The sequence below is a fragment of the Porites lutea genome, chromosome 10, assembly GCF_958299795.1.
Source record: "Porites lutea chromosome 10, jaPorLute2.1, whole genome shotgun sequence".
In the NCBI taxonomy this organism is placed as follows: Eukaryota; Metazoa; Cnidaria; class Anthozoa; order Scleractinia; family Poritidae; genus Porites; species Porites lutea.
Genome location: NC_133210.1, coordinates 25123800 through 25192482, shown reverse-complemented (window position 1 = coordinate 25192482; position 68683 = coordinate 25123800). Strand labels below are relative to the sequence as shown.

Here is a 68683-nt window from a genome sequence, read left to right as displayed (position 1 = left end):
AATCAGTTATCGAGATGACTTCTCTCATCCTTATACAAGGTGAAAGTTTGTTGTTACGCCCTTCGATAACGGGTAGCAAAACTGCTGGTGACCGGTACATTTAGCCACAAAACCAGCCCATCAAAACCCTAAAGGCGACAGTAAGAACCCACCTACCACAAACGAATTTGTGAAAATACGTCTTTCTATGTGCCTTTTCGGCTTGCATTGTACTAATAAGGAACGTGAAATGTAAATGCGCCATTATTTTTTAGTGATATAAATAAGAAAAAAAAGTTATGGAATGAAGTTACTATACACCAAAGAATAGACATTGGAGGGTTGCAGAGTTTTTCGGTGTCTCTTATCTGCTAAGGGGCTTTGGCGGAACATTTTTGAACTTTTTAACTCAAAACCTAGACCTACGATATAAAAGACTTGCTGCCTCTCGTACATGTTGCCTATCTTTTCTCAACACAACTCGTTTCTGTCTCTAACTCGTTTTCAGTTTTCGCTTGTGAATTACAAAATCTTAATACAAGACAGTACAATGTTCCAAGAACGCCTCACTGTTGACATGCGCATTCCTGACAAAGAGATTGTATTTTGTCGATGTACGGCTCCTTGCGTCGAACCGTTATGCCTGCAGTGTCAATACCAAGGGAAGTGCAAATGTCCTTTAAAACTGTAATGGAAAATTCATTCAGCTTCTTTTGGGACACCATTTCACAAAGATTATAGGCGTCATAGACAATAGGATGTTTTGGCGCAATCTCACTCGCAGCCTCATTAACAATACTTTCTAGACAGGCCTCATATGCGGTGACCTCTATACCTTCCTGATCGTCATTCTCGAGGGTTTTCTTTGAAGCAAGGCGTGAGAAGAAGCCAGCTATTTGGGTTGCTGTAAGAAACTCGTCGCCTGAAAACAATCTATCTCCAGTTGCATCCTTTGCACACATCATTGATCTCGCAACAGCTGCAGGATCTGCCTTACTTCCGGTCTGCTATCCAAGCTTAAACTTTGTAGTTAGATACGACTTTTGGTTTGCCGTGAACCTAGTCCTCCGTGTAGCACGTGGCTTGAGTGCCCTGCCCATAGGTTGGCTGTCTGTGTGACCTGCTCGTGTGCTGACAGTGCTGACTACTGGCACCACCATAGCTTGCCTCTCGAGTTGTTCCGCATATTGTTGGGCAGCTTTGTCGAAGAGTGTCTCGTTCTCTAAAGCGCGCTTGTGTGTTCCACAATCCAAGGGCTGCATCATGGAGGAGTGCCTGAGGAATGTCTGTGTACAACCTTCCTCAGGACACGTGAACAGTGCCTCGCGCGATGCTGAGTGCTCTTCTTCAGTTTCGGTGTTATCGTCAGTGCTGCGGATACCACTCGGATGCGCGCCATGTGGTCGTCTTTTCACACCCGATGAGAATGAGCTTGGGTGCGCCTGGCGTACTACCAAGGATGGTAGCCTATTTGATAACGGAGCCTCAGGTATCTGCGATATCAGCTTTCCGGTTCCAACGCCATACGCTCTCCATACAAGGATTCCCTCTTCAGAAAACTCTATATTCGAGAGTAGGCTTACTCCATCGATCTTGTATGAGTCCATTGAAGGGCTTGTGATGGAGTCACAAAAGGTGACACTCAGTGATGGCACCCCACCGGAAGATCGAATTGCATCCGTCATCTGTTCTGAAGTCTCGATATCGTGTCCTGAATTGGGGTAAATATGCATATGCGATTTTATGGATGCCGCCTTGCGATCACAGGCTCCTTTTCCACCCTGGGGATCGGAGAAATCAAGCCGTTTGATGGTTACACCCAGCTCTGCTCCTAACGTGCTTGCACAAACAATGGTGGTCCCGCAGTGATAGCAACCAGCATTGTCTTGGCGGAAGCTGACTTTCTTCAGGCCTGGTATTATGGTCTTGAGCTGCTTAATGACGTCTACCATTACTGCGAGAACTGCGCAGCTGTCCTGACTACACGTCTGGAAGATATGAGTAAAAGTCAGCATTTGAAACTGGTCGCTAATCTTTCTGAATGCTACACTGATATGCCAAGGAATACCGCGTTTACCGAACCAATCAGTTTGACTTTCGCGGTATTTCCTTGGCAGATACTTCATGGCCCAGTCCTGGACAACTAACACAGATGACTCGTCAAGCAATTCTAGGACGTCAATTCTGGAAGAATCTTGGTTGATAGAGCGCAGTATATGAGCCTTCCAGGCAAGGATGTTTGTCTTCGCTTGCCTGACGCTGAATGATAGCTCTTCGTAGACTCCGAGTAGCATGTTGCCTTTCTGGGCGATAAGCGCTGCATCTATCTCGCTGAGAGTTGATACCACTTGATCACAACGATCGCAGGAGTCCTTGTGTTCATGGTCGCACTGAACCTGGAAGGCAGGCTCTTTTGGGTCGCTCAGAGTAAATAATCTACAGTGATCGGCCACGGTAGAGCTTTGACGCACATGCACCTATACCAAAAATATAATATTACAGATATGACTTATACTTACAATGACTTAGGGAGAGCTACCGGGCCTTAAAGAGTCATTTTTTCAGCTTGTTTCTATTAAACGAGCCTATATAGTCTTAACCCTCGGACGAACAGGAGAGGGAGGGGTGGGAGGTAGTTGATGGTTTTTCCCTCAAGGTCTTTTGTTCTAATATAACGCAAATCAAATTTGTAATCTATAATTATAAAGCACTGAGAGCGCACTACAAGATATTAAATTTCTGTCGGTTGTCGTTATAAAATCTAACATTTTGCACTGGATTTTACTATGTTAACTGGAAGTGGAAAAAGACGCAAACAGACTGATACAAAACTGATAAAAAACAATCACATTATGTAATTCTGCGTAAGAAACCTTACCCTTACCCGCTAGCGCTATCTACCTTGGTGGCCGACACATTTCCGCCAAAAGCCGACGCAATAAGCAGCGCTTGAAAAGTTTCTGGCGCCCATTGCAAAGAAAACTAATATGAAATGAAGATTTAGGCCAAAAATGTGAAGGGATGGTATTTTACCTACCTTGTAATCACTTTTGAGGTATCGCTTTCCGTCGATCTCGCAGGTGAGTCTGCAGGTTCTTGGTCCATCCCATGCCTTGTCCAACGTCCCCAAGTCTTTCTACAATGTCAATCAGGTCTTCAAATGCCTGCGCACCTGCTGAGCTTATGTAGTCTAGGCCTTGAAGTGATTTTCGAATAGAGGCAGGACAGACAGCTAGGATACGCAAAAGAGTACTGCGGCTAAGAGGCTTAAAACCAGACTCGTCGCAGTAGGCCAGGTACTGTTTTACCACCCTTTCAGGAATCATCATTCTGATAACGTTTGGGATCTTAACGGTCTCTTTGCTGCTAAGTGTTATGGACCTTTCTCCGAATGGCAGATCTTGTACAATTTGCGAGCTTGTTATGAACGCGATAAAATGTTCTATCTGTGAGAAGGTAACGTCTGTCCTAGGTGCTCTTACTGACAGTACTGGAGCTCCTCTTCCATAGGTCAAACAGTGACGTTTGGCTTCTGTGAAGCGATATTTGGTCAGACCAGGGATAAATTTGAGGAGTCTTTTGTAACGCACCTTATCTGCCATGATGGAAAGTATCTGGCGGCGCGTCTCCCAGCGACTAGCAGCTTGGTAACATTCGTCAAGTGCCTCCATTAGCGTCACGTCCATGTTGTCCTGATCTGAATCTTCCTCATCAGAGAGCTGGCGGCGCAGCGCGTCTGAAGAACACAGTGCGCTGAACAAGGAGCCGCTTTCATGTGGAGTCATATCTTGTAATAAAGCTGCCACACCTTGACTAGCTTTCCGTGTATAGTAGCGCTTTGTCCGTCCACTTGCCTTTTCCCACGAAGTTTGTAGCCGAGACCTAACGGGACTAACATCTCTGGAAACCAAATATGTATTCAAAGCATCTAGAGGCCTATTTTGAGAGACTTGTACATCGTCGAAACTGACGTCGCTGAATGTGTCTTCGCACGGGGGAAGATAAAAACTCCCTCCTGGTGTAATGGGAGTGCTGTGCACTGGTGGGGAATCCTTTTTCTATAAACGAAAATAGTGTCTTAAAGTACATTCTCATCGGTGTTTCTGTAATCTTACTATCTTGTTTCCAAAGGCTTTCCCTATTTTTTAGGAGGGGACAAGGTGGATAATATTAGTCCTAACGAAACGGATCCCTACGACATATTTTTATTCACAGTAATTAATTGCGTGGAGCAAACTTGACTTTCTCTTATAAAGAGCGACAAAGCATAATTAAACAAAAAGGCGCCTAATTTAGTTAATTTAATAAATGCTTTAAGGGCCAGAATTATGCAAGTCATCAAAATGATCAAACTTACCAAGATAATTTTTCCGATGCCCTCACTAATGTCTGCGACGTTCAGAGTAGTTTTTGGCACATCTTCCAATGTTTTTTCTTTAACATCAATAGTCGGCCTGCAGTCACGGCATATACCTATGCAACGGAATGAAACAAATCACCGGTCACTTTTGTTCGCAAGGCTAGCAAGGTTTTTCTACTACGGTCTGGTACACTGATTACATCCGCCGGCTAATTAAAATACAGCGAAGTAAGCACGAAAAGTGTACTTACCAGAGCCTACCGGGACAAAAACACCATGCTGTTTGTTTTAAAATAGCTTTGGATTCCGACTTGCTTATTCCACGGTCCGCCTTTCTCGTTTTTCCTCTCGAAGCATGCTTTGATAGCCCTGGTGGTACTCGGCATCGATGAGCACCTCGGCGCCAGCCAATGCCCAGGGAAGAGCGATGGGATGGGCAAATGGTCCAAGACGAAATGTCGCGCGGAGGAGAAAATATTGATGCGCGCGCTAAAATAAGCTCAACTTCAGAGCTGATATCGCTAACTCCAACACTGCGCGTGTGACCTAAAATATCTTTTTGACATGAAGATAGCGGAACAACAACTGCTCCTTCATATCGTTTGTCAGAGGCGCAAACGCCTCCAACTAGTTTCTGAAAGCAACAACTGACTTCCATTCACAGCCGCAAAACAAACTCTACGAACTCTGAACATGAAATTTTTCGTACTCAGCTTTACTGGCGATTATTAGATTACAGCGCTGCAAATATTGTCTGTATTTGTAGAACGTTTTGTCTGTTTGTTTGTTTTCATACGAGAGTCAGACTTATTATTGGAAGAAAAAATAAGCTTTGATATTTCATGTATGACGAGAAAGAAAAAGGGGTCGTTTTGTTTGGCCTCATTTTGCTATAGTTTTAAATAAACAAAATGAAACGAGAAGTGAATGTTATCTGTGACTTTGCGCCGTTTGTTTTGAGGCGTCCTCCGCGAGCACAATTAATATAAGTACTCCCTTTTCGTATAAAAAAGCCTCATATATGTGCCGCCCACCTTTAAAAAGGGGCATTAAAATACTTTTTTTCAGACTTCGTAGTCTTTCGGTGGATGTTTTGTTTTGGTTTGCTTTGTTTTTAGCCCTCCTTGGTAATCGCGTGACAAAAACTTTTTAGGCGAACTTAAGGAAATCCTTTGCGTGACGGACAAATTTGGTCAAAATTCGACAAGAGCTCATTTGCTGACATGACTTTGTAGACTATGGAAAATATTCCATAGATATTTTTCTTTTTCTCACCTGAGAAATAAATTACTACAGCCAAAAGCTTGCACTTTATATTCCATTGAGCAATAGTGTGAATTTGATTAGCTGAGTCAACAAGAGATAAGATCGGGTAGGTGTAAATTTAGACTCCACGTTTAGGGATAGCACAAGTAGCACTGTTTCGTTCAGAACCTGGTGTTCTGATATTCCTTACTCAAACTAGGCTGAAAGACCTATATCTGCTTTGTTTTTCATCGAAAAACGAGAGAAACAATACAAAATCTGCAAGTTTCGGAAATTTGTTCGGCGCGTCTGTTTACAGTTTCCAGATGTTGACATGTTATAAGTTTGTGATTTTCGAGATTTTTAGAGCGCTGGTACACGGCGCTGATAGAAAGCCCGGAGAAAAAAATTACATCACATTTTAGTACCTCATTTTCTCTCTCGAGAATTCTTAGTTTCAAGTGATTGGGTGCTTTACCGGGCAATGAAACTTTCTTTTGAAAAAGGGCATCAAATTTAGAATTTTAGGCAAGCGAATTTCGGTGAATTTCAGATGATCACCACGACCTTAAAAATAAATCCACAGGCTTAAAACTGTACTCAAATAACTTGCAAACATTCAAAATATCTTCTTTGACCTTTTCTGAGAGTCTCCCTTTGACGCGAATTAAACAGGACGAAGTTTACCAGAAGGTGTTAAACACGTTTTTTTCGCATATTTTCACGACACGTGGGGCAGAAACAGGCTTTTATTAATTTTTTCGCGTCCAAAAGAACATTTCAATAAAAAAACACTACCACGATTCTCGGACCACCATACGGTATCTTAAGACAAAAAATGAAAAAAATTGATTTTTCATCATGTGCCACCCCTTGCTCGACGTTAGTGGACATTCACTCTTAAGAGGTATCCACCCTAAAAAATCCAGTCTAGCCAACCTAAAGCATGTGGATTCCCGCGGGAGAATCTGTACTCTTTGATGAAATGGAATCAAGTTAAACATGTTCTACGTTCCACGGTGCGTGTGGTGTGCTTGGATTACAGAAAGGCTTTCGACCTGGTGGATCATGGTAGCCTAGCTGCCAAAATCCTGGGTTTGCGCATTCCTCGTGGAATTGCCCGTTAGGTTTGCGACTTCCTCATGGGTAGGCGCCAGCGAGTGAAGCTATGTAGCGATTGCTTCTCCTAATGGGGTACCGTTCCATCAGGCGTGCCCCATGGCACAAAACTTGGCCCTTGGCTTTTCATTTTGATGATCAATGATCTCCGCCCTTCTTGATCTGACGTATGGAAATACGTGGATGACACCACGCTCGCTGAGGTGGTTCCAAGAGGAGGTCAAAGTGGAATGCAGGTCGCTGTTTACGCTGTTGAGAAGTGGTCTACAATCAACAAGCTCCAGCTGAATGCGGATAAATGCAAGGAACTCGTTATTGACTTTAAGAAGGTTAAACATCATTTTGACGCAGTTACTGTGAACTCTCAAGAACTCGAACGCGTAGATAGTGTTAAATTGATAGGAATTACCATAACCAACACGCTCCAATGGAATTGTCACGTCTTGGATGTAATCCAAAAGGGCAACAAGAGAATATACTTTCTTATATTACTTAAGCGTGCAAATGTTCCAGCACACGATATCATTTGTTTCTATCTTAATTGTATAAGGCCAATTCTAGAATATTGTGCTCCCTTGTACCATCACACACTGCCTGACTACTTAAGTAAGGATATTGAACGCATTCAAAAACGTACAATATCAATTATTTCGCCAGGCCTTTCTTACGATGACAGCCTGTCAATGTTCAACATGGCATCTTTAGAGGACAGACGCAAATACCAGTGTGAAAGATTGTTTGATTCTATTGTATCTAATCCAGATCATAAGTTGCATCATTTTCTCCCTTCCAAGAACTATTGTCATTATAACCTCAGAAGACAACGCCACTTGGCAAATCCAGTCATGCGTACCAAGCGTTTTTCTAGCACATTTCCGCCATCTATGTGCAGGCGTTAGCAGTTTTTGTATAAAGCTTAATTCATCTATGGTATAATTTTTACAAATTAGAATTCTAAAGTACAATTTTGTAGATTTTTTTTAAATTAGTACATTTTCATATTTTAAGTTTTGTATCAATTGTATTTGTAAATTCATGCAATTCAGCCTTAGAGGGCTGTCATATGATTTGAATTAAAGCTATCTATCCGATCTATCTATCTATCTAAGCATAGCAAAGTATCACTGAAATGAAGGGCTGTTAGCCCTTTAAACCCCAAGATCAAAATTTGAATTCTCATTTGTTGCCCTTATTCATTTTCTGGCAGAAGTAGTGGAGAGAAGTTGATAAAATATCAAGCAAATTCATCATGTGTGATCATGTCCGTAATTCTCATGGCCACTCTGTTTTACAAAGCACTGACATTACAAGGAGAAATTTGATTCTGATCACTCTTAGGGCTTAAACTATTGGGTGTTTGAGCCTTTCTGAAATGGTGGTACCTAAGCTGAAAAAATCGAAAAATGAACTACATTATTTTCCTCGTTCACTTCCTTAGTGACTTATTGTAAACTTCTCCGTTCACCATAAAGCACGGTTTTGTTATAAACAAAACGCGTTAAAATAAGGTTTCTACATACCTCACCAGTCCGTTTATGCGACAGATCGGCGCTTATGCCTTACCAGTCACTGCTTAAATCTTGCAGGGAAACCCTGTTGGACCACCCAAACAGCCTTTGGGACTTTAAATACAAATGTGTCACAAAATTTGACTTACTGTAAGAAAGGAAAGTCTTGGTTTGAAAAAAAACGTGACTCATCCCATTGATATATGTCGATAAAAACATTATAATAATGTATTTTAGCACGCAAATGTCATTTTTCTTATGCCTTGAACGTACATAGGCAACGGTTTTAAAGGCAAATTTTCTTCTCTATATAGTTGTCGGTTCCAGGAAATGCAAGTTATCAAAAAAGGTGTTGACAAGCTAATAGTTATCACACAACTGAACTGAAGGTAGGTTATAACGGAAAAAACTGAGAGCAAATAAGATAACGACACAATAAGGGAGAAGATCCATAGGGTTACTATGGCAATCGCATAGCTGCGTAAGGCGAGTTGTCGATGGCGAAGAGGGCGAGCAATAGCGTGTAGTCTTTCTAGGGAAATAGCCGTCAGGGTGAAGACCGAGCTTAAGCCCGTAATCATATCCCCGCTTAGATAAACCCAATAAGCAGTATGTAGCAGTAAGTTTGCTTGGATCATGATGAAAAGTGGCACTGGAATTAATCCAACCAAGAGATCAGCGAAAGCCAAGCTAATTAACAAAAAATGAGAACGCTTTCGTAGCCTTCTCTTGAAAAGTATTGATATGGATAAAGCATTTCCAACGATGATTAGAAAGCATAGCAGCCCAAAGCACAAACTCCAGAAGAGGTTCTAATTGTTGAAGTCAATTTGGCGAAAACGACGCTTACTCACTGTAAAAGAAATAAGAACATTTATGCTCAATTTCCGTCGTTCCCATCGGGCCTTTTCCTCGGAAGTTCCGGCAATTACCGGTCACCGATAACATACCCATCGGTTACCAAACAAGCTGGACTGCTTTTTTGTTTTTGGTTCCTTTGTTTCTTTTGTTTTGTTTTGTTTTGTTTTGTTTTTTCAACTAGGACCCTATTGACTATTTTCCAATTCCCCATAATACACTCTGTCTGCCCCCCAAATTTTGCATAACTTATTGTCTTAAAATGCTCTTGGGAAAATACAATACTCCCAGGAGCATTTAAAAACAATGGTTTATGCAAAATTTGGGGGGCAAACAGAGTGTATTATGGGGAATTGGAAAATAGAGAATTGTTCAGATTTTATTTTTGATATTTGGCTCGGGCCTGAAAAGCTGTGGGACTTTAAGTCTGAGAAACGGGCCCTTGGTGTCGGCTCATGTCTTAGCTTGTACAGCGAGAGAGAGAGAGAGAGAGGAGAATTCGAAGGAAAGAAAAATGTAACTGACGCACTTTTCGTTTTTGAACGGAAAAAAATTGGTGAACAACAAGGATTTTTCGGTAGTCGCATCTTCTATGAAAGTCTAGCTAGATATATGTTTGTAAAATTGAAACGGTTAAAAAATCAAGTAAATATAAGCGCTACTTTTATGAAGCCCTTTATAAAAGAAAATTGTGCCATTTTTAAATTGCACAAAAAGAACGTAAGGAAGAGACTTTTCTAAGACAAAGGAAAATTGTAGACTGACGTGGTCTTACCAAGTTTCCGTGCTCCTTCGTAATCCTATAAACGAAATCCTAAGAGAAAAAAGTACAGCAGTAGTGATAGCTGTGGAAAGTAATAACATTCGTCAGACGCTCAAACTGCATGCGTGTTTAATTGTGATGGTTGTTAGCAATAACCTGAACGGGAAGTCGTGGGCAACACCTGCAAACTCCTCTAAAACAACCAATAATAATCCTAAGTAAACTAGTCATTACAGCGGTCATATCACTAACTAGCATGGCTATCTGGCTGTAAAAAAAAAAAATTAGATGCTTAACATAAAGCCCTACGTGACAATAAAAAATAGCGGAAACTCAACATAATCATGGCAAGCAAGTTTTATTCCTGCCACCGTTTTCGCCCCAAATTCGTTTCCCTGATTTGCCGGACCAAGAGCCATAATCCCATTATGGCTCTTTGTCGGACATAACTAGGCTACTATACTTTACGCCAATGTCGCTCTATTATACTAAACACAAAGAGTTGGTATAAAATACATAAACTTCCATTAAGCGGCGACCTATTATGTCGCCTCCTCGTTGAGCGGCCACTTATTACATTTCTGAAAAAATTACTTTAGAAGAAGAAATTGTAAATTAAGCCTCTGTTTTAACCGGCTATCAACCACATGATACATTCTCAAAATATGGTGAAAGAAAATACAGTCATGATGACCGATTTTGAAATGATAAGTAATGCAGCTCTCGTCGCCTGTTTAATTGTTTGTTTTAATGACGTTTCTGCTAATTAACCCTCGGACGACACGTAAAGTAATACCCCACCCCCCTTGGGTTTTTGATATGTTGCAATATTTCTAATATTTCAAAACGATTTCGCCTTCAGTGAAAAGCCTTTGATCTTCTCTACAAGATGAGGTATATTTTATGGGTGGTGGCGCTGCTGGACGTCTGTGACGTCACCAAACATGATCGCCATCTTGGCCGCCATCTTGGATTTTATCAAGCATTAGAAATCAGGTAAAAACAGTGAGAATTAATAACTTTTTGCCATTTAACATGTAAGATAGCACACCAATAATTACTTTGCTTTATTTCATCCACAAGTTTTACTCTCATTGTTGAAAAAAATTGGAAAAAATTGCATTTTCATGTCAGTCCGAGCGTTAAGATTACTAGGAAAACAATTTTTGAGCGGCCACTTGCCGGTGCCCCGAGTGTGACCGCAGGTTCAACTGTGCGCTAAAATAGTGGTTTCAACTGACCTAAATTCAAAGTTCCAAAAGAGTTTATTCAATTTTTAAACCTTACTGAAATTTTTCTCCTTTTTAGGGGGTGGGGGGAAAAAGGGGAGCACGAAAAATGGAATGATCACAAAACAGTTAAAAACATCTTCTGTATCCGTGTTTTGTATTAAAGGGTGGTAGGTAGGGTTTGTTATGTTTGGCGAGTGGCTCAGTAAAGAGATGATAATTAGTAGATCCTCATATCCAGATTTTTAATGTCTTTAAATGTTACCTTTAGTTTGCACTGTCGCAATTTGTAATAACCAGTCGTACTTTGTAATAAAGAAGCCGTCGCAATTTGTAATAACTATCCAAAAGAGTATCAGAAAATTAGCTTAAAGGCCACTTTTAACGTGACTGAGACACGCTAAAGGTCTTTTCATACTGTGAGTAGTATAGGACATTCAACGACATTAGTGATCAAACCATGGCCATGCCTCAAGTGGTGCTCTCAAGCGGTTAAAAACTTTTACAAGAGATTCTGATCATAGGGATTTGACGGGGGATAGTTTTGTGTTTTGGCTGATCCTGGTGGTCGCTTATGGGAGGTGGTCGCACATGACGAAGGTTCGACTTTATTGACAACAATCAACAGCAATTTTTTAAAGCAAAACCAAAAATGTTATGAGTGTAAAGCGAAGGTCGACGTGAAACAGCATGCATGATATCAATAAAAGTGGAAAAATTTCTCAGCTTATGTTGTATGACGTCATATGTGACACGTCATCACCACTGATCTGTTGAAACGTTCTCCGACCTTCTCCGTCAGCATTCCATTACACCTCCCCAGGGGGTACTCCCATATATAAGCCACATAGGTATGTGCTACCCCAAAGGGTAGAGGTTTTGCGCTGTTTTGGTCTAAAAACGGGTATAGACTTTGCCCATTCAGGTCTGAAATCAGATAGCTTTCGAGGAAAAGAGGGAGTGTATAATTTCAAATGAAAAAAAAAGAAGAGAAGAAAGCGAATTCGTAATGAATTTTAAGAAATCTTTTTTGCTGCTGTTCTAATCTAACTATTGATAGCATAATTTCCTTAGAGCTAGGCCAGGTCTGAGATGGGTGTGAAAAACGATTTTTTTTTTGGTCTCAAACACGGTCAGGATTTTGAGAACCGGGCGGCACACCCCACCAAGAATTCCCAGGTGTAATAATTAAAAGTTCATACTCAGATGGCAGTGTTTGATACTTTTATTGTTATTCAGCTGATCATGAAATTTGGCATCAAGCCCAAGTTCATTCTTCCATGCTGACAATCAATGAAACCACGATAAAATTGTAAATTTATAATGTCTATACTTGTAAACTACACTCAATAGCAAGGGAAATACAGGTTCCCCTCAGTGCAAGCTGAATTTTTTTTTTAATGCAAGACACTGACTACTTGTTGGACACTACTGGAAATATCTTCTCCTAAAATTCACTTTATTTCTTTGTCAATACTTACTGCCTGCATGCGTCTATAATAAAAACTGTTTGAAATTAAAAATGATAAAAATTGCTTGATAATAGAGTAAATGAGATAGACATTAAGCACGGAACCTGCTTCAGTGGGGACCAGCGGATAAAACTGAGGCTCGACGACTCTTTAACGGCTGCATCTGCATTTGGGAAACATTCGTGAAAGCGCTTTTCTGTAATCTGACATTCTAAAACAATATACTAGAAAATTCATAAAGGAATTGCTATATTGAAGAAACTTAATAACATATAAAATTATCAGAGTTTTGTTTGAATTACACGAGATGCAGAAATTAAGAACAGCTGCTAAAACTTGAAAAGGCAACCATGACAGAACAAATATTGCGGTTATCAGTAGCAGCGTCTTATTTAAGTGAACATTATTTCTTGCTTGAGCTTCATTGGGAATTATTCTAGAAGATTGCTTCCTCCAAATGATGCAATAGGAAATGCACGTTACCAACAACGATGTTGACAAACTAATAGTTATCCCTGAAAAGAACTGAAGGAAGGTTATAACGGAAAAAACATAGAGCAAATAAGATAACGAAACAATAAGGGAGAAGATCCATGGGGTTGCTATGGCAATCGCATAGCTGCGTAAGGTGAGTTGTCGATGGCGAAGAGGGCGAGCAATTGCGTGGAGTCTTTCCAGGGAAATAGCCGCCAGGGTGAAGACCGAGCATAAACCCGCAAAGATATCCAGGCGAATATAAACTATAGTAAGAATTCGATATCGTGAGTATTGAACGATAATGTAAAGTGGCATTGGGATTAATCCAACTAAGAGATCAGCGAAAGCCAAGCTAATTAACAAGTACTGAGGACGCTTCGTAGCCTTCTCTTGAAAAGTATTGATATGGATAGAGCATTTCCAACGATGATTAGAAAGGACAACAGCCCAAAGCACAAACTCCAGAAGAGGTTCCAATTGTTGAAGTCCATTTGAAAACGGTGTTTATTACCTGTAAAAGGAATAAGAAGATTTAGGCTGGATTTCGGTTACTTTCCCCAGGATCGGCTCCGAAGCCCATTCCTCGGAAGTTCCGGTAATTACCGGTCACCGTAAACTGTTTTGTTCACAAAAGATCGAAGTTTCAATGATGATGTCAAATTGCTTTGCAGAAGATATAATAGTTATGTATATTAAGCCTATCGATTCAACAGAGAAAATGGACCTTTTAACCTACAGTCCCAGACAAAAGCTGTTGGGAAGGTTGTACGAGTTAACAGCAGTTCGTTTTTATGTTCAACAAATCGAAGATGGTTTTCTCTTTTGCTAAATAACCCCCTTCCCCCCTGTCCCACCTATCTTGGAATATATAACCTAACGATTCAAAACTGATTCAGACGCGCACAGACCGCTTATGTTTTTCTTAACATCGGGCCAGGAGCTCGAGGTGGCGGGGAAAAGAAGAAAAAAAGAGTTAAAAAGAAGAAAAAAAGAGTTAAAAAGTAGCAGCCTTCCCAACCCTTTTGACGATGGTCGTAGGACCTGCGCATTTGTTCGTTAGATTTTGATTTTAATATTTGGCTTCGGGGCCCGAAAAGTTCAGACTTACGAGAAACGCCCCGACCTGTGTTGCTCGTTTACCGAACAGTGACTGGTAATCGAGCCTAGAATAAGAACTAGTCTTAAATACGCTCGATGCCATTCTTGAGTGAGTCATTTATTAAATAAGTAAAAAACATGTACAGTTGACGGTGAAAAAGAGTTAAGCAAGTCGCAGAGGGGAATCGCCGGCGTTAGGCGTTTAACTGGAATTGTTTAACTCGTCATTTTATTGTTTCTCACAACAAAATATGAAATATATATACATAACAAACCGAAATATTATGAATCAAAATGAACCTAGAAAGAATTTACGACAGTATTCTTTAATTTATGCAGCCCTAGGTTGTCAGAAAAAGCCGCCGTGGATAAAACGGCTGACAGATCATAGTCATCACTATAACAAATTTTACTAACCGCTGCAATGGTGGTCGAAGGTAAAATCAGTCTCAGATTATATAGTTTAATATTTCCTCTTTTTCTCTGCGTCTCTGTCACTTTGGTTGAAACGGGTTGAAAAGTGTAACATGATCCTTCTATGAACCAAGAACGAGAAGTCCAAAGACTACTGCAAAGCTGATTCAGAACAAACGTGTACTGTTCTTTCAACATCAAAATATTTCGGCTGGTCATACCAGCCTTCCTCAGGTTTACAGATGTTTCTGAACTTATGTAGGAATAACAATATTATACATCTTATATAGATGGAGAATGTGGCAATAAAAACTATCGTACTTATTTCCAAAAAACAGTCGTGATGTACTATTAACGTACATAAATTGGATTTTCTATCCGGCCGTACTTCACGCTTTTTGTGTACCACAAATTTTTCAAATCAGTGACTGTTGTAGTGAAAGAAAGGGAGATGCAAGTTTTGTTCAGTTACGATTTGTCTTGTTTTTAAATAAAGTTCTGACGCTCTTTATATGCGAAAACTGCACTGCAATTGGTTCTGGAGACAATGGACAATACAAATAAATGTAGTTCCTCTGATTTCAAGAATTTTTTACTCGCACTCAGCTGTTACGGACTCTCGCTATTACATTATACGGACACTAAACCGCGATCCCTAGGGTGCCAGAAAGGGTGTTTGCATTACCTTCCATTGAGAAATGAGGCCGCCTTTTCACATACCTACTTAATAGCAATAAATCGCTAAAACAGTACTAGGTCTTCTGCCAAACATCCAAAAAGTTTGCTTCCTAAATTTCAAAAGCTGCTGGGTATTTAATTTTCTTGATATTTTTATATAAACGTTAATTAAAACTTTTATTTTTCATTCTTCAAAATCAATTGCCAACATCGGTTAAGAAAAAAAGCTTAATTAATTATTCATACGTCTAAAATTATAATTCTTTTTCTCTATAATTGAGCGAATTGTGCATAAATTCGTTTTTTTTTTCTTTTAAGCTTACCTTTAAATTTTCTTGCTTATATTTATGTGCCTACTGCGTTTCAGGCCTAACGGCACGTTTAAATACCTTTTTAGGCCTGCGAAACCTTGGCTGTAAAGGTTACGTCTTCAAAAGGGTGATCATTAACATTCAAGAAATTCGCATAAATTGAAGTTTTCTGTGAAATTGTCGGTCTTCTTGTCATTTTCATCAAACGCTTTAAAGTAAATTAAAACCATAAAATAACAAAGTGCGTCTTTTCCAAACATTTCAATTAATTAGGACCTAATGATAAAACCCTATTCTTTTATATATCTTTCAACTAGTGAATTATCTACCCTTTCATATACCTGAAGCCTGAAAAAGGTACCCCTTTCGTCGGAGCCTGCTAGAACTTTCCCGATTGTACTCGTAAAATGCTGGAAAGCTGCCAACTGGAATGTCAGAAAGTTGCTGAAAAATTGCCAAACATCCAAAAAGTTTGCTTCCTAAATTTAACTAAATTTAAACTAAATTTAAACCTTAATTAAAACTTTTATTTTTCGTTTTTCACAATCAATTGCCAACATCGGTTAAGAAAAAAAACCTTTAAACTTAGCTTTAAACAGTTGCTCGCAAACATGAGAGAAATTATTAGCCGTGTATTAGCCTACTTCGGTAATTAATTATTCATACGTCTAAAATTATAATTCTTTTTCTCTATAATTGAGCGAAATGTGTATTAATTCGTTTTTTTCCTTTTAAGCTTAGCTTTATCATTTTCTTGCTTTTATTTATGTGCCTACTGCGTTTCAGGCCTAACGGCACGTTTAAATACCTTTTTAGGCCTGCGAAGCGTTGGCCGTAAAGGTTACGTCTTCAAAATTGAAGTTTTCTGTGAAATTGTTTACTTTTTCGGGCTTGATGTGTACCGCTCTAAACCTATATTTTGCCCAAAAATTGCTCTCAAAGGCAAAACTTGCTCGAGGTTGCTACTAAGCGCAAAAGGTAACTGCAAAACGCCGAAAGTTACTGAGAGTTGCTAAAAATTGGTCGGGTCTACCCGTGTGGGCCATCATCGGGAGTTCTCCGGCGTTCCCCGGTCCACTTTCTCTTTACCTGTTTAATTTGCAGTACTAGAAACTGCGGTTAGTAATGATAGCAGGATGGTAGGCAATTTTCAAAGGGGACGGAATATAAACAAATATGGAGCTAGCTTTCGGATTCATTCGATCAGCTGTAGAATACCTAAAATGATGTAAATCGACAGTGGCAATTCACTCTTAATTATCATCTGATCATGTGAATCGCAGAAATGACCCCGGTACGACGACAATACGAAATCTTTCATGACTGTTGAGCTGCTGTTTTTCCCTTTTTGTCAGTATATTTACACGTAGCTGGAATTGAAGCCAAATATTGAGTGATGAAAAAGGGCAAAACGCCAAATTTCTTGTCGGTGTCCGATCCGGGGGGGGGGGGGGTACTTCCTTATGAGAGGCTAATGGGAATGACCACCGCGGTCAAACGTCTAAATCGTTATTTTTGTTTTTTATTGCTGGGATTTCATTTACCAGTTAGAGAAAATGGGCAAAGATGTATAAATCAGTTAGTCAACATAACTATCTTTCCATTTTTCTCAAAATTTTGAGTTTTTTTCGCTGAAAACGCTTCGCGCTAAAAGAGAATCATGTTTGAAAATGGCGCCGATAATAACGTCAGCATCGGTTTATAATCACTTAGAACTTTTTTAGTAAACTTTTAAAAAGTTCAGTAAACTAACAGGATGTTGGTATTACCTTAAACTTTCGATAGTGAAAGTAGCAAACCTTAACTTTGAAGTATTTCGCTTAACTTTTGCAAATTTCACTCGTTTGACCGCTGTGAAATGGGAATGTGCTGCTGGATGGGGTCGCATATTCACAACTGGAGTGACTATGATGGGGTAGCATTTTCCGAATAGAGTTACTAGAATGGGGTCGCATATTTCCTGTTTTTTGGGGGTAAGGCAGTTCTTCAAATTTACGGTTAGCAAACGTACCAGAATGTTTGTACTGTAGGTGAAAAGTAAAGTGTTCTTCATTCAATATAAGGTAGATACATAGATAGAAAGTGACTAAGTTGGGATCGCGAAAATTACACATTTGCCCAAAAGTGACTAAGAAGGGGTCTATAATTGGCCACATAGTAGGCTATAATGTGGTAGGGGCTCTGAGAGGCCAGCGACACATACCCAGCAAAAATTAACTGAAGTTCCCTCCCCCCCCCCCCCCCCCCCCACCGGGTGTCGGATAAGTCCTAAAATTGTACCATGGAAGGAAAAAACTGAATGTCAGGAGAGAGCGAGAAGAAGGGGAGGGGGAAAAAAGAAAGACAAAGCAATTGTTGTACTTTTCGTCTTTGAACGAAAAGAAAAACTGCCTGATTTAACAAGGACTACCTGAGCAGTAGCGTTTTCTAAACTCCAGCTAGATATATTTTGTGTAAAGAGCGTTCAAAACTTAGTAAATATAAGCGCTTCTTTCATGCAGCTGTTACCTTTTTAAGAAAATTGTGTTCTGATGCTGGTTATTTAACTGACGTGAGAAAAACAGCCTCAAAGGAAAACTATAGACGTTCTCTCACCAAGTTTCTGTGCCGCTCCTTCGTAATTCTGAACTTGCAAAATCCCACGAAAAAGAAAGTACGCCAGTGGAGAGTGCAGGGGACGGTAATAATGTCACTGACGCTTAAACTGCGTGCGTGTTAATATATCGATGTTGTCGCGATAACTGATACGGGAAGTCGTGGGCAACACCTGTTACCTAATAATATAGTTATTAACCTCTGCAGACGTTTTTCCGTTTTGGAAGTATAGAGTGTTTTCACTCACGTGGCCATCATATAGGCAAATTTATTGTAACAAAAGAAAGCGTTTGCATAAGAAAAGAGTTCAACTCCCAGAGGACTGGTTTGTGACACCAACATGGCCGCCGTTTCATTGTTTTGGGACACCAATATGGCCGCCGTAACGTTATGTGAAATCCCACGAAAAAGAAAGTACACCAGTGGTGAGTGCAGGGGACGGTAATAATGTCACTGACGCTTTAACTGCGAGCGTGTTAATATATCGATGTTGTCGCGATAATATACGGGAAGTCGTGGGCAACACCTGTTACATAATAATAACCCTAAGAAAATTAGTTATTAACCTCTGCGGACGTTTTTCCGTTTAAGAAGTATAGAGTGTTTTCACTCAAAAAATGGGGGTCACCTTACTCGTTTTTGCGGCAACGCTGCAGAAAGTGCGCACCACATGCATTTTCTCCGATAATTAAGAGAGAGGACTGGGGCGAGTTTCAAAATGGCATGTATGCGGAAGGGGGAAGAAGGCATAAAATAATCCGTTTTTTTCAGAATTTACATCGAGATATCACAGTTAGAACGCAATGTGATAAAGATGACGCTTAAATGAAAATCAGAGTGAGATATATAGCCCACGTTTAACGTCCACTATCAAGGTTCTCCTTAAGAAAGTCGAACTCAGTAACACGTGTACTGCTAACGTTATGCACGTTCCCAACACATTGAGTCTCATTTCGGCAAGAATCGACCGAAACCGAAAATTCTAATTGCCTTTCCCTTAAGTCAACTTCATTTTAATAATGTTACTTTGGATGCTCTTTATCACAGCGGCCATCTTGTTATGCGCAGTAAGAGATACGCAGTGCACCTGCGAATAAAGCTCATTGTTGTTGTTGCCGTTGTTGGTTTCATTGATTTGCCGAACGAAAGCAAGATACGCTACTGTAGCTCTATTATATACTAAACACAAAGAGCTGGTATAGAATACAGTTGAAACCTACATTAAGCGGCCACCAATTATGGTGACGCTCCCTAGGATTCGAAGAGATCGACAACGCTCGGTTACATGAATGCGGATCGACTTCTGAATCAAAACAAGCGTGTTTCTTGGCTTTTTACGAGAAATATGCGGGTAGCTAGAATCGACAAGAAACGAAATAAGACTACTTCAATGTACTATGTAATTCAACTTTATTAAACAAAAACTTAACCTTTATTTTTAATAGACGAAACCCCGGCATGTTTCCAGTAGCCCATGAATCAAAGTGGCCAGACTCCAACAGAAGAGACATGAGGAGAACAGCTTAATACGATATTTACTTCATGAAATTAGTAATTTCTAGAATAACGTTCTTAATTTGAGTAAATTTAAAAAACCTGACACCCAAAATAATAATCAATACTGCATAACATATGACACTGTTTGATGATTATTTTAACATTTGACATCAAGGCTAGGTTCATTGTCTCAAGCTCAAATGTACATTCAATAAAATCTTGATAAAGTTACGAATTTATAGTGTCCACACTTGTAATAGTTTATTGAATTGACCACAGGCATCCTAAACCCACTACGTGAGCACTTGTTAAAAGTAATACATCTGGCCGCTTAAAGATGCGCCTTTTTCAAAAAAAGAAAAGAAAATTAAATGCGCTGCCTTTTTTATTCGATTTAAAACTGTTTTACATATGAACACTATAAATTGCTTCGATTGCAATATTTTCACTTGTATTGATTTTTAAGAAGCGCTCGCGTAGGTACAGGTTTTCCCGCAAGCTGAAGATTATTTCCATGAAAGACAGGACGATTGAACACATTTTCCGATAAACTCTGATCACTTAACAAAGCTTCACAATTTGTTTGGTAGGAACTTAGTGCTTGCATACTTTTTAAAATTTCACATAAATACATATTGCCTGTACGATAGGTAAGCAAGACACCTTCTTTAGTGTCGACCACTGAGCTGATAAGACACTCGACGACTCCTTAGCGACTGCATCTGCATTGCCTTCGGGGAAGCATTCGTGAAAGCGTTTTTCTGAAATATGGCATTCTAAAACAATATACTAGAAAATTCATAAAGGAATTGCTATATTGAAGAAACTTTGCAACATACAATATCATGGGTAAGATTTGACATGAAATTCAGAAACTCATTAGAATTGGTAAAACTTGGAAAGGCAGCCATGAGAGAACAAATACTGCAGTTATCAATAGCAGCGTCTTATTTAAGTGAACATCCTTTCTTTCTCGAACTTCACGGCGAATTCTAGAAGCTTGCTTCCTCCAAATAATGCAATAGGAAACGCACGTTATCAACAAAGGTGTTGACAAGCTAATAATTATCACAGAACTGGTCTGAATATAGGTTATAAAGGGAAAAAGGGGAACTGACGTCACAATAATGGATAAGATCCATGGCGTTACTATGGCAATCGCGTAGCTGCGTAAGGTGAGTTGTCGATGGCGAAGAGGGCGAACAATGGCGTGGAGTCTTTCAAGGGAAATAGCCGCCAGGGTGAAGATCGAGCTCAAGCCCGCAAACAAATCCACGCTCCTATAGACAACACGAGCCATTATTGATGAGTCTGCCATCATGATAAAAAGTGGCACTGGAATTAATCCAACCAAGAGATCAGAGAAAGCCAAGCTAATTAACAAGAAATGAGGACGCTTTCGTAGCCTTCTCTTGAAAAGTATTGATATGGATAGAGCATTTCCAACGATGATTAGAAAGCACAGCAGCCCAAAGAACAAACTCCAGTAGAGGTTCCAATCATTGAAGTCTATTTGAAAACGGTGTTTATTACCTGTAAAAGGAATAAGAACATTTAGGCTCGATTTCGGTCGCTCCGTCCAGGATCGGCTCCGGGACCCTTTCCTCGGGAAGTTCCAGTAATTACCGGTTACCGAAAGCCAGCTGTTTTGTTCGCAATTAAGATCAAGGCTTCAATGATGATTTCAAATTTCTTTGCAGAAAATATACTGATAAGCCTATCGAGTAGGAAAAAAATCGACTTTTTTAAAACTACAATCCCAGCCAAACCGGTTGTTCGGAAGGTTGTGCAATTTAACTGCAGTTCATTTTTATGTTCAAAGAATCGAAGACGGCTTTTGCTAAATACCCCGTCTCCCCTATTCAATAAGATATAACAGAACGATTCAAACGGATTCAGACGCGCACAGACTTACGATTTGTTTAACATAGGGCTTAGGGGAGGGGGAATGATGGAGAAAAGATCAGAGGTGAAGAGTACCAGCCCTCCAAACCTTTTGACGCTGATTGTAGGACCCGTGCTTTCATTCTTCAGATTTTGATTTTAGGGTTTAGCTTCGGCCCCGAAAAGTTATCGAGACTTAAATTTTGATCCGAGTAAAGCCTTCCCCCACCCCCTTGTGTTGGTTCATTTCCCGAACAGCGAATTTAAATCGAGCCTAGAAAAAGTGCTGATCTTGAATAAGTTCGATATGCCATTCGTTAGTGAGTCGTTTAAGTCAAAAACAGTTGACACCGAAAAGGATTTTAAATTATCAGTAGCAACTAGACCATCTGACATGTAGAGGAGAATCATTGGCGTAAGGTGTTTGACTGGTATTGTTTAACTCGTCATTTTATTGTTTCTCACAACACAATAGCGCCATCTATACGAGGAAAAATAAGACGCTTGTTACACAGGACTCGTCTTAAATAAGACGCGAAGTGCACCATCTATACGAGCATGTCTTATCTAAGACGAGAACAGCTCGTGTAAATGGTTCGCGCCTTATTTCTGTTCTTGACTCGTTTTCATGTGAATGTTGCCCGTAGCAACGGCAATCCAACGTGGCGCGCCAAAAATTAACGCATGCGTACTATGCGTTCGCGTCTTATGTAAGACGCGAAAGTCATTTACACGAAGTTCTTCTACAAGATTGCTTCCTCCAAATAATACAATTGGAAATGCAAGTTATCAACAAAGGTGTTGACAAGCTAATAGTTATCACATAACTGAACTGAAGGTAGGTTATGACGGAAAAAACTGCGAGCAAATAAGATAACGACACAATAAGGGAGAAGATCCATGGGGTTGCTATGGCAATCGCATAGCTGCGTAAGGTGAGTTGTCGATGGCGAAGAGGGCGAGCAATTGCGTGGAGTCTTTCCAGGGAAATAGCCGCCAGGGTGAAGACCGAGCTTAAGCCCGCAAACATATCCACGCATAAAAAAACCGAATAAGTAGTTGAACTAAAATGTGGTATATCTGCTTCTTTCATGATGTAAAGTGGCACTGCAATTAATCCAACTAAGAGATCAGCGAAAGCCAAGCTTATTAACAAGAAATGAGGACGCTTTCGAAGCCTTCTCTTGAAAAGTATTGATATGGACAGAGCATTTCCAACGATGATTAGAAAGGACGACAGCCCAAAGCACAAACTCCAGAAGAGGTTCCACTTGTTGAAGTCCATTTGGCGAAAACGACGCCTATTTTTAACTGTAAAAGGAATAAAAATATGTTGGCTCAATTTCCGTCGCTCCCATCGTGTCCCGGGTCCTTTCCTCGGAAGTTCCGGCAATTACCGGTCACCGATAACATACCCATCGGTCACCAAACAAAATGGACTGCTTTTTTGTGTTTTTTGTTTGTTTTTTGTTTCTTTTATTTTGTTTTGTTTTTTAACTAGGACCCACGCTTTCGTTGTTCAGATTTTGCCTCGGCCCCGAAAAGCTGTGGGACTTTAAGTTTGGGAAACGGCCCCCTGGTGTAGGCTCATGTCTTAGCTTTATATAGCTTGCACGTACAGCGAGAGAGAGCGAGGAGAAAGGATTAGGAGAGGAAAGGAAGAAAAATGCAACTGACGCACTTTTCGTTTTTGAACGACAAAACAACACTTGCTTGAACAACAATGAGTTTTGGGTAGTGGCGTTATCTATGAAAGTCCAGCTAGATTTATGTTTGTAAAATTGAAACGGTTCAAAAATTAAGTAAATATAGACGCTACTTTCATGAAGCCGTTCATAAAAGCAAATTGTGCCATTTTTAATTAAATAGTACAAAAAAGACGTGAGGAAGACAGTTTTCTAAGAGAAAGGAAAATTACAGACGTTATCACCAAGTTTCCGTGCTCCTTCGTAATCCTAAACGAAATCCTAAGAGAAAAAAGCACAGCAGTAGTAATAGCTGTGGAAAGTAATAACATTTGTCAGACCGTGCTCAAACTGCGTGCGTGTTTTGTGATGGTTGTTAGCAAAAACCTGAGAGGGAAGTCGTGGGCGACACCTGCTAACTCGTCTCAAACAACCAATAATAATCCTAAGTAAACTAGTCATTACAGCGGTCATATCACTAACTAGCACTTTTAAAAAAACAATTTAGTTGCTTAACATAAAGCCCTACGTGACAATAAAAAATAGCGGAAACTCAACATAATCATGGTAAACAAGTTTTATTTCCTGCCACCTTTTTCGCCCCAGTTTCGTTTCACTGATTTGCCGGACATAACTAGGCTACTGTAATCTACACCAATGTCGCTCTATTATACTAAACACAATGATCCTTCACACACGTTTTTAAAAAGATTGAAACTACTATGAGGTGAAATTGCATCTCGAAAGCGCTTCGTTTTCTACAGATAACAGCCGAACATCAAGATTGTCCATTCTTTTAGCGTTTTTCTAACCATAAAAACTTCATCCCAAAATATCTCGATAACGCTCTTACAAATTTCGCTTAAACTTCACGAACATCGAGGCCTCTATAGAAAGAAAAAGCTCCCGTAAACGATTTTGGAAGAACAGTTCCCAGTGCCGAGAAAAATAGGTAATAGCGTCATTTCGTTGCTACGACAACTCCGATGTCATTGCAACGTTAATCATAACAAATTTTCATCTTGATCTGATACAACTGTGGTGGCAATTTTTCACAATCTTTATTTATGGCGACGTAGTTTATGCTTAAACTTGAGAGTTATTGACCCTCAAAAACTGTATCGAGCCACCTTAAGCCTCTGTCAGTAACGGCTATCAACCCGCTTGATACATTCTCAAAACTGATGGCGAAGGAAAATACAGTAATGATACCGATTGGGTAATGATCAGTAATGCCGCTCCCGTGGCCTGTTTGTTTGTTTGTTTGTTTGTTTTTTAAATGATGTTTCTGCTAATCAAGCCTCGGACGTAAACGCAAAGTCATACTCCCACCGTGGTACAAGGAGGGGCGGGGGGGGGGGTGATTGAACCCTCCTTAGGTTTTTGGTAAGTTTCAATATTTCAAAACGATTTTGCCTTCAATGGAAAGCCTTTGATCTTCTCTACAAGATGAGGTATATTTTATGGGTGGCGGCGCTGCTAGAGGTCTGTGACGTCACCGATCATGGTTGCCACCTTGGATTTTATCAAGGATTAGAAATCAGGTACAAACAGTGAGAATTAATAATTTTTGCGTTTAACACGTAAAATAACACATTAATAATTACTTTGCATCATTTCATCCACAAGTTTTACTTTTACTGTTGAAAAAAATGAAAAAAAGTGTATTTTCACTCAAAAATGGCTTGACCACCTGCACTGCTACTTATGACGTCACATCTCGTAACCATAGTGACTGACTATCACTGTACTTGTCTCAAAATGTGCGCGAAGGATAAACGAACAGCTACAGAAAAAAAACAACTAGGAAAAAAATCAGAAAAACCTTATGAAGGGTTGGCAACCACCGACCCCCCTTTCCACCCCCGTAACTCCGAGGGTTGAGATTTGAGATTAAGCCAATCGTTGAGCGGCCAACCGCCATTAAGCGGCCACCTGCCAGTGCCCCGAGTGTGGGTGCATGGAAGCCAACTGTGCGCTAAAATAGTGGTTTCAACTGACCTGAAGTTTAAAGGGTTTATTCAGACCTTACTGAAACTGTTCTCCTTTTTTGGGGAGTTGGAAAATGGGGAACACGAAAAATGGAATGATCCCAAGACAGTTTAAAACATGTTCTGTATCCGTCTGTTGTATCAAAGGGAGGTAGGTAGGGTTTGCCATGGCCATGTTTGGTTAGTAGCTTAGTAAAGAGATGATAATTAGTAGATCCTCATATCCAGGTATTTAATGTCTTTAAAACCGCAGTTTGTGTGTTATTCCTTTTACACTGAGCTGCCCAAAAACTAAGAGCATTTTCTTTATAACTTACCCAGTTTAGTTTGCACTGTCGCAATTTGTAATAACCGTTTCGTCGTCATCATCATCATCATCAATCTTTATTTATACACGAAATCGTATCATTTTACATGGTCTTCCTAGGAATCGTGTTTAAAACTAGACTAAAATACTAAGACTAAAAGACTAAGGAACTATTGACTATAATGTTAAAAATACAAAAACTTACATTATGGATAATAAGAGTTACAATGGGTCAGGGTGTATTAGAAAAATCTTTCCCATGAATTGAAGTTTTAAAAACATTTAAACTGGGCAGTTTTCTAATCTCTGAGGGAATCTTGTTCCACAGAACAGATCCTCTGTAGTGTAGGCTCCTTTTTGCAGACTCAGTTTTGGGTCTGGGGACATAATAATTTAACTCAGAATTTCTAAGATTGTGTGAATGTACATTTGAGGTGTTGGTAAAGATCCGCCTCAGATACGATGGGGAAAGATTATTATGGATTTTATACATTGTCACAGCCAACTGTTTAAGTCTTGCATATTCTAGCCTTTTCCAGCCAAGCTCATCCAACAAAACACTTGAGCGAACGTCATAGTTAGAAAAGGTGAGAATTCTAGCAGCCCTATTCTGCAGCTTTTGAAGTTTGTCTGCTAGTCCCTTATTGATATTACCCCAAACGGCACCACAGTAATTAAAATATGGCATTACTAGTGCATTGTACATGTTCACTCTAGTATCAAATGGTATAAAATGACTTACACGCCTTAAGATAGCAATACCAGCGGATATTTTCTTTGAAATGGTATGAATGTGTGGGCGCCAGTTCAAAGATTCATCAATTTGAACTCCAAGGGATTTATGTTTAATTACTCTTTCTAAGGGTGTATTATTGACTTTGACTGTGAAGTCACTGTTTATTTGGGATAACTTAAATTGGCTCCCTATAAGCATGTATTTAGTCTTCTTAACATTTAAAGTTAATTTGTTTGCTGACAGCCATGACTGGATCAAATTCATATCATAATTCATTTTATGTTCAAGGACACATGGGTCTTCTGCAGATGTGGTAAGGGTAGTATCATCTGCATACATTCTGGGTTTTGAAAACAAATTACATGAAGGGAGATCATTAATATAAATAGTGAATAAGAGAGGGCCTAAAAAAGACCCCTGTGGAATACCACATGTTATATTACAGAAATCAGATTAAACTCCATCAATGAACGTTTGTTGCTTTCGGTCAGATAGATAGGACTGGAACCAGTTAAGGGATTGAGAACTGACCCCATAGAGTTTAAGCTTTCCCAGAAGGATAGCATGATCCATGGTATCAAAAGCTTTTTTCAAGTCCAGGAATATCACACCATTTAAGAGACTGTCGTCAATATTCCATAGCCATTCATTCGTAGCCTCAAGTAAAGCTGTTTCAGTGGAAAACATAGGTCTGAAGCCAGATTGTGATTCAGTTAGCAAGTTATTATTATTTAAATATTCATATAATTGATTAAAAACAACTCTTTCAATTAATTTACTTACTACAGGCAGAACTGAGATAGGTCTGTAGTTGTTAGGATCAGTCCTGAGGTCTTCTTTAAATATTGGCGAAACTCTAGCTCGTTTCCAAGCATTTGGAAATATTCCAGTGGTAATTGACTGATTTATTATAAAAGTTAGACTGCGAGTAACTATGGGAGACGCTTCTTTCAGGAGACGTGCTGAGATGTTATCAAGACCACTGGCTTTATTACTAGGTATTTTCTGAATTAAATTAAAGACCTCCTGGCATGATACTTTTGCCAAATTAAAAATGTGTTCTGCGGGGGTAACATAATCAGTAAAATTACTGGATGTATCTTTAATTTGAGAGGCTAAGGAAGGTCCTATTTTGGAGAAATGTGTCTTGAGTATATTACTGATTTCAATGGGGTCAGTATTTACAGTATCCCCAATGTCCAGCTGAGTTATCTTATTAAATTTAGGTTCATTTCCAATTAGCCTATTAATTCCTTTCCAAGTATTCTTTATGTTTCTGCGGTTATCTTTGAAGAAGGCATTGTAATAGTTCATTTTAGCATTCTTAATTTCATAATTAACCTTATTCTTCATGTGTTTGTAAGAAGTCCAATTGCCATCTGTTGGGAACCTTGAGGCCAATTTTCTGAGTTTGTTTCTCTGAAACATTAGCCTTTTTAGCTCTGGAGTAATCCAGGGGGAAGAGATTCCTTTCACTCTCTTCTTCTTAAGTGGTGCATGGCTATCAGCAATGTCTAAGAACATATGTTGCCATATATCCCAAGCAGTGTCAGGATTATGCTCCTGTTCAATCAGATACCATGGGACCATAGATAAATCAGTTCGAAAACTATCTGGAGTGAAATTTCTAAAGCATCTGCTTGTTACAGTCTTTGGATTTGATTTGGGGATACAAATCTTTCTTATTGCATACACCAGACAGTGATAAAGAAGCCGCCGCAATTTGTAATAACTATCCGAAAGAGCATGAGAAAATTAGCTTAGAGGCCAATTTAGTTTTAAGGTGACTGAGATACACCACTGACTCACTAAAGGCATACTGTGAGTACTGTAGGACATTCAGCAAATATAGTGATCAAACCATGGCCGTGCCTCAAGTGGCGCTTACAAGAGGTTAAAAACGTTTACAAGAGATTCTGATTATAGGGATTTGACCGGGGATAGTTTTGTGTTTTGCCGGATACAGGTGGTCACATATGGTAGGTGGTAGCACATGGAGGTTCAACTTTATTGACAACAATCAACTGCTTACAGCGATTTTTTTAAAGCAGAAACAAAAATGTTATGAGTGTAAAAGGACGGTCGACGTGAAACAGCATGCGTGATATCAATAAAAGTGAAAACTTTCTCAGCCTATGTTGTATTGCGTCATATGTGACACGTCATCACCACTGATCTGTTAAAATGAAACGTTCTCCGACCTTCTCCGTCAGCATTCCATTACTTCCCCAAGGGGGTACTCCCTCATATAAGCCACATAGGTCTGTGCTATCCCAAAAGGTAGAGGTTTTGCGCTGTTTTGGTCTGAAAACGGGTGTAGACTTTGCCCATTCAGGTCTGGAATCAGATAGTTTTCGTGGGAAAGAGGGAGTGTATGAACGTATGTATCGTTTCAATTTCAAATGAATAAGAAAGAAAGAGAAGAATGCGTATTCGTAATCGTGGATTTTAAGAAATCTTTTTTGCTGCTGTTCTGATCTAAGTATTGATGGCATAATTTCTTAGAGGCCAGGACTGAAAAAGGCTGTGAAAAATGATTTTTTTTTGGTCTCAAACAAGGTCAGGATTTGGAGAACCGGGCGGCACGCCCCACCAATTTCCATTTGTACTCCCCCCCCCCCCCCCCGTACCTCCCGTTCATACGCACATTTCTGAATATGTCTTTGTTATAACAACGCGACCACCCAAAGTGCGTAGATAGAGTCGTCGCTTAGTAGAATTGATCCGCAGTGTGTCTCTTCCCCAAAGAGTTTTGAGTTACAATATGTGCCATAGTTTCCTGTTCTAACTAAAAGGCCTTCGTTTCCTATGAGTAGTGTAGGACTTTCATCAGCTAACTTACCATGTGCCAAGTGCAGTGGTTGCTTACAAGATGTTGAAAACAATTGAAAGAAATAAAGCTTTAAGGCCAAAAAGTGGTCGCAGTCGCTTTTGGGAGGTGGTCGTTTACGAGAGGTTCTGATTATAGGGATATGACTGGCAAAGCGCCTAGTGTGTTTTTCCGGATACAGGTGGTCGCATATGGGAGGTAGTCGCACATGTTGGTTCGACTGTACTGACAACAACTTTTGATCAACAGCGATTTATTAAAAAGCAAACAAATAACAATGTAATTAGTGTAAAACGTCGATGTGAAACAGCATGCATGATCACCGCATGTACAGATCTTCAACGAAACTGGTGTCTTTGCCAAAAAGGTCAGACGACTCCAGCAGAAGGAGACATGAGTAGAAAAGACCATAGTAGTACGATTTTTACCTGTGAATTTACCTAGAAATTTCTAGAATAAACTACTTAATTTGAGAATTAACGTAATTTAAAACACCATACACAAAGAATAATAACTGAAAGTTCATACTTAGATAGCAATGTTTGATCATTATTTTTGATCGTTATTCCGTTAACTTTTGACGTCAACGCGCAAGTTCATTCTCTCACGCTAACAATCCATGAAACCACGATAAAATTGAAGTAAATTTCCAATGTGTATCTGACCTGTAAACTAGACTCAATAGCAAGGGGAAATACAAGTCCTCCTCAGTGCAAGCTGAACTTTTATTTTAATGCCAGACAAACTATTTATTGGACAATACTGGAAATATCTTTTCCTAAGACTCCCTTCATTTCTTTGTCACGATTAAGTGCTTAAAACATACGTATCGTATTTTACAAATACAAATTGCTTGAAAATCAAAGCACCTGCTGCACTGTCGAGCCGCGGATAAGAGACTGGACGACTCTGCAACGACTGCATCTACATTTATGAAGCATTCTTGAAAGCGCTTTTCTGTAATCTGGCATTCTAAAACAATAAACTAGAAAATTCATAAAGGAATTGCTATAGTGAAGGAACTTTACAATATAAAATTGTACGATAAAGAATTCACATGAAGCACAGAAATGGATTACAATATTCAAAACGTGGAAAGGCAGCCACGAGAAAACAAATATTGCGGTAATCAATAGCAACGTCTTATTTAAGTGAACACTCTTTCTTGCTTGAGCTTCATTGGGAGTTATTCTGGACGCTTGCTTCCCCCAAATGATGCAATAGGAAATGCACGTTACCAACAATGATGTTGACAAACTTGTGATAATTATCCCCGAAAAGTACTGCCGGAAAGTTATAACAGAAAAAACCGACAGCAAATAAGATAACGACACAATAAGGGAGAAGATCCATGGGGTTGCTATGGCAATCGCATAACTGCGTAAGGTGAGTTGTCGATGGCGAAGAGGGCGAGAAATAGCGTGGAGTCTTTCCAGGGAAATTGCCGTCAGGGTGAAGACCGAGCTTAAGCCCGTAATCATATCCACGCACCGGTAAGATAATTTAAGAATTCCAATGGGATATGGTATGTTTTCCACTGCTATATAAAGTGGCACTGAAATCAGTCCAACCAAGAGGTCAGCAACAGCCAAGCTAATTAACAAGAAATGAGGACGCTTTCGAAGCCTTCTCTTGAAAAGTATTGATATGGACAAAGTATTTCCAACGATGATTAGAAGGGACAACAGCCCAAAGCACAAACTCCAGAAGAGGTTCCACTTGTTGAAGACCATTTGGCGAAAACTGTAAAAGGAATAAAAATAGGTAGGCTCAATTTCCGTCGCTCCCATCGGGTCCTGGGTCCTTTCCTCGGAAGTTCCGACAAGAACCGATCACCGATAACATACCCATCGGTTACCAAACAAAATAGACTGTTTTTTCTGTTTTTTTGTTTGTTTGTTTGTTTTTTTTTTTCAACTAGGACCCACGCTTTCATTGTTCAGATTTTGGCTTGGGCCTGAAAAGCTGCGGGACTTTAAATTTGAGAAACGGCCCCCTGGTGTCGGCTAAGTCTTAGCTTGTACGGTGAGAGAGAGCGAGGAGAAAGGAAAGAAAAATGCAGCTGACGCACTTTTCGTTTTTGAACGAAAAAAAAAAATAATACAACTTAGTGAACAACAAGGACTTTTGGGTAGTCGCGTTTTCTATGAAAGTCCAGCTAGATATATGTTTGTAAAATTGAAACGGTTTAAAACTCGAGTAAATATAGGCGCTACGTTTATGAAGCCGTTCATAAAAGCAAGTTGTGCCACTTTTAAATAGCACAAAAAAGACGTGAGGAAGACAGTTTTGGCTAAGAGAAAGGTAAATTACAGACGTTGTCTCATCAAGTTTCCGTAATTCAATCAACAGGTATGGCAACCCAAATGCAACTGAATGTTTTATTTGGATTGAAATCACATGGCCGCCCGGACTTTTAGAAAGAAAAAACAACAACAAAGTCGTGTCTGTTTGGGCGTTATTTTTTACGTTTACACTAACGTGGATAACAGAGAAAGAGCTAGGGCGAGTTATTGAAAACAAAGGAGACGAATTTCGTAGGAAGAAAAACATGGGAATTCAAAATGAGAAATGCTATCGGCCAGCAAGGTGAAAATGAGCGGCAGTGAAAAATAAAAGCGAACATGAACACTGGAAAATGATGGGTAAGCAGATACGACAAGTCCTCCATAAAAATAATGTGTACCTGGGAAGTTTGACGTTTTAGTCGTACAAAACAGCGTTGTAGTCGTGCAAAACAACGGCAAGGGAAAGACAAAAAAGCGTGCTGCACGTGCAAATTTGTTTTTTGCTAATCAGAAGAGAAAGTGTGCTGCACGTGCAATTTGTTTTGTTGCTAATTAGATCTATTAGTCTTGAAGCCATTTTCATTAGGGCCATTTATACGAGGAAAAATAAGACGCGAACTGTACCATTGATACGAGCATGTCTTATCTAATAAGACGCGTCTTAGCTAAGCCGCGTCTTATTTTAGACGAAATGTACCGTTTATACGAAATGTTCGCGTCTTATTTAAGACGCGTCTTATTTTTCCTGGTATAAATGGCCCTATTGTCGTCCCCGTTTAGCATCACACGATTTAATTTTTTTTTGTTTACACTTATTATTAACCAGAGCTTCGCTTTTAGCCCTGGCTAAATCTATATATTATATCTTTCAACTAGTGAATTATCTAGCCTTTCATATACCTGAAGCATGAAAAAGGTACTCCTTTCGGTCGGAGTCTGCTAGAACTTTCCCGATTGTGCTCGTAAAATGCTGGAAAGCTGCCAACTGGAATATCAGAAAGTTGCTACAAAATTGCCAAACATCCAAAAAGTTTGCTTCCTAAATTTCAAAAGCTGCTATTTAAATTTCTTGATATTTTTATACAAACGTTAAATAAAACTTTTATTTTTCGTTCCTCACAATCAGTTGCCAACATCGGTTTAGAAAAAAAGTTTTAAACTTAGCCTTAAACAGTTGCTCGCAAACATGAGTGAAATAATTAAGGATATCCCAAGGACATTAGCCGTGTATAAGCCTACTTCGCTAATTAATTATTCATACGTCTAAAATTATAATTCTTTTTCTCTATAGTGAGTGAAATGTGCATTAATTCGTTTTTTTCCTTTTAAGCTTACCTTTATCATTTTCTTGCGTCTACTTATGTGCCTAACGGCACGTTTAAATACCTTTTTAGGCCTGCAAAACTTTGGCGGTAAAGGTTCCTTTTTTAAAAGGGTGATTATTAACATTAAAGAAAACGCATAAATTGAAGTTTCTGTGAAATTGTTTACTTTTTCGGGCTTGATGTGTGCTCTAAACCTATATTTTGCCAAAAAAATTGTTCACAAAGGCCAAACTTGCTCGAGGTTGTTAAAGAGCAAAAAGTAACTACAAAACGCCGAAAGTTGCTAAAAATTGGCCCGGCCATTTTTTAGCAAAAAGGAAAAAGGAAAAAACCGAATGTCATGAGAGAGCGAGAAGAAGAGAAGGAGGAGAAAAGAAACCAAAGCAAATTGTTATACTTTCCGTCTTTGAACGAAAAGAAAAACTGCCTAATTTAACGAGGACTACTTGAGCAGTAGCGTCTTCTAAACTCCAGCTAGATATATTTTGTGTAAATATGGTAAAGAGCGTTCAAAACTTAGTAAATATAAGCGCTTCTTTCATGCAGCTGTTTTTTTTTTTTAAAGAAAATTGTGTTCTGATGCTGGTTATTTAACTGACGTGAGAAAAACAGCCTCAAAGGAAAACTATAGACGTTCTCTCACCAAGTTTCTGTGCCGCTCCTTCGTAATTCTGAACTTGCAAAATCCCACGAAAAAGAAGTACACCGGTGGTGAGTGTAGGGGACGGTAATAATGTCACTGACGCTTAAACTGCGTGCGTGTTAATATATCGATGTTGTCGCGATAACATACGGGAAGTCGTGGGCAACACCTGTTACATAATAATAACCCTAAGAAAATTAGTTATTAACCGCTGCAGACGTGTTTCCGTTTAGGAAGTATAGAGTGTTTTCACTCAAAAAATGGGGGTCACTCGTTTTTGCGGCAGCGCTGCAGAAAGTGCGCACCAGGGCGGATAAAGGTTGGGCGGTGAAACGAGCGCTCCGCTCTTCATTTAAAGTGTGATGCGGAGTAGGACTGGCACGAGCAGGGCGGATAAAGGTTGGGCGGTGAAACGAGCGCTCCGCTCTTCATTTAATGTGTGATGCGGAGAAGGACTGGCACGAGCGCTCTTTCCGCGCTTCCGGTGCGCTCGAAGGCCGGCGAAATTGTCCTTTTTGCAAACCGGAAATCCTATTTTCTTTCTGTAATTTCAGGCTCCAGTTTTAAATAGATAAATTCGTTTCATAACAATATCAATAAACAGTTTCATATGTTTGTGTCTGTATGCCTATAAGTCAAACTTGTTGGTCGTATAATGCCAAAATTTGAGTTTGATTTGAAAGTGTTGAATACCTCCTCCTTCCACTAAATATCACCTAATCGTCTTTCGCCGTTTCGTTTGCAAAAGCTTAACAATTCTTAACCTCAATTTTTACATATGTTAAAGGGGGATAAATTTTATATAACATAACAAAAAATTAGATTGATATATTTTGATATAGTGGCGTTGTACTTCTTCAAACTTTGCTTCTCGGGTGCAACGCGCCATGGCGATTCGCGCAATGCGTTGCAAATCCGGCAACCGCATGTAAACAAAATTTATTGAGGTTAGTTGTAAGGTTTTTTCTCCTTTTTCCTTTCTAAAACAAAACAAGGTGAACAGTAAAAACTGAGAGGAAACTAATTTTGAAGTTTCGAAGAAACAGAAAGACGTATGAGGTGTTTTTTTTCAAAATTAAAAGAAGGATGATGGTTATTGAAATTAGCATAATTTCACCTTGCACGAGCTACACGCATTTATAAAATACACGTCATCTAGTTATGAAACACGATCTGCTGTCTTTTAGTTTTGCCATGGATGACATGGATGAGATTTTCCTTCGAGTTTTAGACAGTACTTAGTTGTTTTTGTTTTGGAATAACATCGACATTGGCGGGTAGTAGAACGAAAATATAATTCAGCGGTAAAGTCGTGGAAGTAATAAGGGAAACCCTTTGAAAGAGATGTTTGTCTACTCCAACTAAACCTCCCGCAAAAAATAGCAACATTTGCCTCCCGGAGACAGCGTACCAGCACAAAGGAACGAGTAAGAAGTGCAAGAAAACAAATCACCGCCATAATTCAGTGACAGCGGCAGTGTCTAATGGTCAAACCTCATCGCAAGCCCTGACCAAAGTCGAAAACAAGCGACATTTCTAAGTAGAGTCCCAGTCTACTGCATCACACCTTTTTGCTCGGACGCGCTCGTTTCACCGCCCAACCTTTATCCGCCCTGGGCACGAGCGCTCTTTCCGCGCTTCCGGTTCGCTTGAAGGTCGGCGAAATTTTCCTTTTTGCAAACCGGAAAACCTATTTTCTTTCTGTAATTTCAGGCTACAATGTTAAATAGATAAATTCGTTTCATTACAATATCAATAAACAGTTTCATATGTTTGTGTTTGTACGTCTATAAGTCAAACTTGTTGGTCGTATAATGCCAAAATTTGAGTTTAATTTGAAAGTGTTGAATACCTCCTCTTTCCACTAAATATCACCTAATCGTCTTTCGCCGTTTCGTTTGCAAAAGCTTAACACTTCTTAACCTCAATTTTTGCATATGTTAAAGGGGGATAAATTTTATATAACATAACAAAAAATTAGATTGATATACATTGATATAACGGTGTTGTACTTCTTCAAACTTTAATTTGCTTCTCGGGTGCAACGCGCCATGGCGATTCGCGCAATGCGTTGCAAATCCGGCAACCGCATATAAACAAAATTTATTTGAGGTTAGTGGTAAGGTTTTTTCTCCGTTTTTCTCTCTAAAACAAAACAAGGTAAACAGTAAAAACTGAGGGGAAACTAATTTTGAAGTTTAGAAGAAACAGAAAGACGTATGAGATGTTTTTTCCAAAATTAAAAAGAAGGATGATGGTGATTGAAATTAGCATAATTTCACCTTGCAAGAGCTACACGCATTTATAAAATACACGTCATCTAGTTATGAAACACGATCTGCTGTCTTTCACTTTTGCCATGGATGACATGGATGAGATTTTTCTTCGTGTTTTAAATTTAGACAGTACTTAGTTGTTTTTGTTTTGGAATAACATCGACATTGGTGAGTAGCAGAACGAAAATATAATTCAGTGTTAAATTCATGAAAGTAATAAAAGAAACCCTTTGAAAGAGATGTTTGTCTACTCCAACTAAACCTCCCGCAAAAAAATGGCAACATTTGCCTCTCGGAGACAGCGTACCAGCACAAAGGAACGAGGAAGAAGTGCAAGAAAACAAATCAAGCCGCCATAATTCAGTGACGGTGGCAGTGTCTAATGTACAAACCACATCGCAAGCCCTGACCGGAGTCGAAAACAAGCGACAGTTCTAAGCAGAGTCCCAGTCCACTGCATCACACCTTTTTGCTCGGATGCGGTCGTTTTATCCGCACCACATGCATTTTCTCCGATAATTGAGAGAGGACTGGGGCGAGTTTCAAAATGGCAGGTATGTGGAAGGGGGAAGAAGGCATAAAATAATCCGCTTTTTCAGAATTTACATGCCTGTTTCTTGGTTTATGATCTTATTTGGCGAAACGTTATCTTGATACATATAACGGGTTAAAATCGTATGAATTTATTTTGTGTAATTTTTGGTAATATATTGGATCGAGTCTATTGATCTTCGGACCGTCTATGATTGGATGATTTCTCATGTCCTTTCGTAGACAATTAAAATAAAAAATATAGGACATGAAGCTTTACAGCTTCGATAAGTAATGACATATCTTGGCGTAAGCGAAAAACTTTATTAGGATTTGAGACCTTAAACTGGTAAGGTCTGGGAGTGAAGTTTCTCAGTTGCTGCTAAAAGTTAACAACAAAAACACTATTGAAGAAAACTTTGCGTGCTACGTAGTTAAACACAGAAACCACCCGAGAGGTAAAAAGTAGCGAAGAAAGGAGATGAGAAAAAAAGGAATTGCGAAATTCTAAAATAGTAAGAATTAATTAATGTCATATTAAACAACATCTAGGACAATCAAGGCAACAGTATCAACGACTTTGGGAGCAATGTTTTTCAAATGATATTTTCATAATATGCTAGTGATTAAAGAAAGCTTAAGAACTTTGTCTAGTTTGATGCTGGGTGGGTGTGGAATAAGGGACTATCTCCTGGTGGTTTTCACATGCCGTCATAAAAAATTCAAACCAGGGAATATCCATCCTTCTGAGGTCAGCTTACTTTCATGAAGTATTAGAGCAGCTGAAGCCGGACTAATATTTCAGAAAAAAATTTGTTTCACTTCGAAAGTGTTCCATGAGTTTTGTGATACAGTACCTGTTTGAATTTCTATGATCTAAGCTTTCGGGTAACCCGGCATTTACATGGCGGCCGTGAGAGCTGTCTTGTTGTGTTTAAAAAGTGACTTATTTTGGAGGACTGCTATCCTAACAGTCATTGCACTGGAAAAAGTATTACTTTAGTGTTTATGAGTTCCTCGAGAGATAAATCCACGCTTCGAAGCAAACCTCAGTGAGCGGATGTTTCTGTAGTCCGGCCACCATAAGGTGCCCATCCGGATGGGCACCAACATGGCGTCTCTTTGAAACGCTATACATCAGCTTACATCGATCTATTAATTTGGATAAATCATTTAAATCATTTCTCCGAAGAATATCTCGCACTGACGTGAATCTTGGCGATGATTTTAGGATATTTATCTCATTTCTTTTCCCAGATTCTGGATTATATCTATTTAAAAGCTTGAGCTTGTTAGAATGAGGGTGCCTCGATAACACTCACGGCTAACACTCATAAAACCCAATATATTATTTTGTTAATTTCGGCCATTCTCCGACAATTTCCGATTATTTCAGAAGAGTTCCGAAGACTACCGAAGATTGCCGAAGATTTCCGAAGAATGCAGAAGATGTCCGAAGATCAACGAAAATCGTCGGTATATTCACATGTGAAAATATATTTTTAACAGTGTACAGATACGATTTTTACACAAAAAAATCTTCCAAACACGTAACAGTATTTTGTTCGGAAACAGTAATCATTACAAAACTGTCCAATTCAAAAGCAAACACTTAAAATTATGGGTAAATAATGCTTATCACTAAATCCCATATTTAGACACCCATTTGATGTTTATTTTTGACCGTGTGGCAGTGAAAACCAGCAATAGCTAATAAAAAAGAAAGAGTTCCAATCACTGTCCACTCGGTCTTGGCACAATCGGGGGAAACACTCTATCAATCAAGTAAAGTTACGCGGAGTTGCACATGTTGCATTGACAATAATACGCTGTTTACTTACCTTCTGTTTCTTTGCTTTGTTTTTCAATTTTACTCTATTTTTTATTCATCTTCTTGCCGTTTTTCAGGCACGCATGCGCACGAGCCTCAGCCACAACTTGCACAAGATTCAGGAATTCACACTTTTTTTTTGTTCTCGTGAGGATACATTACAAAGCTTGAAGAGTAAAAATAAGACTTTGTAATCCCCGTAAGTTGCTGAGAGTATAACCAAGTTACCCCCAAAAATTAAAAGTTGTTCGAAATGCCAACAGTTGCCAGAAAGTAATTGCTCCACATATCAAAAGTTGCCAAAAGGTCACGTTGCCGAGCAACGATTGGCTGAGTCGTAACGTGCGTGCGGACGTGATATAGGTGGCTACGTCCCTTTGATTATCTAATTGAATGGAGCGTCTGAGCAGTTAAGTGCACTTCCACGATAAACAATCAAAGTATTGACCCTGATACAGATGGTTACAAAGCAATGAGTCAAAATTATAGAGAGCCAGTTCTTGACGAAAACTTCGAACAAGAGAGTGTGGTTCATGGTGCCTTTATTGATGGCGTACAGCTGCTAAATCGTCGTACTCAAATGATGGTCACAAAGGAGCTCAGCCAGCGGAATGAAACAAAAACACCTTTCAGCACTTAGGTTAATGTTAACCCACATAACTGGACGCACTAGATTACCTGAAGTGATGGCGCAATCTGTGTGGCTGGCCTCTGCAACTACTGGATGGGCATTGGTTTCCACACTGTGGATACGGCCGATGGGAGTAGGAACGTCTATTATATTGATTGAAGAAATTGAAAAAGTGACACACCGTCTGATTTGTTATTTTCGTAAGATTCGGGGGAGTAATGCCTATAGTGTTGTGTGCGATATAGGCAGTAAATAAAGGAGGATTACGCTGAGTTAAACCAGCCATTACAACTCGTGGTCCTTGACAATAGCAATCAGGCGTTCCTTGACCTGATCATGATAAGAGGAACTGGGTCCCACTACAAATTAAAGCTTCAGTATTTGAAGGACGACGGAAGCTCACGATGTCCTAATAAGCGCAACTTTTGAAATATATTCTTAGCAACATAGTCGAATCTCCCGTACGCGACCACGTAATGCGTAGATTTCGTGGTCGCTTACAGGAGGTGGTCGATTAGTAGAAATGATCCGCAGTGGGTCTCTTCCCCAAAGAGCTTTGAGTTACAATATGTGCCGTAGTTTCTTGTTCTCACTAAAAGAACTTCGCATACTGTGAGAAATGTAGGACTTTCATCAGCACGGAACTTACCATGCGCCAAGTGCAGTGGGTGCCTACAAGATGTTAAAAACAATATTGAAACCAATAAAGCTTTCAGGCCAAAAAGTAGTTGCAGTCGCTTTTGGGAGGTGGTCGTTTACGAGAGGTTCTGATTATAGGGATATAACTGGGAAGGTGCCTGTGTTTTGCCGGATACAGGTGGTCGCATATGGGAGGTGATCGCACATGTAGGTTCGACTGTACTGACAACAACTATTGATCAACAGCGATTTACTAAAAAGCCAACAAATAAAAATGTAATGAGTGTAAAACGTCGATGTGAAACAGCATGCATGATCACCGCGTGTACAGATCTTCAACGAAACTGAACTTTGTCAAAAAGTTCAGACTCCAGCAGAAAGAGACATGAGGAGAAAAGACCACTGATACTGATACCACATTTACCTGTGAATTTATCTAGTAATTTCTAGAATAAATTACTTAATTTGAGAATTAACGTAATCAGTTAAAACACCATACACAAAGAATAATAACTGAAAGTTCATACTCAGATGGCAATGCTTGATCATTAACGTTATTCCGTTAACATATGACATTAAAGCGCAAGTTCGATTCGTTCTCTCACGCTGACAATCAATGAAACCACGATAAAATTGCCTGTAAATTTCCAATGTCTATCTGACTTGTAAACTAGACTCAATAGCAAGGGAAATACAGATTCTCCTCAGTGCAAGCTGAACTTTTATTTTAATGCCAGACAAACTACTTGTCGGTCAATACTGGAAATATCTTTTCCTAAAACTCCCTTCATTTCTTTGTCACGACTTAAGTGCTTAAAACATACGTATCAAGAAATACAAATTGCTTGAAAATCAAGGCACCTGTTGCACTGTCGACCAGCAGATAAGAGACTGGACGACTCTTTAACGACTGCATCTACATTTATGAAGCATTCTTGAAAGCGCTTTTCTGTAATCTGGCATTCTAAAACAATAAACTAGAAAATTCATAAACGAATTGCTATAGTGAAGGAACTTCATAACATATATTTTAACAGGCAATATTTCACAAGAAACACAGAAATTGGTTACAATTTTTAAAACGTGGAAAGGCAGCCAAGAGAGAACAAATATTGCGGTTATCAATAGCAGCGTCTTATTTAAGTGAACATTCTTTCTTCCTTGAGCTCCATTGGGAATTCTACAAGATTGCTTCCTCCAAATAATACAATTGGAAATGCAAGTTATCAACAAAGGTGTTGACAAGCTAATAGTTATCACATAACTGAACTGAAGGTAGGTTATAACGGAAAAAACTGCGAGCAAATAAGATAACGACACAATAAGGGAGAAGATCCATGGGGTTGCTATGGCAATCGCATAGCTGCGTAAGGTGAGTTGTCGATGGCGAAGAGGGCGAGCAATTGCGTGGAGTCTTTCCAGGGAAATAGCCGCCAGGGTGAAGACCGAGCTTAAGCCCGCAAACATATCCACGCATAAAAAAACCGAATAAGTAGTTGAACTAAAATGTGGTATATCTGCTTCTTTCATGATGTAAAGTGGCACTGCAATTAATCCAACTAAGAGATCAGCGAAAGCCAAGCTTATTAACAAGAAATGAGGACGCTTTCGAAGCCTTCTCTTGAAAAGTATTGATATGGACAGAGCATTTCCAACGATGAGTAGAAAGGACGACAGCCCAAAGCACAAACTCCAGAAGACGTTCCACTTGTTGAAGTCCATTTGGCGAAAACGGCGCCTATTTTTAACTGTAAAAAGAATAAAAATATGTTGGCTCAATTTCCGTCGTTCCCATCATGTCCCGGGTCCTTTCCTCGGAAGTTCCGGCAATTACCGGTCACCGATAACATACCCATCGGTCACAAAACAAAATGGACTGCTTTTTGTGTTTTTTGTTTGTTTTTTGTTTGTTTTATTTTGTTTTGTTTTTTAACTAGGACCCACGCTTTCGTTGTTCAGATTTTGGCTCGGCCCCGAAAAGCTGTGGGACTTTAAGTTTGGGAAACGGCCCCCTGGTGTAGGCTCATGTCTTAGCTTTATATAGCTTGCATGTACAGCGAGAGAGAGCGAGGAGAAAGGATTAGGAGAGGAAAGGAAGAAAAATGCAACTGACGCACTTTTCGTTTTTGAACGACAAAACAACACTTGCTTGAACAACAACGAGTTTTGGGTAGTGGCGTTATCTATGAAAGTCCAGCTAGATTTATGTTTGTAAAATTGAAACGGTTCAAAAATTAAGTAAATATAGGCGCCACTTTCATGAAGCCGTTCATAAAAGCAAATAGTGCCATTTTTAATTAAATAGTACAAAAAAGACGTGAGGAAGACAGTTTTCTAAGAGAAAGGAAAATTACAGACGTTGTCTCACCAAGTTTCCGTGCTCCTTCGTAATCCTAAACGAAATCCTAAGAGAAAAAAGCACAGCAGTAGTAATAGCTGTGGAAAGTAATAACATTTGTCAGACCGTGCTTAAACTGCGTGCGTGTTTTGTGATGGTTGTTAGCAAAAACCTGAGAGGGAAGTCGTGGGCGACACCTGCAAACTCGTCTCAAACAACCAATAATAATCCTAAGTAAACTAGTCATTACAGCGGTCATATCACTAACTAGCACTTTTAAAAAAACAATTTAGTTGCTTAACATAAAGCCCTACGTGACAATAAAAAATAGCGGAAACTCAACATAATCATGGTAAACAAGTTTTATTTCCTGCCACCTTTTTCGCCCCAGTTTCGTTTCACTGATTTGCCGGACATAACTAGGCTACTGTACTCTACACCAATGTCGTTCTATTATACTAAACACAATGATCCTTCACACACGTTTTTAAAAAGATTGAAACTACTATGAGGTGAAATTGCATCTCGAAAGCGCTTCGTTTTCTACAGATAACAGCCGAACATCAAGAATGTCCATTCTTTTAGCGTTTTTCTAACCATAAAAACTTCATCCCAAAATATCTTGATAACGCTCTTACAAATTTCGCTTAAACTTCACCAACATCGAGGCCTCTATTGGAAGAAAAAGCTCCCGTAAACGAGTTTGGAAGAACAGTTCCCAGTGCCGAGAAAAATAGGTAATAGCGTCATTTCGTTGCTACGACAACTCCGATGTCATTGCAACGTTAATCATAACAAATTTTCATCTTTATCTGATACAACTGTGGTGGCAATTTTTCACAATCTTTATTTATGGCGACGTAGTTTATGCTTAAACTTGAGAGTTATTGACCCTCAAAAACTGTATCGAGCCACCTTAAGCCTCTGTCAGTAACGGCTATCAACCCGCTTGATACATTCTCAAAACTGATGGCGAAGGAAAATACAGTAATGATACCGATTGCGTAATGATCAGTAATGCCGCTCCCGTGGCCTGTTTGTTTGTTTGTTTGTTTGTTTTTTAAATGATGTTTCTGCTAATTAACCCTCGGACGTAAACGCAAAGTCATACCCCCACCGTGGTACAAGGAGGGGCGGGGGGGGGGGGGTGATTGAACCCTCCTTAGGTTTTTGGTAAGTTTCAATATTTCAAAACGATTTTGCCTTCAATGGAAAGCCTTTGATCTTCTCTACAAGATGAGGTATATTTTATGGGTGGCGGCGCTGCTAGAGGTCTGTGACGTCACCGATCATGGTTGCCATCTTGGATTTTATCAAGCATTAGAAATCAGGTAAAAACAGTGAGAATTAATAATTTTTGCGTTTAACACGTAAAATAACACATTAATAATTACTTTGCATCATTTCATCCACAAGTTTTACTTTTACTGTTGAAAAAAATGAAAAAAAGTGTATTTTCACTCAAAAACGGCTTGACCACCTGCACTGCTACTTATGACGTCACATCTCGTAACCATAGTGACTGACTATCACTGTACTTGTCTCAAAATGTGCGCGAAGGATAAACGAACAGCTACAGAAAAAAAACAACCAGGAAAAAAATCAGAAAAACCTTATGAAGGGTTGGCAACCACCGACTCCCCTTTCCACCCCCGTAACTCCGAGGGTTGAGATTTGAGATTAAGCCAATCGTTGAGCGGCCAACCGCCATTAAGCGGCCACCTGCCAGTGTCCCGAGTGTGGGTGCATGGAAGCCAACTGTGCGCTAAAATAGTGGTTTCAACTGACCTGAAGTTTAAAGGGTTTATTCAGACCTTACTGAAACTGTTCTCCTTTTTGGGGGAGTGGGAAAATGGGGAACACGAAAAATGGAATGATCCCAAGACAGTTTAAAACATGTTCTGTATCCGTCTGTTGTATCAAAGGGAGGTAGGTAGGGTTTGCCATGGCCATGTTTGGTTAGTAGCTTAGTAAAGAGATGATAATTAGTAGATCCTCATATCCAGGTATTTAATTTCTTTAAAACCGCAGTTTGTGTGTTATTCCTTTTACACTGAGCTGCCCAAAAACCAAGAGCATTTTCTTTATAACTTACCCAGTTTAGTTTGCACTGTCGCAATTTGTAATAACCGTTTCGTCATCATCGTCATCATCATCAATCTTTATTTATACACGAAATCGTATCATTTTACATGGTCTTCCTAGGAATCGTGTTTAAAACTAGACTAAAATACTAAGACTAAAAGACTAAGGAACTATTGACTATAATGTTAAAAATACAAAAAGTTACATTATGGATAATAAGAGTTACAATGGGTCATGGTGTATTAGAAAAATCTTTCCCATGAATTGAAGTTTTAAAAACATTTAAACTGGGCAGTTTTCTAATCTCTGAGGGAATCTTGTTCCACAGAACAGATCCTCTGTAGTGTAGGCTCCTTTTTGCAGACTCAGTTTTGGGTCTGGGGACATAATAATTTAACTCAGAATTTCTAAGATTGTGTGAATGTACATTTGAGGTGTTGGTAAAGATCCGCCTCAGATACGATGGGGAAAGATTATTATGGATTTTATACGTTGTCACAGCCAACTGTTTAAGTCTTGCATATTCTAGCCTTTCCCAGCCAAGCTCATCCAACAAAACACTTGAGCGAACGTCATAGTTAGAAAAGGTGAGAATTCTAGCAGCCCTATTCTGCAGCTTTTGAAGTTTGTCTGCTAGTCCCTTATTGATATTACCCCAAACGGCACCACAGTAATTAAAATATGGCATTACCAGTGCATTTTACATGTTCACTCTAGTATCAAATGGTATAAAATGACTTACACGCCTTAAGATAGCAATACCAGCAGATATTTTCTTTGAAATGGTATGAATGTGTGGGCGCCAGTTCAAAGATTCATCAATTTGAACTCCAAGGGATTTATGTTTAATTACTCTTTCTAAGGGTGTATTATTGACTTTGACTGTGAAGTCACTGTTTATTTGGGATAACTTAAATTGGCTCCCTATAAGCATGTATTTAGTCTTCTTAACATTTAAAGTTAATTTGTTTGCTGACAGCCATGACTGGATCAAATTCATATCATAATTCATTTTATGTTCAAGGACACATGGGTCTTCTGCAGATGTGGTAAGGGTAGTATCATCTGCATACATTCTGGGTTTTGAAAACAAATTACATGAAGGGAGATCATTAATATAAATAGTGAATAAGAGAGGGCCTAAAATAGACCCCTGTGGAATACCACATGTTATATTACAGAAATCAGATTAAACTCCATCAATGAACGTTTGTTGCTTTCGGTCAGATAGATAGGACTGGAACCAGTTAAGGGATTGAGAACTGACCCCATAGAGTTTAAGCTTTCCCAGAAGGATAGCATGATCCATGGTATCAAAAGCTTTTTTCAAGTCCAGGAATATCACACCATTTAAGAGACTGTCGTCAATATTCCATAGCCATTCATTCGTAGCCTCAAGTAAAGCTGTTTCAGTGGAAAACATAGGTCTGAAGCCAGATTGTGATTCAGTTAACAAGTTATTATTATTTAAATATTCATATAATTGATTAAAAACAACTCTTTCAATTAATTTACTTACTACAGGCAGAACTGAGATAGGTCTGTAGTTGTTAGGATCAGTCCTGGGGTCTTCTTTAAATATTGGCGAAACTCTAGCTCGTTTCCAAGCATTTGGAAATATTCCAGTGGTAATTGACTGATTTATTATAAAAGTTAGACTGCGAGTAACTGTGGGAGACGCTTCTTTCAGGAGACGTGCTGAGATGTTATCAAGACCACTGGCTTTATTACTCGGTATTTTGTGAATTAAATTAAAGACCTCCTGGCATGATACTTTTGCCAAATTAAAAATGTGTTCTGCGGGGGTAACATAATCAGTAAAATTACTGGATGTATCTTTAATTTGAGAGGCTAAGGAAGGTCCTATTTTGGAGAAATGTGTCTTGAGTATATTACTGATTTCAATGGGGTCAGTATTTACAGTATCCCCAATGTCCAGCTGAGTTATCTTATTAAATTTAGGTTCATTTCCAATTAGCCTATTAATTCCTTTCCAAGTATTCTTTATGTTTCTGCGGTTATCTTTGAAGAAGGCATTGTAATAGTTCATTTTAGCATTCTTAATTTCATAATTAACCTTATTCTTCATGTGTTTGTAAGAAGTCCAATTGCCATCTGTTGGGAACCTTGAGGCCAATTTTTTGAGTTTGTCTCTCTGAAACATTAGCCTTTTTAGCTCTGGAGTAATCCAGGGGGAAGAGATTCCTTTCACTCTCTTCTTCTTAAGTGGTGCATGGCTATCAGCAATGTCTAAGAACATATGTTGCCATATATCCCAAGCAGTGTCAGGATTATGCTCCTGTTCAATCAGATGCCACGGGACCATAGATAAATCAGTTCGAAAACTATCTGGAGTGAAATTTCTAAAGCATCTGCTTGTTAAAGTCTTTGGATTTGATTTGGGGATACAAATCTTTCTTATTGCATACACCAGACAGTGATAAAGAAGCCGCCGCAATTTGTAATAACTATCCGAAAGAGCATGAGAAAATTAGCTTAGAGGCCAATTTAGTTTTAAGGTGACTGAGATACACCACTGACTCACTAAAGGCATACTGTGACTACTGTAGGACATTCAGCAAATATAGTGATCAAACCATGGCCGTGCCTCAAGTGGCGCTTACAAGAGGTTAAAAACGTTTACAAGAGATTCTGATTATAGGGATTTGACCGGGGATAGTTTTGTGTTTTGCCGGATACAGGTGGTCGCATATGGTAGGTGGTAGCACATGGAGGTTCAACTTTATTGACAACAATCAACTGCTTACAGCGATTTTTTTAAAGCAGAAACAAAAATGTTATGAGTGTAAAAGGACGGTCGACGTGAAACAGCATGCATGATATCAATAAAAGTGAAAACTTTCTCAGCCTATGTTGTATTGCGTCATATGTGACACGTCATCACCACTGATCTGTTAAAATGAAACGTTCTCCGACCTTCTCCGTCAGCATTCCATTACTTCCCCAAGGGGGTACTCCCTCATATAAGCCACATAGGTATGTGCTATCCCAAAAGGTAGAGGTTTTGCGCTGTTTTGGTCTGAAAACGGGTGTAGACTTTGCCCATTCAGGTCTGGAATCAGATAGTTTTCGTGGGAAAGAGGGAGTGTATGAACGTATGTATCGTTTCAATTTCAAATGAATAAGAAAGAAAGAGAAGAATGCGTATTCGTAATCGTGGATTTTAAGAAATCTTTTTTGCTGCTGTTCTGATCTAAGTATTGATGGCATAATTTCTTAGAGGCCAGGACTGAAAAAGGCTGTGAAAAATGATTTTTTTTTGGTCTCAAACAAGGTCAGGATTTGGAGAACCGGGCGGCACGCCCCACCAATTTCGATTTGTACTCCCCCCCCCCCCCCCCCCCGTACCTCCCGTTCATACGCACATTTCTGAATATGTCTTTGTTATAACAACGCGACCACCCAAAGTGCGTAGATAGAGTCGTCGCTTAGTAGAATTGATCCGCAGTGTGTCTCTTCCCCAAAGAGTTTTGAGTTATAATATGTGCCATAGTTTCCTGTTCTAACTAAAAGGCCTTCGTTTCCTATGAGTAGTGTAGGACTTTCATCAGCTAACTTACCATGTGCCAAGTGCAGTGGTTGCTTACAAGATGTTGAAAACAATTGAAAGAAATAAAGCTTTAAGGCCAAAAAGTGGTCGCAGTCGCTTTTGGGAGGTGGTCGTTTACGAGAGGTTCTGATTATAGGGATATGACTGGCAAAGCGCCTAGTGTGTTTTTCCGGATACAGGTGGTCGCATATGGGAGGTAGTCGCACATGTTGGTTCGACTGTACTGACAACAACTTTTGATCAACAGCGATTTATTAAAAAGCAAACAAATAACAATGTAATTAGTGTAAAACGTCGATGTGAAACAGCATGCATGATCACCGCATGTACAGATCTTCAACGAAACTGGTGTCTTTGCCAAAAAGGTCAGACGACTCCAGCAGAAGGAGACATGAGTAGAAAAGACCATAGTAGTACGATTTTTACCTGTGAATTTACCTAGAAATTTCTAGAATAAACTACTTAATTTGAGAATTAACGTAATTTAAAACACCATACACAAAGAATAATAACTGAAAGTTCATACTTAGATAGCAATGTTTGATCATTATTTTTGATCGTTATTCCGTTAACTTTTGACATCAACGCGCAAGTTCATTCTCTCACGCTAACAATCCATGAAACCACGATAAAATTGAAGTAAATTTCCAATGTGTATCTGACCTGAAAACTAGACTCAATAGCAAGGGAAATACAAGTCCTCCTCAGTGCAAGCTGAACTTTTATTTTAATGCCAGACAAACTATTTATTGGACAATACTGGAAATATCTTTTCCTAAGACTCCCTTCATTTCTTTGTCACGACTAAGTGCTTAAAACATACGTATCGTATTTTACAAATACAAATTGCTTGAAAATCAAAGCACCTGCTGCACTGTCGAGCCGCGGATACGAGACTGGACGACTCTGCAACGACTGCATCTACATTTATGAAGCATTCTTGAAAGCGCTTTTCTGTAATCTGGCATTCTAAAACAATAAACTAGAAAATTCATAAAGGAATTGCTATAGTGAAGGAACTTTACAATATAAAATTGTACGATAAAGAATTCACATGAAGCACAGAAATGGATTACAATATTCAAAACGTGGAAAGGCAGCCACGAGAAAACAAATATTGCGGTAATCAATAGCAACGTCATATTTAAGTGAACACTCTTTCTTGCTTGAGCTTCATTGGGAGTTATTCTGGACGCTTGCTTCCCCCAAATGATGCAATAGGAAATGCACGTTACCAACAATGATGTTGACAAACTTGTGATAATTATCCCCGAAAAGTATTGCCGGAAAGTTATAACAGAAAAAACCGACAGCAAATAAGATAACGACACAATAAGGGAGAAGATCCATGGGGTTGCTATGGCAATCGCATAACTGCGTAAGGTGAGTTGTAGATGGCGAAGAGGGCGAGAAATAGCGTGGAGTCTTTCCAGGGAAATTGCCGTCAGGGTGAAGACCGAGCTTAAGCCCGTAATCATATCCACGCACCGGTAAGATAATTTAAGAATTCCAATGGTATATGGTATGTTTTCCACTGCTATGTAAAGTGGCACTGAAATCAGTCCAACCAAGAGGTCAGCAACAGCCAAGCTAATTAACAAGAAATGAGGACGCTTTCGAAGCCTTCTCTTGAAAAGTATTGATATGGACAAAGTATTTCCAACGATGATTAGAAGGGACAACAGCCCAAAGCACAAACTCCAGAAGAGGTTCCACTTGTTGAAGACCATTTGGCGAAAACTGTAAAAGGAATAAAAATAGGTAGGCTCAATTTCCGTCGCTCCCATCGGGTCCGGGGTCCTTTCCTCGGAAGTTCCGACAAGTACCGATCACCGATAACATACCCATCGGTTACCAAACAAAATAGACTGTTTTTTCTGTTTTTTTGTTTGTTTGTTTGTTTGTTTTTTTCAACTAGGACCCACGCTTTCATTGTTCAGATTTTGGCTTGGGCCTGAAAAGCTGCGGGACTTTAAATTTGAGAAACGGCCCCCTGGTGTCGGCTAAGTCTTAGCTTGTACGGTGAGAGAGAGCGAGGAGAAAGGAAAGAAAAATGCAGCTGACGCACTTTTCGTTTTTGAACGAAAAAAAAAATAATAATACAACTTAGTGAACAACAAGGACTTTTGGGTAGTCGCGTTTTCTATGAAAGTCCAGCTAGATATATGTTTGTAAAATTGAAACGGTTTAAAACTCGAGTAAATATAGGCGCTACGTTAATGAAGCCGTTCATAAAAGCAAGTTGTGCCACTTTTAAATAGCACAAAAAAGACGTGAGGAAGACAGTTTTGGCTAAGAGAAAGGTAAATTACAGACGTTGTCTCATCAAGTTTCCGTAATTCAAGCAACAGGTATGGCAACCCAAATGCAACTGAATGTTTTATTTGGATTGAAATCACATGGCCGCCCGGACTTTTAGAAAGAAAAAACAATAACAAAGTCGTGTCTGTTTGGGCGTTATTTTTTACGTTTACACTAACGTGGATAACGGAGAAAGAGCTAGGGCGAGTTATTGAAAACAAAGGAGACGAATTTCGTAGGAAGAAAAACATGGGAATTCAAAATGAGAAATGCTATCGGCCAGCAAGGTGAAAATGAGCGGCAGTGAAAAATAAAAGCGAACATGAACACAGGAAAATGATGGGTAAGCAGATACGACAAGTCCTCCATAAAAATAATGTGTACCTGGGAAGTTTGACGTTTTAGTCGTACAAAACAGCGTTGTAGTCGTGCAAAACAACGGCAAGGGAAAGACAAAAAAGCGTGCTGCACGTGCAAATTAGTTTTTTGCTAATCAGAAGAGAAAGTGTGCTGCACGTGCAATTTGTTTTGTTGCTAATTAGATCTATTAGTCTTGAAGCCATTTTCATTAGGGCCATTTATACGAGGAAAAATAAGACGCGAACTGTACCATTGATACGAGCATGTCTTATCTAATAAGACGCGTCTTAGCTAAGCCGCGTCTTATTTTAGACGAAATGTACCGTTTATACGAAATGTTCGCGTCTTATTTAAGACGCGTCTTATTTTTCCTGGTATAAATGGCCCTATTGTCGTCCCCGTTTAGCATCACACGATTTATTTTTTTTTTGTTTACACTTATTATTAACCAGAGCTTCGCTTTTAGCCCTGGCTAAATCTATATATTATATCTTTCAACTAGTGAATTATCTAGCCTTTCATATACCTGAAGCCTGAAAAAGGTACTCCTTTCGGTCGGAGTCTGCTAGAACTTTCCCGATTGTGCTCGTAAAATGCTGGAAAGCTGCCAACTGGAATGTCAGAAAGTTGCTACAAAATTGCCAAACATCCAAAAAGTTTGCTTCCTAAATTTCAAAAGCTGCTATTTAAATTTCTTGATATTTTTATACAAACGTTAAATAAAACTTTTATTTTTCGCTCCTCACAATCAGTTGCCAACATCGGTTTAGAAAAAAAGTTTTAAACTTAGCCTTAAACAGTTGCTCGCAAACATGAGTGAAATAATTAAGGATATCCCAAGGACATTAGCCGTGTATAAGCCTACTTCGCTAATTAATTATTCATACGTCTAAAATTATAATTCTTTTTCTCTATAGTGAGTGAAATGTGCATTAATTCGTTTTTTTCCTTTTAAGCTTACCTTTATCATTTTCTTGCGTCTACTTATGTGCCTAACGGCACGTTTAAATACCTTTTTAGGCCTGCAAAACTTTGGCGGTAAAGGTTACTTTTTCAAAAGGGTGATTATTAACATTAAAGAAAACGCATAAATTGAAGTTTCTGTGAAATTGTTTACTTTTCCGGGCTTGATGTGTGCTCTAAACCTATATTTTGCCCAAAAATTGCTCACAAAGGCCAAACTTGCTCGAGGTTGTTAAAGAGCAAAAAGTAACTACAAAACGCCGAAAGTTGCTAAAAATTGGCCCGGCCATTTTTTAGCAAAAAGGAAAAAGGAAAAAACCGAATGTCAAGAGAGAGCGAGAAGAAGAGAAGGAGGAGAAAAGAAAAACAAGGCAAATTGTTATACTTTCCGTCTTTGAACGAAAAGAAAAACTGCCTAATTTAACGAGGACTACTTGAGCAGTAGCGTCTTCTAAACTCCAGCTAGATATATTTTGTGTAAACATGGTAAAGAGCGTTCAAAACTTAGTAAATATAAGCGCTTCTTTCATGCAGCTTTTTTTTTTTTTAAAGAAAATTTGTTTCTGATGCTGGTTATTTAACTGACGTGAGAAAAACAGCCTCAAAGGAAAACTATAGACGTTCTCTCACCAAGTTTCTGTGCCGCTCCTTCGTAATTCTGAACTTGCGAAATCCCACGAAAAAGAAAGTACGCCAGTGGAGAGTGCAGGGGACGGTAATAATGTCACTGACGCTTAAACTGCGTGCGTGTTAATATATCGATGTTGTCGCGATAACATACGGGAAGTCGTGGGCAACACCTGTTACCTAATAATAACCCTAAGAAAATTAGTTATTAACCTCTGCAGACGTTTTTCCGTTTAGGAAGTATAGAGTGTTTTCACTCAAAAAAAGGGGGTCACTCGTTTTTGCGGCAGCGCTGCAGAAAGTGCGCACCAGGGCGGATAAAGGTTGGGCGGTGAAACGAGCGCTCCGCTCTTCATTTAAAGTGTGATGCGGAGTAGGACTGGCACGAGCGCTCTTTCCGCGCTTCCGGTTCGCTTGAAGGTCGGCGAAATTTTCCTTTTTGCAAACCGGAAAACCTATTTTCTTTCTGTAATTTCAGGCTACAATGTTAAATAGATAAATTCGTTTCATTACAATATCAATAAACAGTTTCATATGTTTGTGTTTGTACGTCTATAAGTCAAACTTGTTGGTCGTATAATGCCAAAATTTGAGTTTAATTTGAAAGTGTTGAATACCTCCTCTTTCCACTAAATATCACCTAATCGTCTTTCGCCGTTTCGTTTGCAAAAGCTTAACACTTCTTAACCTCAATTTTTGCATCTGTTAAAGGGGGATAAATTTTATTTAACATAACAAAAAATTAGATTGATATACATTGATATAACGGTGTTGTACTTCTTCAAACTTTAATTTGCTTCTCGGGTGCAACGCGCCATGGCGATTCGCGCAATGCGTTGCAAATCCGGCAACCGCATATAAACAAAATTTATTTGAGGTTAGTTGAAAGGTTTTTCCTCCGTTTTTCTCTCTAAAACAAAACAAGGTAAACAGTAAAAACTGAGGGGAAACTAATTTTGAAGTTTAGAAGAAACAGAAAGACGTATGAGATGTTTTTTCCAAAATTAAAAAGAAGGATGATGGTGATTGAAATTAGCATAATTTCACCTTGCAAGAGCTACACGCATTTATAAAATACACGTCATCTAGTTATGAAACACGATCTGCTGTCTTTCAGTTTTGCCATGGATGACATGGATGAGATTTTTCTTCGCGTTTTAAATTTAGACAGTACTTAGTTGTTTTTGTTTTGGAATAACATCGACATTGGTGAGTAGTAGAACGAAAATATAATTCAGTGTTAAATTCATGAAAGTAATAAAAGAAACCCTTTGAAAGAGATGTTTGTCTACTCCAACTAAACCTCCCGCAAAAAAATGGCAACATTTGCCTCTCGGAGACAGCGTACCAGCACAAAGGAAAGAGGAAGAAGTGCAAGAAAACAAATCAAGCCGCCATAATTCAGTGACGGCGGCAGTGTCTAATGTACAAACCACATCGCAAGCCCTGACCGGAGTCGAAAACAAGCGACAGTTCTAAGCAGAGTCCCAGTCCACTGCATCACACCTTTTTGCTCGGATGCGGTCGTTTTATCCGCCCTGGTGCGCACCACATGCATTTTCTCCGATAATTGAGAGAGGACTGGGGCGAGTTTCAAAATGGCAGGTATGCGGAAGGGGGAAGAAGGCATAAAATAATCCGCTTTTTCAGAATTTACATGCCTGTTTCTTGGTTTATGATCTTATTTGGCGAAACGTTATCTTGATACATATAACGGGTTAAAATCGTATGAATTTATTTTGTGTAATTTTTGGTAATATATTTGATCGAGTCTATTGATCTTCGGACCGTCTATGATTGGATGATTTCTCATGTCCTTTCGTAGACAATTAAAATAAAAAATATAGGACACGAAGCTTTACAGCTTCGATAAGTAATGACATATCTTGGCGTAAGCGAAAAACTTTATTAGGATTTGAGACCTTAAACTGGTAAGGTCTGGGAGTGAAGTTTCTCAGTTGCTGCTAAAAGTTAACAACAAAAACACTATTGAAGAAAACTTTGCGTGCTACGTAGTTAAACACAGAAACCACCCGAGAGGTAAAAAGTAGCGAAGAAAGGAGATGAGAAAAAAAGGAATTGCGAAATTCTAAAATAGTAAGAATTAATTAATGTTATATTAAACAACATCTAGGACAATCAAGGCAACAGTATCAACGACTTTGAGAGCAATGTTTTTAAAATGATATTTTCATAATATGCTAGTGATTAAAGAAAGCTTAAGAACTTTGTCTAGTTTGATGCTGGGTGGGTGTGGAATAAGGGACTATCTCCTGGTGGTTTTCACATGCCGTCATAAAAAATTCAAACCAGGGAATATCCATCCTTCTGAGTTCAGCTTACTTTCATGAAGTATTAGAGCAGCTGAAGCCGGACTAATATTTCAGAAAAAAATTTGTTTTACTTCGAAAATGTTCTACGTTTTGTGATACAGTACCTGTTTGAATTTCTATGATCTAAGCTTTCGGGTAACCCGGCATTTACATGGCGGTCGTGAGAGCTGTCCGTCGGTGACTTAATTAGTTTTGAAGGACTGCTAACCTAACAGTCATTGCATTGGAAAAACTATTACTTTAGTGTTTATGAGTTCCTCGAGAGATAAATCCACGCTTCGAAGCAAACCTCAGTGAGCGGATGTTTCTGTAGTCCGGCCACCATAAGGTGCCCATCCGGATGGGCACCAACATGGCGTCTCTTTGAAACGCTATACATCAGCTTACATCGATCTATTAATTTGGATAAATCATTTAAATCATTTCTCCGAAGAATATCTCGCACTGACGTGAATCTTGGCGATGATTTTAGGATATTTATCTCATTTCTTTTCCCAGATTCTGGATTATATCTATTTAAAAGCTTGAGCTGGTTAGAATGAGGGTGCCTCGATAACACTCACGGCTAACACTCATAAAACCCAATATATTATTTTGTTAATTTCGGCCATTCTCCGACAATTTCCGATTATTTCAGAAGAGTTCCGAAGACTACCGAAGATTGCCGAAGATTTCCGAAGAATGCAGAAGATGTCCGAAGATCAACGAAAATCGTCGGTATATTCACATGTGAAAATATATTTTTAACAGTGTACAGATACGATTTTTACACAAAAAAATCCTCCAAACACGTAACAGTATTTTGTCCGGAAACAGTAATCATTACAAAACTGTCCAATTCAAAAGCAAACACTTAAAATTATGGGTAAATAATGCTTATCACTAAATCCCATATTTAGACACCCATTTGATGTTTATTTTTGACCGTGTGGCAGTGAAAACCAGCAATAGCTAATAAAAAAGAAAGAGTTCCAATCACTGTCCACTCGGTCTTGGCACAATCGGGGGAAACACTCTATCAATCAAGTAAAGTTACGCGGAGTTGCACATGTTGCATTGACAATAATACGCTGTTTACTTACCTTCTGTTTCTTAGCTTTGTTTTTCAATTTTACTCTATTTTTTATTCATCTTCTTGCCGTTTTTCAGGCACGCATGCGCACGAGCCTCAGCCACAACTTGCACAAGATTCAGGAATTCACACTTTTTTTTTGTTCTCGTGAGGATACATTACAAAGCTTGAAGAGTAAAAATAAGACTTTGTAATCCCCGTAAGTTGCTGAGAGTATAACCAAGTTACCCCCAAAAATTAAAAGTTGTTCGAAATGCCAACAGTTGCCAGAAAGTAATTGCTCCACATATCAAAAGTTGCCAAAAGGTCACGTTGCCGAGCAACGATTGGCTGAGTCGTAACGTGCGTGCGGACGTGATATAGGTGGCTACGTCCCTTTGATTATCTAATTGAATGGAGCGTCTGAGCAGTTAAGTGCACTTCCACGATAAACAATCAAAGTATTGACCCTGATACAGATGGTTACAAAGCAATGAGTCAAAATTATAGAGAGCCAGTTCTTGACGAAAACTTCGAACAAGAGAGTGTGGTTCATGGTGCCTTTATTGATGGCGTACAGCTGCTAAATCGTCGTACTCAAATGATGGTCACAAAGGAGCTCAGCCAGCGGAATGAAACAAAAACACCTTTCAGCACTTAGGTTAATGTTAACCCACATAACTGGACGCACTAGATTACCTGAAGTGATGGCGCAATCTGTGTGGCTGGCCTCTGCAACTACTGGATGGGCATTGGTTTCCACACTGTGGATACGGCCGATGGGAGTAGGAACGTCTATTATATTGATTGAAGAAATTGAAAAAGTGACACACCGTCTGATTTGTTATTTTCGTAAGATTCGGGGGAGTAATGCCTATAGTGTTGTGTGCGATATAGGCAGTAAATAAAGGAGGATTACGCTGAGTTAAACCAGCCATTACAACTCGTGGTCCTTGACAATAGCAATCAGGCGTTCCTTGACCTGATCATGATAAGAGGAACTGGGTCCCATTACAAATTAAAGCTTCAGTATTTGAAGGACGACGGAAGCTCACGATGTCCTAATAAGCGCAACTTTTGAAATATATTCTTAGCAACATAGTCGAATCTCCCGTACGCGACCACGTAATGCGTAGATTTCGTGGTCGCTTACAGGAGGTGGTCGATTAGTAGAAATGATCCGCAGTGGGTCTCTTCCCCAAAGAGCTTTGAGTTACAATATGTGCCGTAGTTTCTTGTTCTCACTAAAAAAACTTCGCATACTGTGTGAAATGTAGGACTTTCATCAGCACGGAACTTACCATGCGCCAAGTGCAGTGGGTGCCTACAAGATGTTAAAAACAATATTGAAACCAATAAAGCTTTCAGGCCAAAAAGTAGTTGCAGTCGCTTTTGGGAGGTGTTCGTTTACGAGAGGTTCTGATTATAGGGATATGACTGGGAAAGTGCCTGTGTTTTGCCGGATACAGGTGGTCGCATATGGGAGGTGATCGCACATGTAGGTTCGACTGTACTGACAACAACTATTGATCAACAGCGATTTACTAAAAAGCCAACAAATAAAAATGTAATGAGTGTAAAACGTCGATGTGAAACAGCATGCATGATCACCGCGTGTACAGATCTTCAACGAAACTGAACTTTGTCAAAAAGTTCAGACTCCAGCAGAAAGAGACATGAGGAGAAAAGACCACTGATACTGATACCACATTTACCTGTGAATTTATCTAGTAATTTCTAGAATAAATTACTTAATTTGAGAATTAACGTAATCAGTTAAAACACCATACACAAAGAATAATAACTGAAAGTTCATACTCAGATGGCAATGCTTGATCATTAACGTTATTCCGTTAACATATGACATTAAAGCGCAAGTTCGATTCGTTCTCTCACGCTGACAATCAATGAAACCACGATAAAATTGCCTGTAAATTTCCAATGTCTATCTGACTTGTAAACTAGACTCAATAGCAAGGGAAATACAGATTCTCCTCAGTGCAAGCTGAACTTTTATTTTAATGCCAGACAAACTACTTGTCGGTCAATACTGGAAATATCTTTTCCTAAAACTCCCTTCATTTCTTTGTCACGACTTAAGTGCTTAAAACATACGTATCAAGAAATACAAATTGCTTGAAAATCAAGGCACCTGTTGCACTGTCGACCAGCAGATAAGAGACTGGACGACTCTTTAACGACTGCATCTACATTTATGAAGCATTCTTGAAAGCGCTTTTCTGTAATCTGGCATTCTAAAACAATAAACTAGAAAATTCATAAACGAATTGCTATAGTGAAGGAACTTCATAACATATATTTTAACAGGCATTGTTATATTCCTAGACTTTTACTCAACTAAACAGGGACTGCCATTGGTTGATTCTTGGTCACGTGGCCTTGACTAAAATCAAATGTATCCCGATTGTGATACATTAAACAATGTATCCCGCTCGGGATACATTGCAGCACGTGATCAAAGCATGGTGGAAAGTGGGGTGACAGAAGGCGGGAAAAACACCGCCAGGTCCAGCCAGTTTTCTTTTTCGTGAATGAACACAACAACACAAAAACGAAGCCTCAAGCTAAAAAGCAACGATTTTTAAAGTTATCCCAGAAGTTCCCAGAAGAAAAACAGCAGCTAGTGGAAGAAAAAGATGCAGATAATATGAGGAAAGTACTTTTGTTTGTAAATCATTCATTCAGTGGTTTTGAGAATTAAATTTGTGTTGTTATAAGTACCGAGTCGACTGTTTTGGTTCGCTCCGGTTATTCTTTTGTTGCTGTTGAAGTGAAAGTGTAGAAATATAACAAAACACTTAATGTCAGGTCCCTCGGGAAACCAGTTAGTTTTGTTTTCCCTCGAGTCCTGATGTTTCCCTCGACTTCGTCTCGGGAAACATCAGGACTCTTGGGAAAACAAAACTAACTGTTTCCCTCGGGATCTGACATTAAGTGTATAATATTTCACAAGAAACACAGAAATTGGTTACAATTTTTAAAACGTGGAAAGGCAGCCAAGAGAGAACAAATATTGCGGTTATCAATAGCAGCGTCTTATTTAAGTGAACATTCTTTCTTCCTTGAGCTCCATTGGGAATTCTACAAGATTGCTTCCTCCAAATAATACAATTGGAAATGCAAGTTATCAACAAAGGTGTTGACAAGCTAATAGTTATCACATAACTGAACTGAAGGTAGGTTATAACGGAAAAAACTGCGAGCAAATAAGATAACGACACAATAAGGGAGAAGATCCATGGGGTTGCTATGGCAATCGCATAGCTGCGTAAGGTGAGTTGTCGATGGCGAAGAGGGCGAGCAATTGCGTGGAGTCTTTCCAGGGAAATAGCCGCCAGGGTGAAGACCGAGCTTAAGCCCGCAAACATATCCACGCATAAAAAAACCGAATAAGTAGTTGAACTAAAATGTGGTATATCTGCTTCTTTCATGATGTAAAGTGGCACTGCAATTAATCCAACTAAGAGATCAGCGAAAGCCAAGCTTATTAACAAGAAATGAGGACGCTTTCGAAGCCTTCTCTTGAAAAGTATTGATATGGACAGAGCATTTCCAACGATGATTAGAAAGGACGACAGCCCAAAGCACAAACTCCAGAAGACGTTCCACTTGTTGAAGTCCATTTGGCGAAAACGGCGCCTATTTTTAACTGTAAAAGGAATAAAAATATGTTGGCTCAATTTCCGTCGTTCCCATCATGTCCCGGGTCCTTTCCTCGGAAGTTCCGGCAATTACCGGTCACCGATAACATACCCATCGGTCACAAAACAAAATGGACTGCTTTTTTGTGTTTTTTGTTTGTTTTTTGTTTGTTTTATTTTGTTTTGTTTTTTAACTAGGACCCACGCTTTCGTTGTTCAGATTTTGGCTCGGCCCCGAAAAGCTGTGGGACTTTAAGTTTGGGAAACGGCCCCCTGGTGTGGGCTCATGTCTTAGCTTTATATAGCTTGCATGTACAGCGAGAGAGAGCGAGGAGAAAGGATTAGGAGAGGAAAGGAAGAAAAATGCAACTGACGCACTTTTCGTTTTTGAACGACAAAACAACACTTGCTTGAACAACAACGAGTTTTGGTAGTCGCGTTATCTATGAAAGTCCAGCTAGATTTATGTTTGTAAAATTGAAACGGTTCAAAAATTAAGTAAATATAGGCGCTACTTTCATGAAGCCGTTCATAAAAGCAAATTGTGCCATTTTTAATTAAATAGTACAAAAAAGACGTGAGGAAGACAGTTTTCTAAGAGAAAGTAAAATTACAGACGTTGTCTCACCAAGTTTCCGTGCTCCTTCGTAATCCTAAACGAAATCCTAAGAGAAAAAAGCACAGCAGTAGTAATAGCTGTGGAAAGTAATAACATTTGTCAGACCGTGCTCAAACTGCGTGCGTGTTTTGTGATGGTTGTTAGCAAAAACCTGAGAGGGAAGTCGTGGGCGACACCTGCTAACTCCTCTCAAACAACCAATAATAATCCTAAGTAAACTAGTCATTACAGCGGTCATATCACTAACTAGCACTTTTAAAAAAACAATTTAGTTGCTTAACATAAAGCCCTACGTGACAATAAAAAATAGCGGAAACTCAACATAATCATGGTAAACAAGTTTTATTTCCTGCCACCGTTTTCGCCCCAGTTTCGTTTCACTGATTTGCCGGACATAACTAGGCTACTGTACTCTACACCAATGTCGCTCTATTATACTAAACACAATGATCCTTCACACACGTTTTTAAAAAGATTGAAACTACTATGAGATGAAATTGCATCTCGAAAGCGCTTCGTTTTCTACAGATAACAGCCGAACATCCAGATTGTCCATTCTTTTAGCGTTTTTCTAACCATAAAAACTTCATCCCAAAATATCTCGATAACGTTCTTACAAATTTCTCTTAAACTTCACGAACATCGAGGCCTCTATTGGAAGAAAAAGCTCCCGTAAACGATTTTGGAAGAACAGTTGCCAGTGCCGAGAAAAATAGGTAATAGCGTCATTTCGTTGCTACGACAACTCCGATGTCATTGCAACGTTAATCATAACAAATTTTCATCTTGATCTGATACAACTGTGGTGGCAATTTTTCACAATCTTTATTTATGCCGACGTAGTTTATGCTCAAACTTGGGAGGTATTGACCCTGAAAAACTATATCGAGCCACCTTAAGCCTCTGTCAGTAACGGTTATCAACCCACTTGATACATTCTTAAAACTGATGGCGAAGGAAAATACAGTAATGATACCGATTGGGTAATGGTCAGTAATGCCGCTCCCGTGGGCTGTTTGTTTGTTTGTGTTTTTTTAATGATGTTACTGCTAATGAACCCTCGGACGTACACGCAAAGTCATACCCCCACCGTGGTACAGTTAGAGGGGGTGAGGGGGGGGGGGGGTGATCGAACCCTCCTTAAGTTTTTGGTACGTTGCAATATTTCGAAACGATTTAGGATTGGGATAGGTAGATACGACAATCTACCACGTGATGAAAGGTTATGCAATCTCTGCAACTGTAACAGAATTGAAGATGAAACTCACTTTTTATTACATTGTCCAAGTTTTTGTTCGATAAGAGATATGTTCTTCTCTAAACTAGAACCTAAACTAGGGTATCTAGAAGATAGTAGGCAGGACTCGAACCCTGCACCTTCGGCTCGACGCGACTACACCTAACCACTACACCATAGAGGCCGACTACGTAATTGTTAGGAAAAGTCTTCCATTTTATTCCTTTTCCATGAAACTTCCGCCGGCAAAATGATCGCCAGCCGCATTAACCGAGCTATTAATTGTCAAAAAAAAATTTAAACGCATATTCCATGGCAATGAATGAATGAAAGAACATAATTATGCTTTTCAAAACGCCGATACACGTCCTCGTCTGCAAAGTAGGACACAAAACATATGTTTTGTTATCTTGATTTCCGCTGTTATTTTGAAGCAAATGGTCAAAATCACATCTATTTTCGGCTCATACAGTTTCTTAAGAATAGCACTGCATGACATTTTCTCACTTTCACATCAACTTCTAGCAAGCTGGAATTTGTATATCCCCCGTGTTATGGAGTCGAAGAGCAAATGCTCATCTTCTCGTCAGGTTTAACACCTGGACGAGTCAAAGGCTCTTGAATTGAAATCCAATCCCCAAGTTAACCATCGTACTCATCTGAAAGACTCCTGCGTGTCTTAAAATTTGGTAAGACCTCTAACCGTGCTGTAGAAAATTTGCCACAAAGAAAACTCTAAGTCTGAGCAGCGAACGATGCACTCTCTCACCCACCGAACTTCCCCGTGGTTTTATTTGAGTTGTTCGTGGCGCAATGCACTCTGGTTAAATGCAATGCATTGTGGTAAAAAGTGTGGTTAAATGCAATGCATTGTGGCAAAAAGTGATGAATTCGAGAATTCGTCGCCCCTTATATATTTCCTTTAAATCCTGATTATGTTGCTGCTCGCTCCCTTCTGTCGCTCCGCAGCAAATACCGTTTCTGCGACTACAATCACAATGAGTCCTTATTATCACATCTGATGAATTCTACTGACTATTTTATTAACATCCAAGTAATTTCATTTATATCAACTTGCTTTGAATTGAGAGACAAACTTATCTCCGGAATAATTAATCCTACTGATGGTTAGAAATAAACAATGATTAATAAGTGTCAAATTATTTTAAATATTTAATTTACAAGGAATCAAAAAATGAGTAATTTCAAGTAGCTGTTACAATACTGTAATACTTTGTTATGGTCATGCAAATAAAGCTTATTGTTGTTGTTGTTGTTGTTGTTGCCTTCAATGGAAAGCCTTTGATCTTAATTCTCTACAAGATGAGGTATATTTTATGGGTGGTGGTGCTGCTAGAGGCTGTGACGTCACCAAACATGATCTCCATCTTGGATTTTATCAAGCATTAGAAATCAGCTAAAAACAGTGAAATTAATACTTTTTGCGTTTAACAGGTAAAATAACACATTAATAATTACTTTGCATCATTTCATCCACAAGTTTTACTTTTGCTGTTGAAAAAAATGAATAAACATGTATTTTCACTCAAAAATGGCTTGACCACCTGCACTGCTACTTATGACGTCACATTTCGTAACCATAGTAACTGACTATCACTAAACTTGTCTCAAAATGTGCGCGAAGGATAAACGAACAGCTATAGCAAAAAAACAGCTTGGAAAAAAAATCCGGATCCTGGTGGTCGCTTATGGGAGTTGGTCGCACATGGTGCTTCGACTTTACTGACAACAATCAACAGCGACTTTTTAAAGTGAAACCAAAAATGTTGAGTGTAAAAGGACGGTCGACGTGAAACAGCATGCATAATATCAATAAAAGTGGAACATTTCTCAGCCTATGTGGTATGACGTCATATCTGACACGTCATCACCACTGACCTGTTAAGCTGAAACGTTCTCCGACCTTCTCCGTCTGCATCCATTACTTCCCCCCAGGGGGTACTCCCTTATATAAGCCACATATGTATGCGCCACCCCAAAGGGTAGAGGCTTTGCGTTGTTTTGGTCTGAAAATGGGTATAGACTTTGCCCATTTGGGTCTGGAATCAGATAGTTTTGGAGGGAACTACGAGAGTGTATAAACGTATTTATCGTTTCAATTTGATAATGTGGCAGCAGGACATCATAAGCTTATGGGCTCCTGGTGGCAGGTACGGGAAAAAAAATGTTGTTATATTCCTAGACTTTCGCTTAACTCAAACAAAAGGTTGGTGCAGACTGAAACTTAGGGAATTTATCTTTCCTTCTAAATGAATCTCAAATCATCTATATTTTTGTTATTCATTTCATTCCGGGTTGCGATTGTCCAACATCTGACACGATTAGATCAGGATTGATCTGTCTTTTAGGAGCTCGTTCAAGAATTAATGAATCCGATCGTAAAAGTAGTTTTCCTTCACAGTGAGTCACACATCAGTCTAATCTAATTTTTTTCATGACGATTAACCTATTAGAATAAGGCCAAGCAACCGTCCAGTAGTGTACGGAAGTGAAAAAGACAGTTTGAGTACAGCACATGCAAATGAGAGTATAACAACAGAAATACGTGTCCCGCCGATTCAGTCCATAAATCAACTTATTATATGGCTGAGTCTGTTTTCGCCGTGCGATTGGTCAATTTGCGGTCCGTAACTTGCTATACGGACCAAAATTTTTAAAGAAAATGCTCATTTCGGAGGTCTAAATCTCTTAACCTCGGAAAAAATGTTTAAATAAAGTTATAAGACGACTGTCAACCTTGACGACTTGGATGTTGACTTTGGCCTTCAACATTTTATACTGTGTTTATTTGTGAACAAAGGCGATGAAGAAACTAACTCGTAATCTTATCGAAGAGGATTCTAGTCAGTGTTTGAAAATTTTATTGTAGTACACAGTTACGCTGACGAAAATCGACTGGCAGAGATTCGAGATGTTTTGCCTAAGAGAAAATGAGTAGTTCCTTCAAGAAATATGATAGCAAACATACCTGCACCCGATCATCTTGACAAGCTTCTTTGCCATTTGCAGTGTTTTTTCAAAGACCAACGAAAGAAAGATAGAAGCGAGTTCGAGCCAGACACAATAATGTCCAGTTTTCAAAAGACTCCAGTGTCACATTAACGAGTGAATACTTACAGTGCTCTTAGTTTCCAGCGAATAAACTTTGAAATATGTATGTAAACCCTGTGGACTGGGATGTTGACTTTGCCTTTCCCAATTTTAACCTAGCTTTGTTTTAATGAGAACGAAGCTGTTGTAGAAACTGAATCGTAACCTTACAGAGGAAGAGAATTCTAGTCAGTGTTTGAAAATTTGAACGCAGATCACAATTGAAGACGAGAATGAAATGGCAGAAAGAGAGGTTTTCCCAAAAACAATTAACGAGCGGATCCTTCGACAATGACAACAAACTTACCTTGAAAAGCTTCTTTGCCTTTTGTAGTGTTTTTTCACAAGGACAAACGGAGGAAAGATGGAAAAGACTTCTAGACTGACACAGTGTCCGGTTTCCAAAATACTCCAGCGTTACATTAAAGAGCTAAAACTTACAGTGCTCTTAGTTTTGACCAAATAAACTTTTTTAACATGGCGAATTTGTTTTTACTTTCTCGGAAAGCCTTTGTTATGTGCTATTGTTTTCGTACGCCAATTAAAACTTTCTTTTTTGACACCTGTCAAATGACTGTCAAATTGTGCGTCCTAAACTTGTTTCCGGTCCCCCAAACAGGAAGAAGCCATATAATAAACATCTTATTAGCCTCGTTTTTTCGGTCCGTACTGTAAATTACGGATCCTCGTTTTTTTCCATCGATTTATGGCCCGTGCGCTTTGCGCTTGGGCCATAAATCGACGGAAAAAAAACTCGGTCCGTAATTTACAGTACGGACCGAAAACTCGGCTAATAAGAGGTATTATTATTCATTCAAAATATTTCCCCAATTCTGATTGGCTAAAAGCACATGTTTCATTCACCATAACCAGTTACTGATGACCAAATTTGAAGGAATTTTGACTTTAACGAGGAAATGACGTCAAAAATGCAGCGTTTTCGCAGGTTAAGGCATCGTTAACCGAGAAGACCTGGGGACGAGGTTGAGTTGTTTTGGTTGTGAACTTAAAAAAATGGCGGACATTTCACTCGTTTCAAGAGTAAGAACTAGGCGAAAAAATAGCTAAAAACACGGCAAGAACAGCAAGAAGATAACTCGAAGGGCGACATTTGCTATTTGGAGAATATTTGCGGAGCTGGACAAACCTAAACGTACACTATCGAAGATGAACTGAACATCGATGGATCGATGGAGGTAAGCATGTTTTAGCTATGTTTTTTAACTTGGAATTATTTTGAATGAATAATAAAACAGTTATTGAATTTGGCTTTCGTATCATATGAAGAATTATGGAGATCTCGGAGGGTGTTATCCGCCTCGGCCTACGGCCTCGACGGATAACACCCTCCTCGATCTCCATAATTCTTCATAAGATACTCAGCCTCATTCGTAAACTGTTAATTTATGCTAAGAGTAGTAAGAATTGTTTCCTTCTTTGAAAAAATCCTTTTGGTAACAAGAACGTTGTGAAAACCATCGAAAAGAGATGTCACTATGTAAGTTAGGAGGTAACAAAAGGATTTTATCCTACCGGTGTCGCGGTGAAAAGCCAGGTTTATTAACAGACCTTTCAGTGTTGCTGGTGTTGCAGCACCTAAACCTTGGAACAGGTTAATTCTTACTACTAGACTTGAGGATTTTATTAGTCGAAGAGTCACACCTATCAAAAGGAAAATGCGGCACCCTCACGTACAGATCGACAACGAAACTGATGTCTTTGTCAAATAGGTGAGACTCCAGAAGAAAGAGACATCAGGAGAAAAGACTAATACGATTTTTACCAGTGAATTTACCTAGTAATTTCCACAGCAAATTACTTAATTTAAAACCATACACAAAAATTAATAATTGAAAGTTCATAATCAGATGGCAATGTTTGATCCACCATAATTGCTCTTCCGTTAACATTTGACATCAACCTTAAGTTCATTCTCTCATGCTGACAATCAATGAAACCACCACAAAAGTAAATTTACAATGTCTATACTAGTGAAGTAGTACATTCAATAGCAAAGGAATCAGGTTATCCTCAGTGCAAGCTAACTTCTGACTACTAGTGACTTGGACACCAGGCGAGACACTACTAGAAATATATTTTTCTTATAAAACTCCCTTTATTTAATTTCTTTGTGAAGACTATTTGGGGCTTGAATGCGTGTATTTTACAAATAAAAATTACTTGAAAATAGAGTAATTATAAGTGAGATAAATGGTAAGCACCAGATCCGTGCTTCGGTGTGGCCTGACTAGCGGATAAAAGACTCGACGACTATCTAACGACTGCATCTGCCTTTGGAAAACGTTCGTGAAAGCGCTTTTCTGTAATCTGGCATTCTAAAACAGTAAATTAGAAAATTCATAAAGGAATTGCTATATTGAAGAAGCTTAACAACATTTACAATTATCGCAATTTTGTTTGAATAATAATTATAACACGAGATGCAGAACTGAAATACAACTGTTAAAACTTGAAAAGGCAGCCACGAGAGAACAAATATTGCGGTTATCAAAAGCAGCGTCCTTTCTTGCTTGAGCTTCATTGGGAATTCTTGAAGCTTGCTTCGTCCAAATGATGCAATAGGAAACGCAAGTTATCAATAAAGGTGTTGACAAGCTAATGATTATCACAGAAGTGAACTCCATTAAGGTTATAACGAAAAAAAATTTTAGCACTTGAAATGACGTCACAATAAGTGAGAAGACCCATGGCGTTGCTATGGCAATCGCGTAGCGGCGTAAGGTGAGTTGTCTATGGCGAAAAGGGTGAGAAATAGCGTGAAGTCTTTCCAGGGAAATAGCCGCCAGGGTGAAGATCGAGCTTAAGCCCGTAATCATATCCACGCACCGATAAGACAATGTAAGAATTCCAATGCGATATGGTCTGTTTTTCACTGCTATGTAAAATGGCACTGAAATCAGTCCAACCAAGAGGTCAGCAATAGCCAAGCTAATTAACAAAAAATGAGAACGCTTTCGAAGATTTCTCTTGGAAAGTATTGATATGGATAGAGCATTTCCCCCAACGATGATTAGAGAGGACAATAGCCCAAAGCAGAAACTCCAGAAGAGATTGCAATTGTTGAAGTCCATTTGAAAACGGTGTTTATTACCTGTTAAGGGAAAAAGAAGATTTAGGCTGGATTTCGGTCGCTGCCTCCAGGATTGGGTCCGAAGCTCATTCCTCGGAAGTTCCGGTAATTGCCGGTCACCGAAAGCTGTTTTGTTCACAATGAAGATCGAAGTTTTAGTGACGATTTCAAATTGCTTTGCAGAAGATATAATAGTTATTTATAAGCCTATCGATTCAACGACAAAATGGACCTGTTCAAACTACAGTCCCGGACAAAAGCTGTTAGGAAGGTTGTATAAGTTAACAGCAGTTCGTTTTATGCTCAAAAAATCGAAGACGGTTTTCCCTTTTGCTAAATAACTGACTCCCCTCCCCGTCCCCGTCCCACCTATCTTGGAATATAACAGAACGATTCAAAACTGATTCAGACGCGTACAGACCGCTTATGTTTTGTTTAACATCTGGCTAGGGGGCGGCAGGGGAAAAAAGGAAGAAAAAGAGTTAAAAAGTAGCAGCCTTTCCAACCCTTTGACGATGATAGTGGAGTTCACGCTTACTGTTGCATCATGGGTAATCTGGGGGAAAGATGGCGGGAAATTCAAAGATTTGTATTGGAATTCAAAGCCAGCTAATAGGCCATTTGCACGATGACGTCATTTTACTACCACTACCAGAATCCTTCAGGGTTTTGCTTTGTTATGCAAACTAGGGCTTTTGTTATTTAAAACTCCCTGGGATTATAAATTTAAATGTGAAAGAAAAAAACGAAATGAATTCTGGTCCTAGTAGTAAAAAGACGTCATCCGTGGAAATGGCCAAAAATTTGCCACGTTGTCTTTGAAAAGAGTGACTTACGAGTTCAAAGACACGATACACTAAATCTGGAGTGCAAAGAAGTCTGTGATCAGTTTTTACAAAACCTTGATTTCCCCATACATTTTCTGTAATTCGACAGTATCAAAATTATATCGTTCAACTCGTGAATTCTCTTCGCTTTCATTTACCTGAAGCCTGAAGAAAGTAGCCCTTTCTGTCGGAGCCTACTAGAACTGTCCCGAATGTGCTCAGTAAGATGCTGGAAAGCTGCCTACTGGCCTGGAATGTTAGAAAGTTGCTAAATGATATTGCCAAACATCCAAAAAGTTTGCTTCCTAAATTCAAAAGCTGCTACACGTAGCAGGTCTAGATCGCGCAAAATTCGGAAAGTTTTTTGTTTATTGTTGTCATAGTGATACCGATTTTAGTAAAACTACATTTTGACAAACTTCAATTCATAGTCACGAGAAAAGTTTCGGACAAGGACAAAATCACTTTTAAGACCCTGTTTATATGGAGTGGGGGACCCCGGTCCAGTGGGGTAAGTTTCTTTTGTTTTGTGTCCCCCAGAGCGTGAAAACAAAAGAAACCAACCCCACTAGACCGGGGTCCCCCACTCCATGTAAACAGGCCCTAAGACGATTGAAAAACATCGGTATGGTCTCCGAAAAACTATATCGAAACACCTTAACCCTATTCAGACTGGGCTTTTTTGGTCAATCTGTGACTGGGGGGGGAGGGGGGGGCTCCTCGGACCCCCCCTCTGTATTTCTGGAACCAATAATGCTAGGGTCATGAAATTTACACACAATGATCATCTCCGTACAAAGAAGCCCCACACCCAGTTTTGACTTGCCACGCCCAATGATGACGTCACAGTGACGTCATATTCCGATTTTTCAATGTTTCTTATTATTTTTCCACTTAGATACGTAGAATATCAATAATATTGGTAAAGTCATCTCTTTGTTATCCTTTCTTATGAACTAGTAACAAGGAAACACTTGTACAGCGAGAAAAAGCAATAGGAAGCAATAAAATTTAAAATTTGAAATGGTGGTCCGCCATCTTGGATCCGCCATCTTGGATCCGCCATCTTGGATTTCCGTTTTTTTGTTAAAATTATAATTTAAAGCAACTTTCAAAGGGGAAAAAGCTCAGAATGTATAAAAGAAGTATTAAACTAATGTTTATTACCAAAACAAATGACTTTGGAAGTGTTATGTGGAAAATAGAGCAGCATATTTGTCAAAGCAAAAAAGTGACAAATTTTACCCCACCCCTCCCCCCCAAATATTCGATGTTGAAACATTTTGATGTAATTCAAAAACTAGTCC

At 39.2% G+C, this 68683-nt stretch overlaps 4 protein-coding genes and 2 pseudogenes across 4 annotated transcripts; all 6 read right to left on the bottom strand.

Moving 5' to 3' along the window:
* Positions 1-20312: 20312 nt before the first annotated feature.
* LOC140949697 (adenosine receptor A1-like) lies at positions 20313-21630 on the bottom strand (annotated as a pseudogene).
* A 581-nt stretch (positions 21631-22211) lies between these two features.
* On the bottom strand, positions 22212-22772 carry LOC140949695 (trace amine-associated receptor 8b-like). Its single transcript, XM_073398836.1, has one exon. It carries the CDS (start codon positions 22770-22772, stop codon positions 22212-22214), a length of 561 nt encoding a protein of 186 aa, XP_073254937.1.
* A 17293-nt stretch (positions 22773-40065) lies between these two features.
* LOC140949694 (adenosine receptor A1-like) lies at positions 40066-40922 on the bottom strand. The gene has a single exon (XM_073398835.1). The coding sequence runs from the start codon at positions 40920-40922 to the stop codon at positions 40104-40106; it is 819 nt and encodes a 272-aa protein (XP_073254936.1). The 3' UTR covers positions 40066-40103.
* Positions 40923-47803: 6881 nt separating this feature from the next.
* Positions 47804-48924, bottom strand: LOC140949693 (adenosine receptor A1-like). Its single transcript, XM_073398834.1, has one exon. The coding sequence runs from the start codon at positions 48922-48924 to the stop codon at positions 48052-48054; it is 873 nt and encodes a 290-aa protein (XP_073254935.1). The 3' UTR covers positions 47804-48051.
* An 8061-nt stretch (positions 48925-56985) lies between these two features.
* Positions 56986-58473, bottom strand: LOC140951097 (adenosine receptor A1-like). The gene is made up of 2 exons (XM_073400314.1): positions 57791-58473; positions 56986-57162 (listed from the first exon to the last, which is right to left on the bottom strand). The coding sequence occupies exons 1-2, from the start codon at positions 58471-58473 to the stop codon at positions 57024-57026; spliced, it is 822 nt and encodes a 273-aa protein (XP_073256415.1). The 3' UTR covers positions 56986-57023.
* Positions 58474-65609: 7136 nt separating this feature from the next.
* Positions 65610-68683, bottom strand: part of LOC140951131 (adenosine receptor A1-like) — a 5797-nt pseudogene continuing 2723 nt past the window's right edge.

Coding starts and splice junctions, on each gene's coding strand:
- LOC140949694 (XM_073398835.1), bottom strand. CDS start 40,922: ATGGACTTCAACAAGTGGAACGTCTTCTGGAGTTTGTGCTTTGGGCTG.
- LOC140949693 (XM_073398834.1), bottom strand. CDS start 48,924: ATGGTCTTCAACAAGTGGAACCTCTTCTGGAGTTTGTGCTTTGGGCTG.
- LOC140949695 (XM_073398836.1), bottom strand. CDS start 22,772: ATGGACTTCAACAAGTGGAACCTCTTCTGGAGTTTGTGCTTTGGGCTG.
- LOC140951097 (XM_073400314.1), bottom strand. CDS start 58,473: ATGGACTTCAACAAGTGGAACGTCTTCTGGAGTTTGTGCTTTGGGCTG. Junction 57,163..57,790: donor TGTGTTTCTTGTGAAATATT/ATACACTTAATG, acceptor TAGGAATATAAC/AATGCCTGTTAAAATATATG.